The sequence below is a fragment of the Olea europaea genome, chromosome 2 (genome assembly GCF_002742605.1).
Source record: "Olea europaea var. sylvestris chromosome 2, O_europaea_v1, whole genome shotgun sequence".
In the NCBI taxonomy this organism is placed as follows: domain Eukaryota; kingdom Viridiplantae; phylum Streptophyta; class Magnoliopsida; order Lamiales; family Oleaceae; genus Olea; species Olea europaea.
Window position 1 is genome coordinate 21,566,567 of NC_036238.1, and position 72,089 is coordinate 21,638,655.

General features: G+C 35.1%; 5 protein-coding genes across 6 annotated transcripts in view; 4 read left to right on the top strand and 1 right to left on the bottom strand.

Moving 5' to 3' along the window:
- The window catches only part of LOC111366407 (U5 small nuclear ribonucleoprotein 40 kDa protein), a 3,589-nt gene extending 2,314 nt beyond the window's left edge, over positions 1-1,275 (top strand). For both annotated transcript variants that reach the window (XM_022987170.1, XM_022987175.1), the window contains one exon: positions 753-1,275. In XM_022987170.1, coding sequence (XP_022842938.1) covers positions 753-1,077 — 325 coding nt within the window. In that variant the 3' untranslated portion in view covers positions 1,078-1,275. The remainder of the gene's footprint in view (positions 1-752) is intronic.
- A 2,557-nt stretch (positions 1,276-3,832) lies between these two features.
- LOC111366419 (protein BONZAI 1-like) lies at positions 3,833-11,798 on the top strand. The gene is made up of 16 exons (XM_022987184.1): positions 3,833-4,088; positions 5,998-6,045; positions 6,849-6,997; positions 7,088-7,136; positions 7,749-7,805; positions 8,273-8,461; positions 8,579-8,713; positions 9,146-9,207; positions 9,296-9,398; positions 9,471-9,585; positions 9,951-10,027; positions 10,101-10,238; positions 10,338-10,502; positions 10,762-10,875; positions 10,999-11,095; positions 11,441-11,798. Exons 1-16 carry the CDS (start codon positions 3,936-3,938, stop codon positions 11,533-11,535), a joined length of 1,746 nt encoding a protein of 581 aa, XP_022842952.1. The 5' UTR covers positions 3,833-3,935; the 3' UTR covers positions 11,536-11,798.
- Positions 11,799-27,508: 15,710 nt separating this feature from the next.
- Positions 27,509-29,453, top strand: LOC111366428 (ethylene-responsive transcription factor ERF114-like). Its single transcript, XM_022987194.1, has 2 exons — positions 27,509-28,184; positions 28,642-29,453. The coding sequence occupies exons 1-2, from the start codon at positions 27,941-27,943 to the stop codon at positions 29,232-29,234; spliced, it is 837 nt and encodes a 278-aa protein (XP_022842962.1). The 5' UTR covers positions 27,509-27,940; the 3' UTR covers positions 29,235-29,453.
- A 9,943-nt stretch (positions 29,454-39,396) lies between these two features.
- On the bottom strand, positions 39,397-44,581 carry LOC111373689. The gene is made up of 9 exons (XM_022996257.1): positions 44,486-44,581; positions 43,934-44,203; positions 43,499-43,669; positions 42,929-43,063; positions 42,601-42,724; positions 42,013-42,518; positions 40,422-41,919; positions 40,042-40,220; positions 39,397-39,678 (listed from the first exon to the last, which is right to left on the bottom strand). Exons 1-9 carry the CDS (start codon positions 44,579-44,581, stop codon positions 39,397-39,399), a joined length of 3,261 nt encoding a protein of 1,086 aa, XP_022852025.1.
- A 5,370-nt stretch (positions 44,582-49,951) lies between these two features.
- LOC111366441 (ethylene-responsive transcription factor ERF114-like) lies at positions 49,952-53,151 on the top strand. The gene is made up of 2 exons (XM_022987200.1): positions 49,952-50,602; positions 51,061-53,151. The coding sequence occupies exons 1-2, from the start codon at positions 50,359-50,361 to the stop codon at positions 51,651-51,653; spliced, it is 837 nt and encodes a 278-aa protein (XP_022842968.1). The 5' UTR covers positions 49,952-50,358; the 3' UTR covers positions 51,654-53,151.
- The last annotated feature ends 18,938 nt before the right edge of the window (positions 53,152-72,089 follow it).

A 72,089-nucleotide genomic window follows, 5' to 3' on the forward strand; every position in this document is an offset into this window, starting at 1 on the left:
CACCTACTGGAGTATTTCAAAATCTTTAGTTGGCCCAAATGCATGTACAAAAGGCTGGAAAATAAATCCATTTGTCTGCTTATGAAAGTAATCTATTTGCATCTCTGAATTTTACTTCTGTGAGTTAAACTTATGCCTATTGATTTAGAATTTTAAAACCAGGAGTAGAGTATGACAGAAATTCGTGACGTATTGCTTCATCAAATTGGAACTGGAGGAGGTTGATCAGAGCCTTTCCACTTTTTTAAGGAAAAATGTACCTGACTGAAGTAATTTATTGTATGCAATGGTAAACATGTGACCCATGATAAACCTTGGTATTTTGATGACTCGGATTAGAACTATTTATGAGACTTGAATAGGTGTATTGATGAATAAATTCTTTTGAAAGAACGTTAACATGTTGTAATATTGACGAACTATCAAAACGTGAGCAATTAACCATTTTCTTCTGATGCAAATTAATTTTGTTCATGACTCCCTTAGTGACATGGCTTAGATCCCCATGTAGAGCTATGAATCCAAGAATTTCCTTTATTAGAAGTGTCATTAGAGACTTTTCTAATAAGCATTCCCACGTCATCTTGAAGTTTTTAACTTTGTTTCCTTTTATCTTATTTCTTTATTTTCATACAATATCATATTGTTTCTTGTCATATTGTTGAGTTGGAAGAACGATTATACTTGCTAGAATTTTTGAATTATACACATTTTATTTGCTATTATTGAGCTAAAAACATGCCTTATTGTAGGACTCCAGAGCGTCAACTTCGACTTTTAGATGTGAGAGAGAGGCAGACGGTGATCCACTCATTTGGTTGGAAGCAAGAGAGTACTGAATCACAATCGGCCCTTATAAATCAGGCTTGGTCACCCGATGGCCTATACATAACATCTGGTTCAGCCGACCCTGTTATTCACATATTTGACATCAGATATAATGCTCACAAACCATCTCAGTCTATAAGAGCTCATCATAAACGAGTCTTTAAAGCCGCATGGCACCATTCTCTCCCATTGTTGATCTCCACCTCTTCTGATTTGAACATCGGAGTGCATAAAATTACGAGTTGCTGAAGTGAAACTATTGACCTACCTTATGTGCTCTCCTCATTCCCAATGCTTGGGAATTTTTGCCTTAACGAGGAACCACAAACAACATATTCAGGTAATGGAATCTACTTCTTGGGATGTTAATTTTGTGAGGGTGAGGGTGGGATGAACACGATGTCCGAGGTGGCATAAGTTTTTCTTTTTTTTCTTTTTGTTTTGTTGGGGGGGGGACCCTTTGTGGTCGTCGAGGGGACAATATTTGATGTGCAAGTATTGTTCTACTGGATTATATTCAGTGGAATAATTAATAAAAATATTCTTTCTTTTTTCTTTAATCATCATTTGACTAATATTTTATATTGGCTCTTGGGGACAATACAGACAGACTTTAATATATAGATAAATCATAAAAGTGAGTGGGGCATTGGATCCTTCATGATTGATATGTGCATGTAAATCCACATGATGGTCCAGCTCATTTTGGTTCAAGAAACGTAAGTGGGATTACAATTTAATTATGAGTCTATTAATCAATTCGAGCTTGTTAATTATCGTGTTTTTGGTTCCCGGTTCATCCCCGTCGCTGTACTTAGGATGGCAACGAAATGGGTAGGATTGTTTAGCCCTCCCTGCTCTGTCGAAGACTTCTAGGAAGGAGACAAGATAGGTATTAAAAAATCTCTATTTTTCAGAATCGTAGGGAGGCATAATGTCATTCCAAACGTAGACTATTTGTAATGCTCCATGAAAGTCATAAAAGTAGAGCACAAGTTAAATGCATCCGACCGAATAATCATATATAGCAAATCAGTAATGTTTCTTAAAGCATTTCCACAACCTTTAATTAATATTTTATTAAGGTAACTTTTTGTAAGGGTATAGAGTTATAATTATTGTGTGATTGTGGACTATGGACGGACAAAACATTAGTTTACAGCTTGTTTGGTTTTGGATTAAAATTTGATTTTAACCTAAATCAAAATCAAAGTCAAATAATAAATATTAACCACAACTTTTATGGGTTACATAACTTTTCAACCACATATTTTAAAAACTTTTATCACAATCTATTAAAAAATTTAATTTTAATTATCACCAAACATCCTCTTAGTCAATATAATAGTTTATTAATTTAGTCAATCTAATACTAAATAAACAGCAAATTTCACAACTTATTATTTTATTTGTTTGTTTCTTTTAATAATCAAGGATCAAGTTTTCTTTTGTTGTACCACAATTTCTTAGGATTTGCCTTGCCATTTTATTACTATTATCAATTGTTAAGTGTTCTTTCATTAAGATTTTGTTGACCTTGGTAGTGGATTGAGCCCAAAAAAGTTGATTAAAATTTAAATTCAAATCAATAATTAATTTTAGTCGAACATTTTATGGAGCTCACAATTTTTTAACTAAATATTTCATTAATTTTTATCAAAATTTACTAAAAATATAATTTTTTTTTTTTTATCTAATTTAAACAGGCTGAATCGCATATGAAACAAATTGTGACCCATTAGATTAACAGACATATATTGCACAGCAAATAATATAAAACAAAACGGCATCGCTGGAAAGACATAGCATGTGATAAATGGAACTTCCTCTCAAGCCCTTACTCCTTTTCAAATAGATAAATAAACATTAATTACTTAAAGTCCGTCCCGTGTATTTTTTCATTTCGATTCATTTTATGAAAAACTATAATCAATATTTTATTTAGCTCTATTTGATAGAAATTATAATTTAAATTTTTATTCACGTCAAAGTCAACAATTAATTCTAATCACATATTTATTAAATTCACAACTTTTCAACTATACATTTCATTAACTTTTAGCAAAATCTAATTTTAATTTCAAACAATTGCTTAATCTCCACAAAATCAATCAACCCTTGTAGAATTCAAGTGTTGATATTGTAGAATACAAATTACTTTGAGCTATACATTTTTGGTTATATAGAGGGCAGGGCGGCTCTTGGAATTGACCAAATAGATTAACAAGCATTTCTAAATAAGAAATTTGACTATTGAAAGAGAAACAAATCTATAGCCTATTTGGGAGCGATTTAGAAAATTGATTTTTTGATCGTTAGGAGAAAAGTGGGGTCACGTGTGAGAGAAGAAATCAAATATGACTGCTGAAATAGTGAAATAACGGTCAAAAAATTAATTTTTTGGACCAAAAAATCACTCCCAAACAAACTGCTATTCTTTTCATTATAGTTGTACTATGCAAGACTATTAACATTTTTGTTTAGTTGTGATTGTAATTTTGTGAAGCTATGTTTTGCTTCTCTGATGCCTCGAAAAATGAAGCTTGCCATATTTCTACAAGGGCCACCATGACACATTATTGAACATTTTCACGGTTCCTTCAGTTGGAAATTGATTGTGCAACTATATTAAAAGTTTCAGATTTAACTTGCTTTAGTTTAATTTTGAGGACCAATTCAATACTATTACAATAGAGTGGGGACCAATGATACAACTTTCCAAACATTAAACACTTGATTAGCCTTTGGTTGGGCTTGGTTTAATGAGATTTTGGGAAAAATGTATTTTGAAATAGTAATTTTTTAAAAAATGAGTTATTAGAAAAGAAGAAAAAAATTGAATTTATTATTTTATTGAAAAATGTTACGTGGAAAAGAAAGAAAGAAAAATTAAATTAAACTTAAAATTTGTTCGTTCATAAATTCTAACGCGGCATTGGCCAATGGGCAGACAAGTGGGCCACTTCTTCTACAACCTGACGCCCGGCCCCCTCATTCGTTACTTATGTACTCTCTCTGTATATATATGAAAATTTCTGTAAATTTCATTATTCAAGTATTTTTCTTACCATTTGCAAAGTAGAATAACTATAGAAGAGGCGGCGGGGATGGGGAATTGCTGTTCCGACGTGGCCGGTGCCCAGTCGGCCATCGGAGGTACCGCATCATTTCACACCAGCTCAGCAGTCAACGCTCCGAACGAGGCCGTGGAGGCCTTCCTAAATTCTCGTGGTCATCAGCTCCTCTACTCTCAGATCGAGGTATTCTAATTCTTTACAAGATTTAAATGAATACAGCTTTTCCCTGTCTAATATCTCAACCTTTTAATTGAGAGCTGATTGTGCAAATTAACCCGACCTAAGGGCCTTGATGAGTATAAGATTTAACTGAGTACACATGTTCTTAAGCTTGTTAACAATTTCTATAGACTATAGTAGTAGTGTATGTGTTTGTGCATCTGCACAACTTTAAGTTAATGGAGTGTATAACATTTTTATCTAAAATTACTTTTTGAAGGAATGAAGTTAGAATCAGTTAGTAGTTTGAATAATTAGTGTACTCACAGTTTTTGTAATCATGACTTTAGCAACTTAAAATTGGAACATTGAAATTAAGACCGATGCTTAGTTATTTTCGAACTTATATTCTGCGACTCATATTCCACGAGCCAAGTTTTGATAGCGAAAGTATGAGTTAACCATGATTTTAGCTACTTAAACTCTGCTTAGTTAAGATTTATGCTTAGTTAATTATTCCATGCGCCAAGGGCAGGTATCGTGTGACAGTGGAAATCTTAGGAAATGCCAATAGATAGATGAATCAAATGTCATTAGATATCTGACCTTTTTTAGAAAGATTCGTTTTTTATTGTAAATCTTTTTTGCAGCATGCCAAGAGATCTGAAAGAGAATTGCTAAACCAATTTGCTCACTATATAAATTGAGTATATTTGGAAATAAGTTGTTTCGAGGTGTATATGTTACTCATTTAAAGTATGCAATCATGAGAGTTTAGTATTTGGCTGAGATTTTTTATTTTTTTTTAACGTACAGTTTTCTCACCATGTGGAAAACTTGTAATTGGTTGTATAAATGGTATAATAAATGGAAAAGGGTAAATTAAAGACCCCACTTACATTCTCATCTGATGTGGTCTGCCTTCCAAATATTGATCAGGGGACTCCAGTATGCTGTCTGCTTAAATATAACCGAAGAGGTAGTTCTTATATTGTGATCTTGTCACATATAATACAGACCATTGATGCTTGCAGATTAAAAAATTAAACTAATGTATCAGCAATAATCTTATGGCAAAAGGGTTATGTCTACTGCTAATACAGACCATGTGTGACTGCCTCTTGTGTAATCAAAGATTGGGTGAGTCCAGTGCACACTCGAAGGATAGCGGCTGCGGGTTCCCCCTTCATAAAAAAAAAAAATAAAAAAAAAAAAGTTTGGGTGAATCTTTGGGTTACATGTGGGACATGACTCACTAGGCATGTTAATAAATTAGGATTAATTACACTTGATACATCTGGTATTCTGGCATTCATAGTTTAAGATTTAGTAAAAATTTCGGTTTTGCTCTGATTTCAACTTTCGTGTAACAGGCTATTATGTTCTGTGACAACCTGGAGACACCTCTGACATACCTCTAGAATACCATTCTGTTATCATTTATACTAAACAAATTTTGTCGTACTTGTATTTTTTTTAATTCTCATTGCATGGTGTGCTTTTTTGTCATTGTCTGGTAGCAGCTAACAGGTCTAGTTGAAGGGTAGTCCAACACAAATGAAAATATAAGACGTGTGATATCTAGTTGGAAACTAGGATAGGTCCACTAAAAGTGACATGAATGTAGTCTTTTGCTACTGAAAATACATGATTATCTGCTAGAAAACGCTGACATACCCTTACTTTTATCTTCGATATAAGTGATGTCACTTTAGTGCTGGGCTATGTAGCCAGGATTAGCCTTCATGGATGAATTCTCTTGATTTATTCTTTCGTTAATATTTTGGTTTGTCCTGCTCTTCAGTTTTACCTGAACTGATGTTCTATCTATTCATTCCAAATCATAGCAAGTAGAAAGAAGTGCTCTATTCCAACTAAACATTTATACCAGTAGTTTACTTTTTTGCCAATAACATTTTTCAATAATGTGCAGCTGTCTTTATCTGCTTCAAATTTGCGTGACCGGGATGTGCTCTCAAAGGTCTGTAAACAAATTTACCAAAAAAGCTATTTATACTATGCAATTCTCAAGTACTCATTCTTAACATATATTTGTATCTTGAATTGTTATATCCCAACCCCCTGCAGTTGGTAACGTAAGCTTAGAGTTTTGAAATTAATTCCTTTTCCTCTCCTTTGGCCCAATCCTCAAAAACTTGTTATTACCTGTTCTTCTAAAGGTGTCTTCTGTTTTCAGCTCATCATATTGTGTCAACCATCAATTATTTTGGGTCTTTTTTTGTAAATCAACTAATAGCTTTTACTACCCCATACTTTGACAAATCATTTTAGTTTGAAGGCAAGCCCTTAATTAACTTTGATCATTTCCTATCTATCACCAATAACATACTCCTTTCCTTGATAGATAAAACCATGCTGAGATACATGATAGAAATATATGTTGCGTGTCATTTCAAAACTATGTCATAAACAATCTTTTCTTTTTATTTGATGTTTACCAGATCCAATTTCTTTAGAGGTTTGTTTACGTATCTCTTATTTTGGTTATTTAGAGTAATAAGAATTCTTTATCATGTTTGATAAGGGCTGACTTGCCCTTAAGTTTTTAGTATTATTCAGTGTTCTAAAAAGCCGACCTAGGCTCGAATCTCGAGCAAAACACCTCGCTTCGCGTCTAGACGCTTTTTTTCTTTTTAATTTTTAAATGTTTGAATTTTTTCCATAATTTCTTTTGTCTTCTGTTTACACTTTTTAAAACACTGGTATTAATCTTATTTTGGAAATATTGACCTAATATCTTAAAAAGTCTTGTTCTCATTTCAGAGTGATCCTATGGCAGTTCTCTATATTAAAGGAAGAGATGGTTCACTTCAGGAGCTTGGTCGCACTGAAGTAGTTTTAAATTCATTGAATCCTAAGTGGATCAGAAAATATACTCTTACATATCAATTTGAGATGGTGCAGTATTTGGTGTGAGTATTGACACATTGATCTATTTTGTTATCTTGTGAATTTGTATTTTGTCAGGCTCATGTATCTTAACAAAATACCTTCCATCACAGGTTTCGTATCTATGACGTTGACACACAGTTTCGCAATACTGATGTCAAGGTATATTAAATATTATTCTTTCCAATTTTTACTACTAAGATAGGGACTTCTTGAATACTTGTAGAACGTATCATTCTCTGGCTGTTACTAAATTTGTTGGGGCCCACACCGATTAAAAAAGATTGTCAGTTTCTCCCATCCTATATCCAATTTCTCCTTTGATGCATCAGTGGATACTAAATTATTAAGGGTTTGGGAGGTTTAAATATTGAAAGTAATCAATATTTTGCCCTGAAATTTTATTAGACTCGCATGATTCATAAACTAGCTTTTTTTAAGTTATCTCAGAACCATGAGTTGTCAAATAGAATAATGAATTATGGTAGCCTCAACTATTTTGTGCTTCAAATCACCTTCTGCTGTCCTTGTATAAGCTCATTTATGGTTTTCTCGGAGTAGCTTCACTGAACTATGAGTCTCTCTTTGATATTGTACTAGTAACAAGGAATCTTTTTCTTGTCGTCTCGTTACAGTCGTGTTTTCTAAACTTCTAGAATGTGTTTAGTATTTGATACTCTTCCTATTTTTGCATATGCATCCGACTCTCATTAAAGCGCATCTATGATAAAACTACATTTTTTAAGTTCAAATAAAACATTTTCTCTTGTATAGGCGCTTAAGCTGGAAGAGCAGCAGTTTCTTGGTGAGACTACTTGTGCATTGTCACAGGTATGGTCACTGGCCATTTATACTAATGTGTTTGACTTAAAGAAATAAGTAGCTACTATAACTGTTACTACCAAAAATGAATCATGAGGATGTTATGTTGCACAACAAAGCTCCATGCTCTGTATTTTTTATTTTATGTATGTGTTGGTTTCTTTTGATTGAAACGTTCAAGAAAATAGTGATTCTTGTGATCAATTGAGTTCTTGTAACATCTTGCCTTTTCATGATAGCTTTTTGCATCACAAGTCTGAAAATTGACTTTTTCCGCATATCTTTTCTCAATTCAGATGTTTTTTCAGCAATAGCAGGATAACTGCTTCTGTTCATACTGTTTTTGTACCCTCCTAAATCTTTACTATCCTTAGCTCATCCATTTTCCCCAATGTAAAATGCAACACAATCATAAATTATGCATGCTTAAGAGTTAATTTTCTTAATCTGTAAAACTCTCATTTCTTTCTATATAGATTGTCACAAAATCAAACAGGTCTTTGACCTTGGATCTTGGACGTGGAGAACCATTTTCCACTCCAGCCCATACACAAAAGTTTGGCCAACTCACTGTTTATGCTGAAGAAAGTGTGGCAGCAAAGACTACAGCAGAGTTGATATTAAGATGTTCAGACTTAGAATCGAAGGATTTGTTCTCAAAAAGTGTAAAGACTCAAGAGTCTTTTCTTTTTCTTCTTCTTCTTCTTCTTTCTTTCGTTCTTTCTTTCTTTTTGAACTTGAGAAAGTTGATATAAAGCATATCATGTTATTTGTTTTTATAGGACCCCTTTCTGGTGATATCAAAACTCACAGAGACCGGTATTGCTGTTCCAATCTGCAAAACTGAAGTTTTGAAAAATGATCGCAGTCCTAAATGGAAATCAATTTTCTTAAATATTCAACAAATTGGAAGCAAGGTACATGAAGTTGGTCCTAAAATATGCATTTGCTGTAGAAATTTGACTGTGCTTTGTTGTGGACAGTTTACTGACCTCACTCTCCCTGCTCCACCCCCAACACACACGCGCACACGCCCACACAAAAGGAATGGTGCCCCCTTTCATGACCCCTTACTGCATCTTCCCTGGATCATATTGCATATGTAAAAAACTTCCTTTCGTTTACCTGGTTGGCTGGAAAGTTCGGAAATCTTTCAATTCAGGACCCAAAAAAACTGTCAATCCTACATATTAATCATCAGTTGCTTGGAGTTTGCAATTTCCTTGCAGCATTAAATTTGGATGGATACTTTCTGTAAAACAATTGTGAATGTGGAACTTTTGTCTGGAATTTCTGTTTTCTTATATTTCCAATAGGTTTTTGATTTAACAATACTCTAATTAATGCAGGACAGCCCAATAATCATTGAGTGTTTTGATTTCAATAGCAATGGAAAACATGATTTAATTGGGTAAATGCCATCTTTTTTCATCTGTATGCACTACCTAATTTATGGACTGAGATTCTGATTATGCCATTGCTGTATGATAACTTTCCAGAAAAGTTCAGAAATCACTGGCAGACTTGGAGAAGCTACATTCTGTTGGCATGGGAGAAAATTTGTTCATCCCAGTGTCTGTTGGGCAGAATCATCAAAGCAAGGTAAAAACCTACTTTAGGAGTTTAATTTTGTAGCAAAATGTAACTCTGCCTGCCATTTTTTGTTCTACTCAGGTATTAAAGAGTCAATTGTTTGTGGATACATATTCAGAGAAGATCCAGTATACTTTCCTTGATTACTTGGCTGGAGGTTTTGAGCTTAACTTCATGGTGGCTATTGATTTTACTGGTATAACTTTTTTTGCATTTCTGCTCCGGTGTTGATTTTTAACCTTTTTTTAAGCAAGTAAAATCACATTCTCAACAGTGTCCAAAAAAATTAAGAGGCTTAGTAGGCATAAGGCAGTCATCTTTCTGCGATTGTGTGTCATTTTCGAAACTCTGTATACTAAAGAAATTTGCATCATCAAAAGTCCCACACACAAAATCATGCAGCCGCACTGTTTACTTTTATCCCAAAAGTTGGGAGTAGCATAAGGGTAATTGGATCATCAGGACTGAGTATGTTACCCATTTTCACACCCATAACTTGTTTCTCTTGTACTCAAAAGTGTTTGAATGGCTTCTGACTTACTGTTCACATTTCTTTTTCAGCTTCGAATGGTAATCCCCGCTTACCTGATTCGTTGCACTATATTGATCCTTCAGGACGGCCAAATGCATATCAGAGAGTAAAGACATTCTTTCTTTAATGAAGATTTCATAATAAAAAGTATATTACTAAAATTGTCTCTCTCAATTCAGGCAATTTTGGAGGTTGGAGGAGTATTGCAGTTTTACGATTCAGATAAAAAATTTCCTGCTTGGGGTTTTGGAGCACGGCCAATTGATGGACCAGTATCACATTGTTTTAACTTAAATGGAAGCAGTAATTACTGTGAGGTGAACCTGCCATGAATGAAAAAAGTACCAGTGTTGAAAATTCGAGTCTCCCTCTCCTGCATGATCACTATTCTAAGCATTGTTTTTCACTAATTCCAGGTTGATGGAATCCAGGGAATTATGACGGCATACACAAGTGCCCTTTGTAATGTTTCGCTGGCAGGACCAACATTATTTGGACCAGTGGTTACCAATGCTGCATTTATTGCCAGCCAATCTGTAGCCAATAACGAATGGAAATACTTTATTTTGTTGATAATTACGGTATGCTTTACTGGCGAATAATGTTGGAAATTCTATTTTTAATGCATAAATTTTTTCTTGAATCTCCTCTGAACCCAATGCAGATTAACATATTTCCATTCAGGCAATATTGTCTGTTATTAAATGCATTTTGTCAAAGAATCTGACTATCACTAGCAACTCTATGTACCATAGTGGTGTCATTATTGTCTGATTTCACATATCAATTGTTATTATTCCTTGCATTTTCACAATATTTGCCATATTCAAATGATTTTAGGATGGAGTGATAACTGATCTCCAGGAAACGAAGGATGCCCTTGTTAGTGCATCTGATCTGCCTCTGTCAATACTTATTATTGGGGTTGGAGGAGCTGACTTCAAAGAAATGGAGGTTTAACCTTCTCTCTTCTTTCTTGAACGGTTTCTGATCGTCTTAAGTACTTCCTCATAGAACCTCAGCTTTATTTTCCGTTGTGTAATTTCAGTTTCTATCCATGCTGTGCTTTTCTTCCAGATTTTAGATGCAGATAAGGGAGAGCGACTGGAAAGTTCAACTGGACGAGTTGCATCACGTGACATAGTTCAGTTTGTCCCATTCCGAGAAGTGCATAGTAAGCCACAAATTTTATCAGACTAAGAGCATGTTTGCTAAGCTTAAAAAGTTTACTTAAAAGTAAATAAGTTTTAAAATCCCATAAAGATTATGACCTGGATCAAATCAATTCTTTTTTGAATTTCTAGACTAGATCAACGCATTATTGCTTCAAGAGAAAGTCAAAATAATTTATTCTTTTTCACTTGAAAGTGCACAAAAAGAAAGTTATCCAAAAATGCATGGATACGAAAAAGTTACTTGAAGTAACTTTACCCTTTTTATTATAAGTAGCCAAACATGCTGATACCACCCCTCCCTCTCAAGTATCTGACGTCTGAAAATGATTTGCATTACCTTGCAGGTGGAGATATCTCTGTCGTTCAATCACTTGTAGCAGAACTGCCTTCCCAATTTTTAGCATACATGAGAGCCAGAGATATATCTCCAAATAAGTAATAAATATTGGAACTGTACATAAACAAATTATTTCTCCTGTTATTTTTGGCACCAATTAAATATACTTTTTTTGGGACCCCTGAAGCACCAGCTTCAACAAATTTAGTTCCTGGCGATGTCTTTTTCGTCTTGCCGGGATGAACATGCTCGTATTTGTTCATAAATCATAACAATTTTCTGTGTTCATTATCTTTGGAAATGATTGGAAAAATCTTATATGTTTCATCAGAAATTCTATAAATTCTCAAGCTGTTGATTTTGAAGCCTCACTGGTGATTTGTAATAATTGTGACTTGACCAAGTGTGCCTGCCAGCGTTATTGTATTAATGTGTTATGTTCTTGGGCCGAATATTTTTTAGCGAAAATGGATACATGTTCAAGAACCAAGAATCATTTGGAATTTTGTGGGTTCTTGGTTTCGATTCCTAATTTATTTTTATTATTATTATTATTATTATTATTATTTGAATTGGATCGTAAGAGAAACAAATTTATTTTATACCCGATAAGCACGAATACGTAATGGGTGGTTGATACCATTTATTATTAGGAAATTTATCCGTCCTTATTTCTCATTGGAAGGCTCTATTTGTCTAAATTTTCCTTTATTTTTGCTTTTGTCTTTCTTTTTGATTTTTTCTAATCTATGGTAAAATATTTTGGAACCGATTTGGAACCTTGCGTTACGATTAGGTTCCATTTTGGAAGGTTCGATTCCGACTATAATATTCAGCCTAAATTAAACGTATATCTAGTATGGTGAAAGCAGAAGATTGCATTGCTTGTTTGGTTAGTATGAAATATTTGTGGGGAACATGTTTGTTTAAGCTTGTAGAGTTTAAAGTGTAGTGTATCAATGATTATTACCACTACAATGCAAAAACATAAGCTCTTAAAGTATAAAAATCAAATCAATCGATCCAAAGCTTCTTCAATATCACCAATGGAGTGTCCTATGATGTTGATCTCAGATTTGTGCCACATCAAACATATTTCGTCATCTGCAGGGATGGTAATGGATATATCGAGAGAACCATTGGAAGCAACCAAGAATTTGATCGGAGATATAAATATCTTCCGCATAGCTTCTCTCTCTATTTCCCAACTCTCCAAGTCCAAAATGAAAACAAGTGAATGTACATATAATTATAGAGCCAAAACTATTTGAATTTAAATTCAAGTATTGTACTATGAAAGAGACATGACTAGTAGGGTAATTGACCACAAGATTAAATCCAATGGATTTAATTTATAGTCCATAATACACATTAACTAGCACAATCTTTTCAAAGTGCTCAAGACCAATCATCATGTGCCAAGTGGATTTAAATGATTTAGCTCACAAATATTCACCTTGGATCACAATATAATCCATCGCTAAATTCCTCGATTACAAGTGATATCCATTAATGCGTTCTTACTTCATTATTATCGTTCACTCCAGCTTAGTATTTGCAGAACAATTAACCATTATCAATACTTAATATTGATAAACATTTGTTGAACTTACCAATCGCAAGTACTTTTATTCCAACATCTGCACGGTTATCATCAGTTGCAATTTTAAGCAAAAAAAAATAAAAATAAATAAATAAATAATAAATCTCTAGAAGCTAACTTCTCTCTGATGAAGTGATATTTCACCTCAATATGCTTAGAATGTTCGTGATAAACAGAATGCTTACACAACATCAATTGAAATTTGACCATCAGTAAAAATCGTAATATTATCATTCAAGAAGTTTAATTCACATAAAAGGCCTTTCAGTCACATGGAATCCTTTACAGCTTCAATTAATGCAACATATTGTGCTTCACACCTAAAGAATGTAACTATAGATTGCAACAGTGATTTCCAAGTAATACAATTATCACATAAAGTGAAGAAATCAAAAGTGGTAGATTTCCATCTTTATCCCCTGCAAAGTTAGAATCTATATATTCTTTAAGCTCTAAGTTTTACTTCCCTTTTAAAACACTACTCTTTTTAAAGTTCGAGCTAGGTATCTTAACAGCCATTTAAGCACAGTCCAATGAGATTTACTTGGGTTAGATATAAACCTGCTCAAGAAACTAACTGCATATGCAAGATTCGGTCTCATGGTAATCATAGAATACATCACAGACCCAATGACATTAGCATAGGGAATATTACTCATTTCATGCATTTCTTCTTCAGTTTTAGGGCATTATGCAGATGATAAATTCATGTATGCAGCTAACGGTATATTGACATACTTAGCAAATTTGATACCAATTTTAGTTATCACTTTATTCAAATAAGACTCTTGACTAATAGTCATCATATTATCAGCCATATTCCTTTTAATGACCATGTTAAGAATTTTTTTTACATCCCCTTAGTATTTCGTGTTAAATTTCGATTTTAAAAGATTTTTCATTTTTATGATTTCAACTTTACTAGAGGTAGCAAGCAACATGTTATCCACTTATAACAATAAATAAATTTCACAGCCTACTTTAAAGTTATTAAAATATAGACATGCATCAAATTTACTTACCTTAAAATTAATTTTAAGCATATAAGCATTAAATCTTCTATACCATTACCTAGGACTCTGCTTAAGACCATATAAGAACTTTCTAAGCAAGCACACAAGTTCAGATTTTCCCCTCACCTCGAATTCTTGAGGTTGAGACGTGTAAATCAATTCATTAAAAAAGTCGTCTTAACATCTAGTTGCTCAAACTTCCAATCATACTGGACAACTAAAGCTAAGACTAACCTGATAGTTATCCTTTTATGTATAGGTCAGGCGTGGTTTTTTTTCCCCTTTTCCCAACTGGTATACCGATACTGGTGCATTTGCTCATATGACCGCTGACGCAGGTAACCGTGTCGCTACTTGACCTTATCGAGAGCATTACAGTCAACCTTATTGTTCTTTCACTACACTTTGCAACCATAATCATAATAAAGGGTTTTATACTTAATGATCGACGAGAACATCTCATTATAATCTATCCCTTCTCTCTGAGTAAATTCCTTTGCAACCAATCTAACTTTATATGTTAAAGGATCTTTAGGTCCTACTCTTTCTTTCAACTTGTAGATCCATTTACATTGGTCTACCTTTTGATTCATTGGTTTTTCAACCAACTTCCAAGTCTTTTTTTTTATTTAGAGACTGGATCTCCTTTCTCATGAACTTTTTCCAATTTTTAGAATTTTTACAATTAACCGCTTTCTCAAATGAGCTGGTTCAACTGACTCCAAGGCTTCACTTGAAATTAAGACAAATTTCATGAAATTTGAAGAGATGTATTTCAAATTGGACTTCACTTGTCTTCTCTCCCTATCCCTTACTAATTGGTAATAATTTAAATTAGTACTTGCAAATATTTCTTGATTATGGACAATAGTTTCAGGAATTTCAAATTCAGGATTTTTTCGCTACTTCTTGACTAGATTCTTCTTGAGGTTGGATTTCACTATTTTCTGAATTATCATCTAATCTCTTAACCCAAACTCCATCTTCTTTCTTTTAGAAGATTTCATTTCCACAATCTGTTTGTTCTGACTTACTTTGTTTTTAAGGCAGGACATATCAAGTTCTTTGAACTTCACATCTCTACTGTTAATAATCTTAATGTCTTTCACACCTAAAACCTACAACTTATATCCTTTCACTCCATCTAGATAACCTAACATGACACACTTAGTAGTCCTAGGGTCCAATTTGCCCTCAATCTGATGTGCATAAGCTGCACAACCAAACACTCTAATGCGCGACAAATCTGAGGATTTTTCGGTCCACAACTCTTAAGGAGTCTTGAAATTAACATAACTAGAAGGTAACCTTTTTATCAAAGAGGTAGCTGTATACACGGATTCACCCCAGAAACCTTTAGACAACCCATAACTAATCATCATACATCCAACTTTATCCATTAAAGTTCGATTCATTGTCTCTACCACCCCCATTTTGTTGGGGGAGTATGTCTCATAGTTTTGTGCCTCATTATCCCATTTTCTTGCAGAAGCTATCAAATTCAAAGTTGCAAAACTTTAAATCATTGTCCGTCCTAAGAGTTTTCACACACTTTCCCATTTGATTTTCAACTCAGCCAAGCTAGGACTTAAACTTACTAAAAGTTTCAGATTTGGATTTAAGGAGATACACGTAAACTTTTCTCGAGTGGTCATTGACAATGAACAGAAATAATCTATTTCCTTCATGTGTGGGATATTTTTCAGGACCTACAAATCTATATGAATGTAGTCCAATCGTTTCTTACTGCTATGTTCGCCTATCACAAAGCTAACTCTGTGTGACTTTCCTAAAACAGACGTCTCGCAAAATTTAAAAGTGTAACACTATCCTTACCAAATTCTGGTTACTAAGATATTTCGACCCCTTGTTCCCAATATGTCCCATCCTCTTATGTCAAATGTCCGATCTATCTTCACAAACTAAAGATAATGTTGACTCTTTGCTATCTAAGGCTTTACCTTGAAGAACATATAACCCATTCATCTTGGGACCTTTAATAACCACTAAAGATCCTTTGCAAATTTTTAAAGTACCCGCATGAGATTTGAACTCATGACCTTCTTCTCCTAGAGTGCCTAAAGAAATAAGATTCCTTGCCAGACCCAGGACATACCAATAACACCCCGAACTTTTTTTTTATTATTTCTCATATGGGCCTAAACTTAATATGGGTCACTTAGTAAAGGAAATAATTCATGTTAGATTTGTCGTCGCACTAAAAGTCCAAAGGTTGATGATTTATTTTGCTTACGTGTACTTAGAATTATTGTAAATCTTATTTGGGTCGAATATTTAAGTATTTTTAGAAATTGATGAAATATATCAAATATTATATTCATTTTGTAGCTTGCATTAAATAAAATAATTTGGAACTAAGAAAAAAATATTTTGTACTAATTGTGTCCAAAGTATTTAATAGGAAAGAAAGTGTATTATTATAATATTTCATAAATAAAATAAGAAACGCAACTGCAGTTACGTTGGAAAATTAAAGGTCATATTAGAATTTAATATAAAGATGTTTATAATCATAATTAAGTTTTAATTGAATTATTTTAAAACTAAATCCCTTTGATTGGATTAGGAGTTACATTTCAAAATTATAAATATGGGTTTTAAGATGAACGTGTTTTATCTCAAAAAATGTATAAGTTCATCTTCATACAAAATTTGTTTCCTTTTCCTTTTATATATATATATATATATGACATCAATTCAAGAATTTTGGTGACAATAGAGGTAAGAATACATCGTGCAATGTGGTAAATTCTTATTCCTTGATATTTGTATAATATTTGGCATAAAATGCTATGAAGCTTTCGGGTCGAACTCTATGTTAAATCTTTCGGGATGGACTGTTAGGTCAAAAATGTTAAGTCCTACGGGATGGACCGTTTGGTCAAAGATGTTAAATCCTACGGGATATGAGGATTCTTAAGAAATTCCTTGAACTCTAAAATTAAGAAATGTTGGTATGTTATGTCAACTTTATATTTATATCATGTGAATAAGAATGTGTACGTATTCTTACTGAGTATTTTCAAAATACTCACCCTTACTAAAATTTCATGTTAGAACGGGTCGTGTGAACATGTGGAAGATTAACTGAGTGATGCTTATGGGGTTGTCAAGTAAATTTTATAGAAAAAATAATTGTTAAATTTTTATTTGAAGAACATCTTTATATTAAATTTTGTGCACATTGTTTAGTAGCTATTTTTATGCAATTTTAACACTTGATGAAAGTGATATTTCTGCTTAAACTAGATAAAGAAGATGTTGGTAACACCTCAAGCCTCTTTTTTATAAAAGAATAAATTAATGAAGATAAAAAAAGATCTCAGGGCGTTACAATACTTAACACATCTAAGGGGTCTGAAAATACTATCATACATCCTAATAGCAATATCATCTACTCCTTCCACATTGTGTGTACTATCAATCATTCCCCAAGTATACTTTTTTAAGATTCACATCTATGTAGTTATAGAGCCAAAACTTAACAGAACACATATGAACAGTGGTACCCGAGTCTAAAACCCACTCAGTGTCAAAATTAATATTAAAAACATTCATAACATGTATGTTATCACAAGCACCATCTGCATCAGTGTCAAAATCTCCTAACACGGTCATAATATGTAGACAATCAAGGAATCACATGCAACAACTAAGTTCTAATCATCACCGTGATGCGGTCTTTATTTCTTTTTAAGGTCATTATAGTCTCTCTTGAAATGTCCTAACTTGCCATAATAGAAGCATTTCTTACCATTATTATCTCTAGACTTAAAACCTACCATTCGATTTTCCTTTGCCCTTCTTACTTTGAAAGTGGGTTTCCCTCGTTTCATTCCTTCTCTAACAAACAAACTCTCTTCTCTCAAGCTACCCATAGACTCTTCTTAAGCTTTGGCTCCCTAGCCCTCAAAGCATCAATTACAATATCTTGGGTCAAAGTATCCATAGCATACGTGATAGCATTCCTAACATCTCTATAGGATTTGGGCGTAGCATTCAAAAGTATAATCGCTAGATACTCGTCATCAAATTTCTTATCATTGTGGGCCAAACACTTGATGAATATATTAAAGTCACTCAAATTGGATTCAAGATCCTTTTTCGGGTTCAGCTTAAAACTGAACAGTTTTTGAAGCAAATGTATTTTGTTTGGAAGAGATTTTTCCAAAAATAGCTTGTCAAATGCTTCTCACAACTATTTGGTAGTCTTATATTGTTCAACTTGTCCTAACACATCATCAAATAAATGCAATATAATCAAACTAAGTGTAATTTCATTCATCTCAGTAATTTTATCCGGTTTAACTTTTAATGCACCAGGATATTTTTTTGGGTCTTCAAGGGCTTTAGAAACATTTTGTTGAATTAAAATAGATCTCATTTTTTTCCTTTCAATGGAATAATCTCTCTTACCATTGAATTGCGCCAATTCAACTCAAGAGGCCATGACAGCAAAATAATATTTTTCGGAAAAAAAGTTATACTTAACAATTTACCCACACAAATGCAAACTCAAACCAATTATGTATAAATTACTTTTCAAGATAACACAAGCGATGATATCATAACAAGTAGCACATAAACAATATCATAAGAGTCAAATAATAATATGGTAGAAAATAATACAATATTCAATTGTAAATTCGAGAGGGTGTTAGAACGCGCAAACCGAGCGAACCAAACTGTCAGTTCGTATTTTAAGGAGAGATACGAGTCTTTATCGATCTAAAACCTCCACTAACTACCTTAAGTCGTCCAACAGCTGCTGCAACCCCAGAAAACACCACTGTGTCACCAATGGGAAAGCTTTCTCAACTTCAACTTTCTGCCTAAGGCTATATCTGCTTCCACAGTGCACCAAATTGAAGTCCAACACCATCAGGAGGTCAGAAATTCATCAAAGAACAATCTATCTTTTGCCACATTTGCTTGAATCCTCTTCAGGCGCTTTTACGCTCCATCTATCTCACGCACTCAACGAGTGTGTCTCATGCGTAGCACCATCAGATTCTCCTTGTCGTTTGGTGTTTGGTTGTGATCGCCGTTTGTCCACCAGGTGCGTGGTTTTGCTGGAACATGGGTTTAAAGATTCAGGTTTGCTAGTTTTCAACCAAACCACCAAACTTGAACCCCTTCGACTTCAAATTCGATTTTCATGTTGTTTTAACACTTTATACCACTAGCCTAAGTTCTGATATCATTTCTAGAGTTTAAAGTGTAGTGTATAAATAATTATTACAACTATAATACGGAAACATCAACTCTCGAAGTGTAAAAATCAAACAATCGAGCCAAAGCTTCTTCAACACACCAATGTAGCGTCCTATGATATTGAGCTCAAATTTATGCCAATGGATTATATGTCATTGTCCACGGGAATAGTAATGGATATATCAAGAGAATTGCCAGAAGCAACCAAGAATTTCACCTGAGATATGTACCTCTTCCACTTAGCTTCTCTCTATATTTTCCAACTCTCCAAGTCCAAAATGAAAACAAGTGAACGCAAATTATAATTATAGAGTCAAAACCATTTAAATTTAAATTCAAATATTGTACTATGAAAGGGACATGACCAGTAGGGTAATTGACCACAAGATTAAATCCAACCAAATCCAACCGTTGAATTTAATCTATGATCCATAATACCATCAACTAGCACAATCTTTTCAAAGTGCTCAACACCAATTATTGTGTCAAGTGGATTTAAGTGATCCACCTCACAAGGCTTAAAAATTTGATTCTAAGCTCTATTCAACATTATTTGAAAAAAAATTTACATTCACACGGTAAAATACTTTGTAAGAAAATTCTAAACCTTTTCTTGCTTTTTAATCTCACGTTCTTTTAAAAATCATTATTTAAAACATTGTTTTTCCTAAATAATGACAGCTAAATAAGTTTTTGTAAGTAATATGTAAACATTGAAATAAATGCATTTTTATTGGTTGAAGTGATAAATAAGTAAATTACTTACCATGAAAGTGTCTCTATACACCACGATTGAAATTAATAAATGTGTATTTTTACTTATTGGTGAGAAAAAAATAATATCTTTTTTCTCAATAAAAATTTACTTCTAAAATATATTTGTTTTACTTCTAAACTCAACATTCACTAAGGTAAATATGAAATAAAAAGTTTATTTATTTGTATTGACCCTTTCTAAGTAAAGCAAGAAAATATTTTATTCGCTTCTTTTTCCTCAGAAACTTTTTATTGCAATCTGAAATTCAAATCACATAGAGCCTCTGTTCAATGTAGATCAAAATCAAATCTTTTTAGTAAATTTTAATGTAGATTAATTATTAATTTTGATTTGAAATTTTAATGTAAGGAGAAAATCTGCAACGTAGAACAGGCTGTCTAAAAGTCAAAGTCATCGTTACTTGAAACTGGAAAGGAAGAAAAGGCCAAGAAAAAATGAACAATTCTTCTCAAACAGGACCTACGTGGCCCTGTTTTTTAGCAAAACTCGGAAAATTTTCTCACTGCGAAGTCAGGCTTGAAGAAAAAGTTAATTTGACTTTCATCCCTTCCCTTTATTCTCTTTCTCACATAGTTACAGTAGGATTTATATTTTGAAAAAGGTTGACGGGTTTATTCGAAAAAATAATAATAATAATAAAATAAATAAATAAGTAATTCGCTAAAGTCAAAGGAATACAAAGTTTTAAAAGTCACAAGGCGTGGTAAGCTGTAAAGTTAAATTTCAAATTTTACGAGTTTAATTTTTTTTTTTAATATATTTTATTCAATGATTATTAATTCCATCATCTAGAGTTTATCACTTTTTTCGTGCCTTGCTCATATGCCTCGCCTACCTCTTGCCTAGACCTCAAATTTTGCACCATTTAAAATATTGCGTTGAGGCATGCATTTATTTAATTTTTTATTTGAAGGGGACAAATTTAGTTGTGAGGGTGAAAATAAGAAAAAAATTGCTAAGTGTACAGCAATTTTTGTTGACAACCCTCTTACAAAATGTGGGGCTTGTGATTAAAATAATCGTGGGTCTCACTCTCTCATGTGAGAGAGCTGTCAATAAAGCTATGAAACATGTTCTGCCTGTAGCATGTTTGAAATAAGAAATCTTGAAATCGTAAGTGTATAAAAGTTGAAATTAATGAGACGTGTTAAAATATTATATATATAATATGTTATTTCTCTCTATTAGAATCTTATGTCCACGGAATGACTCCACGATTATTACACTCAATACATAACTTTTAAACCATTTTTATTTTTTTAAAATTATAATCAAACACCAGTATCATCCAGTAGCAAATTGATAATTAACCACAATGCTAAAATATTAAAATTGTTTAGGAGGGAGGGGTGAAATCTTTTCTCTCCTTGTTAAGAGGAAGGGAAAAAATTGAAATAATTGCTCGAAATCTATTACTTAATACTGCATATTTTTAAAGAAGATTAGTTTTTTTTCTATATATTTGTACCATTGACTTTCAGTCACCACAATGTTTTTTTTTTTTCCCTCTTAAAAACATGATTTTCAATATTCTATTTTCTAATATTTTATTGCAATGGCTCTAACATTGCCATTGANAAATTCTTATTCCTTGATATTTGTATAATATTTGGCATAAAATGCTATGAAGCTTTCGGGTCGAACTCTATGTTAAATCTTTCAGGATGGACTGTTAGGTCAAAAATGTTAAGTCCTATGGGATGGACCGTTTGGTCAAAGATGTTAAATCCTACGGGATATGAGGATTCTTAAGAAATTCCTTGAATTTTAAAATTAAGAAATGTTGGTATGTTATGTCAGCTTTATATTTATATCATGTGAATAAGAATGTGTATGTATTCTTACTGAGTATTTTCAAAATACTCACTCTTACTAAAATTTCATGTTAGAACGGGTCGTGTGAACATGTGGAAGATTAACTGAGTGATGCTTATGGAGTTGTCAAGTAAATTTTATAGAAAAAATAATTGTCAAATTTTTATTTGAAGAACATCTTTATATTAAATTTTGTGCACATTGTTTAGTAGCTATTTTTATGCAATTTTAACACTTAATGAAAGTGATATTTCTGCTTAAACTAGATAAAGAAGATGTTGGTAACACCTCAAGCCTCTTTTTTATAAAAGAATAAATTAATGAAGATAAAAAAAGATCTCAGGGCGTTACAATACCTAACACATCTAAGGGGTCTGATAATACTATCATGCATCCTAATAGCAATATCATCTACTCCTTCCACATTGTGTGTACTATCAATCATTCCCCAAGTATACTTTTTTAGGATTCACATCTATGTAGTTATAGAGCCAAAACTTAACAGAACACATATGAACAGTGGTACCCGAGTCTAAAACCCACTCAGTGTCAAAATTAATATTAAAAACATTCATAACATGTATGTTATCACAAGCACCATTTGCATCAGTGTCAAAATCTTCTAACACGGTCATAATATGTAGACAATCAAGGAATCACATGCAACAACTAAGTTCTAATCATCACCGTGATGCGGTCATTATTTATTTTTAAGGTCATTATAGTCTCTCTTGAAATGTCCTAACTTGCCATAATAGAAGCATTTCTTACCATTATTATCTCTAGACTTAAACCTACCATTCGATTTTCCTTTGCCCTTCTGACTTTGAAAGTGGGTTTCCCTCGTTTCATTCCTTCTCTAACAAACAAACTCTCTTCTCTCAAGCTACCCATAGACTCTTCTTAAGCTTTGGCTCCCTAGCCCTCAAAGCATCAATTACAATATCTTGGGTCAAAGTATCCATAGCATACGTGATAGCATGCCTAACATCTCTATAGGATTTGGGCGTAGCATTCAAAAGTATAATCGCTAGATACTCGTCATCAAATTTCTTATCATTGTGGGCCAAGCACTTGATGAATATATTAAAGTCACTCAAATTGGATTCAAGATCCTTTTCCGGGTTCAGCTTAAAATTGAACAGTTTTTGAAGCAAATGTATTTTGTTTGGAAGAGATTTTTCCAAAAATAGCTTGTCAAATGCTTCTCACAACTATTTGGTAGTCTTATTTTGTTCAACTTGTCCTAACACATCATCAAATAAATGCAATATAATCAAACTAAGTGTAATTTCATTCATCTCAGTAATTTTATCCGGTTTAACTTTTAATGCACCAGGATATTTTTTTGTGTCTTCAAGGGCTTTAGAAACATTTTGTTGAATTAAAATACCTCTCATTTTTTTGCTTTCAATGGAATAATCTCTCTTACCATTGAATTGCGCCAATTCAACTCAAGAGGCCATGGCAGCAAAATAATATTTTTCGGAAAAAAAGTTTTACTTAACAATTTACCTACACAAATGCAAACTCAAACCAATTATGTATAAATTACTTTTCAAGATAACACAAGCGATGATATCATAACAAGTAGCACATAAACAATATCATAAGAGTCAAATAATAATATGGTAGAAAATAATACAATATTCAATTGTAAATTCGAGAGGGTGTTAGAACGCGCAAACCGAGCGAACCAAACTGTCAGTTCGTATTTTAAGGAGAGATACGAGTTTTTATCGATCTAAAACCTCCACTAACTACCTTAAGTCGTCCAACAGCTGCTGCAACCCCAGAAAACACCACTGTGTCACCAATGGGAAAGCTTTCTCAACTTCAACTTTCTACCTAAGGCTATATCTGCTTCCACAGTGCACCAAATTGAATTCCAACACCATCAGGAGGTCAGAAATTCATCAAAGAACAATCTATCTTTTTCCACATTTGCTTGAATCCTCTTCAGGCGCTTTTACGCTCCATCTATCTCACGCACTCAACGAGTGTGTCTCATGCGTAGCACCATCAGATTCTGCTTGTCGTTTGGTGTTTGGTTGTGATCGCTGTTTGTCCACCAGGTGCGTGGTTTTTCCGGAACATGGGTTTAAAGATTCAGGTTTGCTAGTTTTCAACCAAACCACCAAACATGAACCCCTTCGACTTCAAATTCGATTTTCATGTTGTTTTAACACTTTATACCACTAGCCTAAGTTCTGATATCATTTCTAGAGTTTAAAGTGTAGTGTATAAATAATTATTACAACTATAATACGGAAACATCAACTCTCGAAGTGTAAAAATCAAACAATCGAGCCAAAGCTTCTTCAACACACCAATGTAGCGTCCTATGATATTGAGCTCAAATTTATGCCAATGGATTATATGTCGTTGTCCACAGGAATAGTAATGGATATATCGAGAGAACTGCCAGAAGCAACCAAGAATTTCACATGAGATATGTACCTCTTCCACTTAGCTTCTCTCTATATTTTCCAACTCTCCAAGTCCAAAATGAAAACAAGTGAACGCAAATTATAATTATAGAGTCAAAACCATTTAAATTTAAATTCAAATATTGTATTATGAAAGGGACATGACCAGTAGGGTAATTGACCACAAGATTAAATCCAGCCAAATCCAACCGTTGGATTTAATCTATGATCCATAATACCATCAACTAGCACAATCTTTTCAAAGTGCTCAACACCAATTATTGTGTCAAGTGGATTTAAGTGATCCACCTCACAAGGCTTAAAAATTTGATTCTAAGCTCTATTCGACATTATTTGAAAAAAAATTTACATTCACACGGTAAAATACCTTGTAAGAAAATTCTAAACCTTTTCTTGCTTTTTAATCTCACGTTCTTTTAAAAATCATTATTTAAAACATTGTTTTTCCTAAATAATGACAGCTAAATAAGTTTTTGTAAGTAATATGTAAACATTGAAATAAATGCATTTTTATTGGTCGAAGTGATAAATAAGTAAATTACTTACCATGAAAGTGTCTCTATACATCACGATTGAAATTAATAAATGTGTATTTTTACTTATTGGTGAGAAAAAATTAATATCTTTTTTCTCAATAAAAATTTACTTCTAAAAGATATTTGTTTTACTTCTAAACTCAACATTCACTAAGGTAAATATGAAATAAAAAGTTTATTTATTTGTATTGACGCTTTCTAAGTAAAGCAAGAAAATATTTTATTCGCTTCTTTTTCCTCAGAAACTTTTTATTGCAATCTGAAATTCAAATCACATAGAGCCTCTGTTCAATGTAGATCAAAATCAAATCTTTTTAGTAAATTTTAATGTAGATTAATTATTAATTTTGATTTGAAATTTTAATGTAAGGAGAAAATCTGCAACGTAGAACAGGCTGTCTAAAAGTCAAAGTCATCGTTACTTGAAACTGGAAAGGAAGAAAAGGCCAAGAAAAAAATGAACAATTCTTCTCAAACAGGACCTACGTGGCCCTGTTTTTTAGCAAAACTCGGAAAATTTTCTCACTGCGAAGTCAGGCTTGAAGAAAAAGTTAATTTGACTTTCATCCCTTCCCTTTATTCTCTTTCTCGCATAGTTACAGTAGGATTTATATTTTGAAAAAGGTTGACGGGTTTATTCGAAAAAATAATAATAATAATAAAATAAATAAATAAGTAATTCGCTAAATTCAAAGGAATACAAAGTTTTAAAAGTCACAAGGCGTGGTAAACTGTAAAGTTAAATTTCAAATTTTACGAGTTTAAATATTTTTTTTATTTTAATATATTTTATTCTATGATTATTAATTCCATCTTCTAGAGTTTATCACTTTTTTCATGCCTCGCCTACCTCTTGCCTAGACCTCAATTTTTGCACCATTTAAAATATTGTGTTGAGGCATGCATTTATTTAATTTTTTATTTGACGGGGACAAATTTAGTTGTGAGGGTGAAAATAAGGAAAAAAAATGCTAAGTGTACAGCAATTTTTGTTGACAGCCCTTTTACAAAATGTGGGGTCTATGATTAAAATAATCGTGGGTCCCACTCTCTCATGTGAGAGAGCTGTCAGTAAAGCTATGAAACATGTTCTGCCTGTAGCATGTTTGAAATAAGAAATCTTGAAATCGTAAGTGCATAAAAGTTGAAATTAATGAGACGTGTTAAAATATTATATATATAATATGTTATTTCTCTCTATTAGAATCTTATGTCCACAGAATGACTCCACGATTATTACGCTCAATACATAACTTTTAAACCATTTTTATTTTTTTAAAGTTATAATCAAACACCAGTATCAACCAGTAGCAAATTGATAATTGACCACAATGCAAAAATATTAAAATTGTTTAGGAGGGAGGGGTGAAATCTTTTCTCTCCTTGTTAAGAGGAAGGGAAAAACTTGAAATAATTGCTCGAAATCTTTTACTTAATACTGCATATTTTGAAAGAAGATTAGTTTTTTTCTATATATTTGTACCATTGACTTCCAGTCACCACAATGTTTTTTTTTTCCCTCTTAAAAACATGATTTTCAATATTCTATTTTCTAATATTTTATTGCAATGGCTCTAACATTGCCATTGATTTTATTTTACCTTAAAAAGCTGCGCGCGAAACAATTAAAATTAAAATTATAGAACAAATTTTATTCTTCTTCATTTCTATAATTTCCTGTTTCTCTGATATTATTGACATGTTGGGAAGGTACTAACTAAGCCTTTGTTTGGGAAGAATTTATAAATGATTTGATTATAAGTAGATTGAAATGAATAATGAATAATACTTGTGGATCCATTAAAACGTATGATTGACCATTTATAAATTTGAGGCTAAATTCACCGAACAATTAAAATACTTCCTAGATTAATTGTTGTCTCTAGTTGTATTTTGCAAACCAAAAAAGCGGGTTTTTCCCTCGATTTAATTTTTCATTATAATTGAAATGAACGACTAGTCTAAAGTGGTTTTATGCTTCTAGTGACGATTTCTTTGTTTCTGAGCTGACTTCTCGTGATTTTTCCAATGCCATAATAAGTGAACAGGGCAAACGACTTCGATTGAAAAAATCAAAAGATACTCCAAATTTCAAATTGATTAAATCTAAAAACTCAAACATATATAACTCGTAAAAAGAAGTTGAGAACCACTTTGTTCATTCTCTAGCACCAAAACAAAATGATTCGCTTAGAAATATTAAGTTCACTCCAATTTTCAATTTTACTAATTTATGTAATTTTCTTATAACTATCGATTCGATTTTTTAACCTTTGTGCCTGCATTTTAGGTTAATGCTCAAAAGTTTTTAAAATATTGGTTTTTTTTCTTGTTTTCAATAAAAGTAAAATCTCAAAGACAAAAAATTAAAAAATGGTCTAGATTTATAAGCCGTGTGTTTGTTTGCCCCTAATAATTATCAAGGTGGTTACATAATTCCACCATAATTTTCTTTTGTTTCGTCACTTTTTAATTGCGCTAAAGGCTTTAAATATTTTTCCATTCTCACATTAATATCTAATTTTTTATCGTCCCATCATCAATTATCATTAATTAGCATATCATGCGAACACTAACGATTTTTGTCCGAACAATTCATTAGAAGGGCATAAAATAACGTAAATAAGCAAAAATAATAATAATAAATACAAAATGTTATAAAATATTTACTCGAATATTTGGACAGAAACCAACAACGAGATCAAATGTGCTAATTACTAGAAGAGTGAGGATAAGAACGTGACAATAAATAAAAATTGAAGACTAATTATGCAAATAAAAAGTGGTGCAATAAAATGATATTTTGACAAAATATGAACTCAGTTATTAATTAGGAAATAACACGAGTCATAGGTTTGCAAAAGTACGATCAAACATTCCTAATTTCCACAGATACTGCAGCTGTTTTAGAAAACCCTAGAAATTCCTTCTTGATTTCCATCCTTACTAAAGCTTACTGACATCTTGTATATCATGTAGAAAACTCTAAAATCTCCTTCTTCAGCCTGTAATTTATACGTATTCTCTTTGAAGTACTTCACTGTCATAATTAAAGGGGAAAACAGTGGATCGAAGGCATGGCGAAGAGGCCCCTTCCGTTTGATGAATCGGAGGAAAAGGAGAGAATAGAACTGTACCCTATCTACTCTGCTAGATCACAACGCGAAACGTCAGCCATGGTTTCTGCCCTCTCTCATGTTATTGGTAACTCAGACAGTAATCCTGCAGTTCCTACAGTATATGGAAATCTTCCATTACCACTGCCTGAATCTTCAAGTGGACAAGAGCAAAACCAACCTCAACCAGCAGTTCAACAAGAAGGTATAAAACGTACGAGTATATATCTATATATATAGATCGCAAATCCTTTCGACCAGGAATCGACCTAACATCTTTCTATATAATAAGGGATTCTTTAGAGGATTATTTTTTTGCGAGACAAACCGAGATGCAAGAGATTACCATCGTAATCATCTTCTTCGTAGTAAAAACTTGCAGCAGCAAATGACACTAGCTCTTTGAGGGCTAACCACTCTAAGTCTGTGTTTGGTTATATACTTTTCAGATCTCGTTTTGCATAATATTTCTCCCCTAATTACAATCGGGGTTTAATCCTTAACATCTTATGTCATTTTAATCATGCATCAGTTGTTTGATGTGTCTGTTTTTTATTTGATAGGGGCATATGGATATGTAATTTTTCTAGGATTATCTACAGTTGAACTTTGCAGCAAATGATTTTTTTCCTAATTTTTTACTGATCAAACATTATATAAAGGGAGACCAAACCTGCAGAGGAGAAGACGGTATAGAGGTGTCCGGCAGCGGCCTTGGGGTAAGTGGGCGGCCGAAATCCGGGATCCAAAGAAGGCTGCAAGAGTCTGGCTTGGAACATTTGACACTGCAGAGGCTGCCGCTCATGCTTATGATGAAGCAGCACTAAGATTTAAAGGAAGCAAAGCTAAGATCAATTTTCCTGAAAGAGTGCAAGGAAAAACTGAGTGTGGTTACTTAACAACGCGTCAAGATTTACGAATTGTTTCTGAGTCAACTACTACTCCAATCCCTCGGCCGGTATCTCAAGAAAGTCATATCAATTTCCAGAACTATGCAGAATATCTCCATAGAGGAGTTAATAATAATTTTTTGAACTATGGTGCCTCGGGGTTTTATTATCGTGGTTGTGGTGGAACATTTGTTTCACAATCTTCATCAAATACAACAACGATATCTCCAGTATTGCCAACTCAACAACAAAACCAGCAACAAGAGCAAGAGGTTCTGAGATTTCAATCACAATTTGGAACTTCTAGTGCCGATTCTTTGAAAAATTGGGAAGAATTGGATAGCACCAGTCTTTCAAGAAGATAGACTTTACGTGCTCTTGTAAGAGGATCAGATGAAGATTCATGATCAGACGGAAAATTTTTGTTTGTTGTAAGTTTTCTTCTAAAGTTTGACGTTTAAGCTTGCAATTTTTGTCTTGTCTAAATTAAAAGTTTTCAAGTACTCAACAGAAAACACGGGGGACATATATCATGACCTAAGTTTGTTTGTGATCTAAATAATTGGAAATAATATTTTTAGTTCCATCCTCTCTTAATAGCTACAACTTTATTTGATTTTTCAGTTAGGTATGTCATCATTCGTCTTTAGAAGTTCTCTAAATTCATAGATGGAAAGCAATTAACAATAAACATGCATATCTTTAGAACATTTGATTCTGCAAGGAAGGAGTAATAAGAAGCCTTCGAGTCAAATACTTCATTACAGACTAGGTAGGTTTGATAAGAAGTACACGTTTGGCTTAGCCAAACATGGTTGATTATTTTATACTAGTACTTCTCTTTTTTTTCCCTAAAATTGACAACTTTTTCCTATTACACAGTGAACTGCTTTAAAATGTGGCATTTAATAAATCTAGGCTTTCTTCCAACACATCTCCAATGTATGTATGCGTGTGCTATAACATTTTAATGAAAGATGTAGAGAATATCATTGATTATCAGTATATCTTTATGAAATAATGTTATTCATAGTGAAAACTACTGGTAGTCATTATACATGGCATATACATGACAATTTGTTATTTGATTGATGAGATAATAAAAAAAAACTATCTTATTAATGCATTAAACAACAAATTGTCAAGTATATATCACATAGAGTGAGTACCTGTAGTCTTTACTATGAATAACATTACTCATTTTCATGTAACCAAATCATAGTATTCTTGTTCTATGAAAAAAAAAAGTTTATGATTTTTGCATATAAATGGAGGAATGACAAACTGTACAAGATTCAATTTTTATTAATTCGCATGATGTGTGGGTTTGCAATTTTGTGGATTTTAAGTAAAATCTAGAAAAATATTTGCAAAAAAAGGGGCTCATGAAATATTAATACGTTGATAATTTGTGTAAAACTTTCATCAAGAAATGATGTCTCTAGAAATTTTACAACTACTTGAATAATTTTAGCCCCCGTTTGTTTCCCATTATTTGTCAATTAAAATGAAAAATATGACCGTTATCCATCACATCAAGTCACCATATTTGACTTTCTATATTTTGTATGGGCTCATAACGACTATATTTTTCATTCTCATTTTTACATTAATGTGTGTCAAACGGGGCTTAATCCTTGTTATATTCTATGATAACACTTTTCAATGCGGGACCTTGGTTTTAATTAAAACATTGATTTGTTTTGAATAGAACAAATGTTACAATATTTTATCTTTATGTACATATTTTTCAAAAGATAATCAATAGAATACAGAGTTGAAGAATGAGACAACTATTGTCTTAAAGAGGAAGGGGTAGGAGCACTCAATCCTTGCGAAATGAACAGATTATGTTCTCTAGTTTTCGTCAAAACCCGAGGAAGAAGTTTCGGACAATATACTAGGATGACGCAAAGTATCATACTTATCTGCTTAATTTGCCAATAAATCTAGAGAACAAGAAAGATAAAAGATGAATTACCAAAGTTAAGTGAGATGGAAATCCCATACTTGAGTTGAAAGCTATATCAGATGTCCTTTTGCATTTCCCAAGTTCGTCAAATTGCACTCAAAAATCTAGAAGACGTATCAGTATCCACATGTACCAGCAAGGTCGCGTGTCATTTCCTCTCCCCCTCCCTCTCTCTCTGTATCTTTATGTATATATATAAAACAAGTGTGAAAACGTAACGAAGTAAAGAAAGTCGCATGGTCATCGAATTCGGCTTCGGTTGGAAGATGAACCTTAACTTCAAATCGAAGGAATATGCTTTTTCGTCAGCTTCTTCAGTTCTTTAATTTATTATTCAGTGTTTGACTTGACTAAGTAAACCGTAGGGTCGGGTCATCTGCACGAATTCAAATTATTCGTTCCATCAATTTTTTGTTTTATTATCCAAGTGACTTTCATGCGAACAATTTTGTCTGTGAGTTTACCAAGTATTAGAATGAGAAGTCTAAAGATCTGAAACTGGAAGCAAATAGATAAAATGAAGAAGACATTTTAGACTCAAATTGAAGAGAGAATCTTTCCATGGTGATATTTATACGGACAATTTGATGTACTAGTAGATAGATTCATAATTGGTTGATTTTGTGAAAAAAAGGGATGACGACTTCAATGTAAGAAATATATTTTTCGTCCTAGTTGTACTCTTTGTGATCATATGTTGATTGTAGTAGCTCTTTGGCTCTTGATCACATTTGAATTCGATACTCAAAATTTTGCAAATACGTGAGCATCTTTGTCTGCTTTAAAGCGTGTTTTTTCAACTATTTTTAGCAATGTGTAAGCACAAATGCATGACTCGAGAATACAACTGCTCTTAAGGGGGACTAAATGTGAATTAATACTGAGAATAGAAGAGAGGAAAGCAAAAAGAATATTAAACGTTTGGCCAGTGTGCTTTCACGAAAAATAGCACTTGTAAAAACATCTCATTCCTTAGCCGAAAATATATGTAGTCACGAAAGATAAAAAGGGATTAAGTATGACAAAATTGACTAGATGGTAGAATCCTGAAAATGCTTCTTTCTTATCGAGACTTTGGAGTATTCAAATGAGTATAAACCACGATAAAAGAGAAAAAAGATATTTGCTACTGTAAGACAATCTAGAAAGCTGAATACTTTCGAAGTCGTCGTTTTGTTTTCTTCCTTCAATTTGTATTCATTTGTCGAAAGTCTAACTCTACCATTCCTTTGAAACATTTTGATTATCAAGAAGCGTGTTAATTTAAACTTCGAGCAATCCATTAATTAAAGAAGTTTTATATAACATTATAACTGGTCAAGTCGGCTGCTACAGTAACTATTTATATATAGCTATCATTATATTTTGACATGCAAGAATGAAGAATGAATGGTGGTTTCAAGCAATAGAATATTTTGCTTTACAATGGGAAAATACATTGAATCTATACTTGCTTTTAGTATTTATTAGATTTTTGGTACAAACAAAATAGGTAGGACACAAGGGCAGAGATGGGGGACCGAAAAAAAAAAAGTACTAGACGGATATAGGGAATAAAAAAAAAAATTACATGAAAAAATCGAAATGGGCTTAGCCCGGGTCCCCCTCTCTGGGCCCCTACACTCTTATGCTCATTAAAGATGTAGAATTGTCAACAAGTCGGATTGTCGTGACACGTTAATATGTGCAAGAAATGTTAAAAATAGTCTTAGTAATCGCAGAATAATAATGCTATCTATCGACAGCGATATTTAACATCAATTCAAGTTACAATCCTCGTTAACTTTGAACTTTAGCCCATGTTCGGTTTGAATTAAAATCTCAAATCAAAATAAACAATTAATTTTAACAACATATTTTATAGGACCCACAACTTTACGATCACACATTTCATCAGCTTTGATCAAAATCTATTAATAATCTGATTTTAATGGATTAATATTCTGACAATGGGGAAAGATCTCAATCGATGGCCTGAAACAAATTATTAGTATAGATGTGAGTGTCCACATATATGCAAACTTGTAAACGTGACTGTCAAACATTAAAGCGTGAATGAATTATTACTTTGGCCGTTTGGGCGCCTCTTAGGTCGACTTCATATTGCAATGGGGTCAGTGTCAAACTTTACGGCAAATTATAGCACACGACGGGGTCAACCCTATAATATCGTTGCCACGCCACTTGATATAAACTGGAGTGCCAGCTGATTTTGGAATAATTGGAATTTATAACTTTTTTTTTTTGTTTTTTCTCAAGTAAGACGGTTGTATTTTCTGTGTAGACAGTGGAAATCGTCAGATATTTTCTTGTCAACTGCACAACAAAACCTAGATTATTAATCAAGCCGAAGTACGTCGGTGTCTTGGCTTGATGCACTTGCTTGTCACATCACTTTAAGTAGAGATTTTCATTTCGTGTCTTGTATTGCCTTGAGCGATGTAGTCAGCTCAGGACTACGTTGAGCTAGTCACAATTCCTTACGCTGGAAGGAAGAAAAAGGCCTTTTGTAACATGTTCGCGAAATATTTCTTTCGATTTAAATTACCACAAGTGTACGGTTCGTTAACAAGTAATAAAGTGGATCAATTGAGTCCGAATATCGTCCCACAGAGATTGGTTAATTTAATTTTACTTATTTTAGCCTTAACCGAAACTAATTGAGTTGAAATGAATTTTGGAATCAAAAACTCTAATTTTGGGAGAAATCCCCAAATTGAAAAACCATAATTTCAATAAAAACCCTAAATTGGGGAAAATCCCCAAATTGAAAACCCCTAATTTCAAATCAAACCCTAATTACTTAAATTCACTTAACTAATGACTCAATTACGAAATGTTATGAACAATCAATGAAATGTATTGTCAATTTATGAAAATCTATGTAAAACAAATGCACTAGGATCACGAATCCCCAAATAATTACCAATTAAACCCTAATTTCACAATTTTGATAATTCAATAAGAATTTGATAAATCAATACTCCTAAATCTATTCAATACTCTCTCTCGAGATGTATTGAACATATTCTCATAAATCACCAGCCTATATCTCTATGACGGATGCAATTTTACAAGAACGCATATAATCTTTTTGTGAGCAATTAAAAATTTACATAGGGCATAGGGGTATATTTCTATCCCCTATCAGACCCTATGATGAATTATATATGTCGAGTCTAATCTAATTTTCTCAAATTCAGAATTAAACCACCAAATTCACACAAATCAAGTGCACATTAATTGTGGAAATAAATAAACTAATATAATCCATTCAAATATACATCAAACTAATAATTCAAAATCATGAAATAGCAAATTTAATGAAAATTACATGGTTCATCGATCACCTAGTTGCAAAAATCTAGCCTATCATGATAAAAATAACGAAAACTAACAAAATAAAACTAAAATACATCACCGGGTTATCAAAGATTGAAGAATTCTCGTAAATCTCGCATCAATTGCTTGTTCTTGCCTTCAATTCCACTCCAAGAATGAATGCTTTTGCCTCCCAAGTCGTTCGTGCGGCTTTTGGACGTCTTGTTGCTATTTAAACCCGTCCAAATTAGGTTATCAAAGGAGTTGCAATCGTATAAGGAAAGTGCAAAATTCGAGAAAATTTATACCTATGCGACCGCATAGGTTTAAGGAAAACGTCCTTTTTAATCCCTGGAGGTTCACTCGCGGTCGCATAGGTTTTATACTATGCGACCGCATAGTGGAGTTACTTTCTTGTTTGAATCATTTTGGTCCTCAAGTTTCATTCATTCACTCCTTGACCTCCTCTCTTGTTCCTAGTTGCTCCAATGGTCCCTTATAACTTCCAATTGGTGCTTGGCTTGATCAATTGCTTGATGTGTTCATCGGATCAACTTTCAGATAATTACAATTTGGTCCCTAAATTTTCTCTTTGCTTCAATTTGGTCCTTTTTCTGCTCTTTTCTCCTTAATTCTACTATTTCCATAGAATTTCCTACATTGCATGAATTTGACAAGGTTAAGTAACAATTAAATCAATTTACCTGTATTTAAGTCATGTTTGTAATGTAAATAAGTGTGCAAAAACACACTTATCAAACCCCCCAAATTTGAACTATTGTTTGTCTTCAAACAAGATAGTGATATAATTCTGAACAAACATGGCTTAACACCTTGCATTGGCTCAGGATTGGACTAAGTAATTGATTTTATGAAAATTTATCAGTGCAAGATGACATCAACCTTCACCTGTTAAGTGCATACTTGACGTGTGTGTGTGTGGATTCATGCTAACATATCAAGTTCATGATGAGTTTGAGTCCCGACCCCAAGTGGTCAAATGTTTCCTTTCTCGCTCGAGAGATACACAACCCCCCAAACTTATTCTTTTCACTCAATTATCCCGAGGTTGTGTTTAAAAATTATGAGTTTACCTAGCTTTAGTTCTCACCCTCTCGTAGTTTGGATTAATTTCACTATCACAAGTTCACACATCAACAAGTGAAGGCTCTCCTAGTTTTGATTGCTTCGACACTCAAGACTAAACTAGGTTACTTGCCTCGCCTCAAAGGTATAGTTTCTTCCACCAATTGTCCAAGGGCTTTTCTTCTTGTTATTGTCTCTTTTTGTTTTTCTCACTTTATTTTATTATTATTTTTTATTATTTTCTCATTTGCTTTCTATATAACCCATGTAACGAGCTTTAGGCCGGTAACTCCTAAACCAGTTGGTTTTAGGGCACCAAATTTTAGACCCTTGCAGGCTTATTCACTCGAGTTATAAAGGCTCGATCAGATGACTTTTTATTAACTTTTTTACTTCTTGCTTTCTATATGACCCATGTATCGAGCTTTAGGCCGGTGATTCCCAGATCAGTTGACCTTAGGGCACTAGATTTTGAAATATCCTTATAGGCTTACTTGCTCGAGTCATAAAGGCTGAAAAAGAAGTGTCTTATTCTCACAAATTAAGTTCATGCCCTTATTTTTCTAGACATTTGGTATCCAAAACTAACCCTCAATTTAAGATTTTCACCTACTCTTCATCCCAATGGTCTAGGCAATCCACACAATAATTCATGCACGGAGCCTCACTCATTTCAATGTTCTCCTATAATAGCTCAACTATCACCAAACTGTCTTAAGGTATTTTACGGGTTCATTCAATAGAGGGTTATAACTATCTCTCTACTTATTGCTCAAAACCCCAATCACTGACCTAACATATCAAGCATGAATGACGTGTATAAAGAATGTCAAGTATTGCATCAACAAGTATAGGTTAGCCTAATTAGCACCGACCCCAAAGTTCTGAAATGTACCAATCCAATAGTAACATTATAGCCGGCAAGGCGATTAAGCTCACACAAGCATACATAAGCATAATCAATATTCACTCACAAGCATGTCTCATGCAGCAATTAGTCAAAATAAATCTAGATTGCGGAAATGCAATTAGTTACATGCCGAATGTCTTAATCAAATTATGCCACCATCCCCCAAACTTATACAAGACATTGTCCACAATGTGAAAAATAAGTTTAGAAGGCAGAATTTAAGGAAAATGAATACAAATTAGGCAAACGATACTCCCCTGATCAAAACGGGGGCTGCGGTGGGAAGCTAGAGCCTGCAGTATCATCAGTTGGAGGTGGAGGTAGGCGCGCCAAGATCTCTCTCATCAGTGCTGACTGCTGTGTCATTTCGTCGTGGATTCCCTCAACACGTGTCTCCAACCCGCCCAAACGCTCCCAAGTTTCATTTACCCTCATCTGGATGCCATCCACCATGCCCACATACACACTGAGTCGATCATTCATAGTGTTCATCTCCCTCCTAGCTGCCTGGGCATCCTGGCGAGCAGCACGTGACATATCAGTGGAAATGCGGATGTCATGGTGGGCTGTATGCATCTCAGTCGTCAAAGTCCCCATAGCCTGCTGGAGACTCTGCACGTCTCGGCTGATCCCCGTGGTGGTGGTGAAAATCTGGCGCCACAACTGTGCATTAAACTCAGCCTGTGATGGATGAGCTTGAGGCATTTCTTGCTCGGCTTGCTCGTGACCTTGCTCTCCCTGCTGTCTGCGCCTCTCAATTTCTTGCTTCTCCCAATGCTTTAACCTGGCTCTGTCTTGGGCCTCCAAAGTACTTCGCTTTATGGTGGAGCTAGGTTTGGCAGCCACCTCCCCGGATACAATGTTTATACCAGCAGCTATGCAAATTCCAGAGATGAGGCTTGGGAAGATCATTGAGCTGTGTCTATCTCCCAAAGTACCCACATGATGTATCTGATCATAGCAAAGAGTGGCAAGATCAACCTTATTACCTCGCACCAAGTGATAAAGGAATCTAGCTGTGGGATCTGTGAATGTGGTCTTGTGAGAGGTAGGCTCAATATTGTGGCACATAAACAGCCATAGGATTGCTATAGACGATGTAAGCTCAATCTGATGCCACTCGGTAGTGGGAAGTGGCCATGCATTCTGTCGCCCCAATAAGATCTCCGCCACTTCAGGCCAATTGAAGTCACCTGGTACAGGCATTATGTTTTCCCACGTGAGCTGGTAGTAGTCTTGAATAACTTCGGGTGAGAATGTGATCCATTTTCTCCGGACCCAAGTCTGATGTAGGTGATCGGACCCTGGTGTGTCAATTTCTGTATTGAAATTGGCGTAAAATTCCCCCACCAACAATTCATAACTCCGATGTGGCTGCTCCACTATTTTATTCCAACCACAGTTCTGCACCAAAGTAGTCAGCTCGAAACCAGGAAAGTCTTCCAACTTAACAGCCCATTCTGGTGTCACTGTCCAACGACTCACTATGTTTTCATAACGGGCTGCTGCCTCGGCAGTCAAAAATCTTTGTATACCCCCTTCAAGCACGCGAGTGCGTGCTGTGCTGGATGATGAGCCAACATTCTCCTTCCCTTTTGAAGTTCGTTTTGGTGGCATCCTGCAAGGTTGGAAAATAGCTAGCATTAGTCATCTTGTTATATAATGAGAAATCGCATGAAATGAAAAGCACGTAAAGCACAAATCCCCCAAACTTGTTTCAATAAGCATGTATACTACCACGGTGTAATGAACAATGTAGGATGATTAGAGTAGTATAAATGTATAGTCTATATGAAAATATAAGAAAATTTTGGGAGAATATGCTCATAGTTAAAGGGTTGGAATCATGGTTGAGTGTACACCTTCGGCCCCGGGCACCATCGAGAATTATCAAGATTGTCCCGAGCAACCTCCAGGCATATGGAAGTATGCAATGAGGTTTAGCATATATCCAAATTTCAACTCAATCGGAGGTCGTTTGGTGTGTCAAATAGTAGTGTAAAATAAGGGACGGAGGGTGCTTGGGCATGCTATGACTTAGCTATTTTTGTGCATGTATGTGTTGATGTTGTCTAAGTCATATTGTTTGGTAATACGTCACAACGAATTATTCCATTCATCGAATAGTCAAATGCCATGCTAGATGTTTGTAAATGTAATAGATTACCAATGTGCATTTTATCGAACATGTTGTGTGCAATGTGAGATCTTCATATACTAGCCAAAAATTGATTAGTTCACATAGTTCCCCATTCAAAATTCAATCACCACGCGCATATACACCCATCAATCAAATGAATTGAAGGCAAAAGATACCAAAATACCCAAAAATAATCAATTTGGCAATTTATCACACACATTGCATGCATAGAGTGGAAATGGTGGAAATTGAATGAAATTTGATTTAGAATCATTCCAAAGTATCGCATAACACAAGCACAATCAATCCATATGCACAAAAATTATTCTAATCTTCTTCAATTCGCCAAAATTACATTTATAATGAATAGAACCGAAAATGAATTGAGGAAGTGGTGAAAGAACCCATACCTTTTTCTTTGTAGAGTTTAATCAATGGAGAGAATGGATTTCCTATCAATGTTAGCACAATGCAACGAATGGATTGGTGTGTGATTTTAGTCGAAAATCGATTTGGGAGGAGAGTGAAAGGTCAAAAATTATATTGGGACCCTTGGCAAATGATTCGGGTGTGGGTTAAAAACCCACACCTTTTTCTACCTATGCGGCCGCATAGTTATAACCTATGCGGTCGCATAGGTATGTTGGTTTGGTGGTTTTATCTTTCGGTAGGTGCAATGCGGTCGCATAGACACCATGTCTATGCAATCGCATAGGCACACAAATTTTTTTTTTTTAAAATAGACCCGACTCTCAAAGCCCCCAAATTGTTTAGAAACAATTTTTTAAAATATGTGAAATTTAGAAAACATATTATTCCTCGAAATACGTGAATTCCACAGTCAACTACCCAAAACAACGTGAATCAACCCGAACTTGTGTGTGATTCTTAATGACTCGTGTGCACAGTGCTTGAACTCTTTGAAGTGCCTGGATGAGTGATGACCACATAACAGAATACTAAATGAATGTGAACATAAACTTCCTAAGTTAATGCAGAAAACATAATGAAGTAAATAAACAAATAAAAAGGATACAGTGGGTCGCCTTCCACCCAGCGCTAAGTTATAGTCGATAGCTCGACTTTTCTGCGGCCGCTTCATTCTGGCGTCTCGAGTTGAACGGTTGACTTTTGTTTAGAGAAGTTACCGCCCCAATAGTGTTTCAACATTTGCCCATTGACAGTGAAGGTACCCTTATTCTCATTGCTCACTTGTATAGCCCCATATGGTAGAACTTTTGTAACTGTGTAGGGACCCGACCACCGTGATCGTAGTTTTCCTGGGAATAACTTGAGTCTCGAATTATACAGTAGTACTTGTTGCCCCACTTCGAACGCTCGCCTCTGAATGTGCATAGCATGCCACTTCTTGGTTCGCTCCTTGTAAAGTTTTGTATTTTCATAAGCCTCCATTCTAAATTCATCCAATTCATTCAGTTGCAGTAGACGCTTTTCTCTGGTGACATTCAAGTCCATATTTAATTGTTTCATAGCCCAATATGCCCGATACTCCATTTCTAATGGCAGATGACATGCTTTCCCAAAGATTAGGCGGTATGGAGACATGCCAATCGGGGTCTTGAATGCTGTTCTGTAAGCCCATAATGCATCGTCCAGCTTTTTAGACCAATCCTTTCTAGATGAATTCACAGTAACCTCTAGTATTCTCTTCAACTGCCGATTAGATACCTCAACTTGCCCGCTGGTTTGTGGATGATATGGAGTAGCAACGCGGTGTTTAACGCCATATTTATTCAGTAGCTGCTCAAACTGGCGATTACAGAAATGCTTGCCCCCATCACTGATTATAGCCCGCGGTGTACCATATCGGGTGAAAATGTAGTTCTTCAAGAAACCAATTACTGTCTTTGAGTCATTTGTTGGCAATGCAACTGCTTCCACCCATTTTGAGACGTAATCGACTGCCAACAAGATATACTGGTTTGAGAACGAAGGGGGAAAATGTCCCATGAAGTCAATTCCCCAAACATCAAATATCTCCACTTTCAAAATATTGTTCAGTGGCATTTCATTTCTCCTCGAGATATTCCCAGTGCGTTGACATCTATCATATCTCTTAACAAACTCAAATGTATCTTTAAACAATGTAGGCCAGTAAAAACCTGATTGTAAAATCTTTGCAGCTGTTTTTGAAGCTCTAAAGTGTCCTGCATATGCAGATGAGTGACAGTACTCGAGAATCTCATGTACTTCTTCTTTAGGTACGCACCTCCTAACTATCTGATCAGCTCCTCGCCTATAAAGAATTGGATCCTCCCAGAAATAGTATTTTAACTCGGCAAAGAATTTTTTTCTTTGGTGACTGGAGCAGTCAGGTGGTGGAATGGAACTGGCCAAGTAATTGACAATATCTGCGTACCAAGGTGCTTCATCCACTCTCAACATCTGTTCATCCGGGAAGATCTCATTTATATCCACTAAATCTTTCGTCTCCCCAGATTCTAGTCTGGATAGGTGATCTGCTACTACGTTCTCAGTGTCCTTCTTCTCGCGTATCTCAATGTCAAATTCTTGCAATAACAGCACCCAGCGAATTAATCTCGGCTTTGCATCCTTCTTTGTGAGCAAATACTTCAATGCAGCATGATCAGTATAGATGATGATTTTAGATCCAACGAGGTATGACCTGAATTTGTCAAATGCAAACACTACAGCCAACAGCTCCTTTTCAGTGGTTGCATAATTTAGTTGTGCATCATTTAGAGTTCTGCTTGCATAGTAGATCACATGAAAAATCTTGTTCCTCCGCTGTCCCAATACTGCACCTACAGCGTGATCACTTTCATCACACATCAATTCAAAAGGTAATTCCCAGTCTGGAGCTACAATCACTGGTGCTGTTGTAAGCTTTTCCTTTAAAGTGTTGACAGCTATGAGACAATCCTCATTGAACTCAAAAGTTGCATCTTTCATTAGTAAGTTGCATAAAGGTTTAGTGATCTTCGAGAAATCTTTTATAAATCTCCGGTAGAACCCAGCGTGCCCCAAAAAACTACGAACTCCTTTAACTGATGTAGGCGGTGGTAATTTCTCAATCACTTGAATTTTTACCTTGTCTACCTCAATTCCTTTTGCTGATATCCTATGCCCAAGTACAATGCCTTCTTGCACCATAAAGTGGCATTTTTCCCAATTTAAAACTAAGTTAGTCTCCTTGCATCTCTGTAAGACCAAATTCAAGTGGTTTAGACATTCATCAAATGAAGATCCAAATACTGAGAAGTCGTCCATGAAAACCTCGATAAACCTTTCAATCATGTCAGAGAATATTGCCATCATGCACCTCTGAAATGTGGCTGGAGCGTTGCAAAGACCAAAAGGCATCCTACGATAAGCAAAAGTACCGTAGGGGCAAGTGAAAGTGGTCTTCTCCTGATCCTCTGGTGCGACAGGTATCTGATTATAGCCCGAGTATCCATCAAGAAAGCAGTAGTGTGAATGTCTAGCCCACCTCTCCAACATCTGATCAATGAATGGCAGTGGGAAGTGATCCTTTCGTGTAGCTGCATTGAGTTTGCGATAGTCAATGCAAACTCTCCAACCCGTAACTGTTCTAGTGGGAATTAGTTCATTCTTCTCATTTTTCACCACTGTGATTCCCTCTTTTTTCGGTACCACTTGAACAGGGCTGATTCATGCACTATCTGAAATTGGGTAAATAATTCCTGCATCCAATAACTTTAGTATCTCTGCCCTGACTACTTCCTTCATGTTCGGGTTCAATCTTCTCTGACTTTCTATGCTAGGCTTGCAATTTTCCTCCATTAAGATTTTATGCATGCAAATGGAAGGACTGATTCCTTTAATGTCAGCTATTGTCCAACCAATCGCCGTCTTGCTCTCTCTAAGTACCCTGAGCAATTTTTCCTCCTCCATTTCACTGACTGTGTTCGAAATGATTACTGGAAGTGTATCTGATTCTCCTAAATAAGCATATCTGAGATGTGGCGGCAGTTGTTTAAGTTCTAAAATTGGCGGCTGCTGAACTGAAGGTAGTGGCTTTGTGTTTCCCGTTCCCAGTTCCTCGAAGTGTCTCTTTCGTGTGTATGGCGACCTAAAATCTTGCACATGTTTCAACTTCAACAGATTCTGACTGGATTGATTGGGATTGTGCAATACATGCCTCATAGGCGTCAGATTGACCGTGTAGTAAAAATGTTTCTTGTACTGCCTTGTCAATAATATCAACTTGATAACAGCTGTCAGATTCTGCTGGTAACTTCATTGCCTTGAATACATTGAATGATATCTGCTCCTCTCCCAATCTTAAAATCAACTGACCTCTTTGAACATCTATTAATGCTCTCCCTGTTACCAGAAATGGTCTGCCAAGTATCAAGGGAACGTCCTTGTCCTCTTCCATGTCCAGGATAAGAAAGTCTGCTGGAAATATGAACTTCTCAACCTTGATAAGTACATTTTCAATTATTCCTCTAGGATGTGTCAGTGACCTGTCAGCCAGCTGAAGTGTCACAGTGGTTGCTTTAACTTCTCCCAATCCTAGTTTCCTGAAAACAGACAAAGGCATTAAATTAATACTTGCAACGAGGTCACATAATGCTCTATCGAAATATACTTCACCGATTGTGCAAGGAACAGTAAAACTCACTGGATCTTTTAGTTTTGGTGGAAGCTTGTTTTGAATTCTGGCACTACATTCCTCAGTAAGCATGACTGTCTCATGATCTTCCAGCTTGCGTTTATTTGATATGATATCCTTCAGAAACTTCGCATAGCTAGGCATCTGGAATAGTGCATCTGCTAGCGGGATGTTGATATGGAGCTTTTTGAAGATTTCTAGAAATTTTTTGTATTGTTGCTCAACTTTTTGCTTCTTCAAACGCTGTGGAAAGGGAATCGGAGGTTCGTAGGGGTTGACTGTGACTTTGGCATTAACTTGTGATTCTTGTGACTTTTCCTTTGAACTTGATTCCTTTACAACTGTCTCCTCTTCAGCGGAGGAAGATGTTTCTCCAATCACTCCCGGTCTCTTGACATGAATTTTAGGTAATTGAACTCCACTTCGAGTTGTAATGGCCTTTGCTTGCTCTTTAGGATTGATTTCTGTATTACTTGGTAAGTTACCTGGTGTTCTGCCAGTCAATGCGATGGCTAGCTGCCCCATCTGAGTTTCCAAATTTTTGATGGCTGCATTTTGATTTTGAAGTGTAGCTTCGGCCTTCTCCATGAACTTTCCTATCATATCTTCCAATTGAGGCCTCTTCTCCTGTTGTTGAAACTGCTCCTGTGGCTTATTCTGATTCTGGTTGCTCCACGAGAAGTTGGGATGTTTCTTCCAGTTGGGATTGAAAGTCTCACCATATTGATTATTCTGCTGGCGTTGTCCCCACTGTGCGTAGTCTGCTTGCTCAATTCCTTGCATGAGTATAGGGCAATCTGATGTTTTATGTTCGGCTCCACATTCTTCACAATTGCTCTTCTTAGCTTGTGAAGCTTGTGATATGCTCTCCACCTTGTGATACAGAGAATCAATTTTTGCAGAGATTGCTGAATAAGCGTCCACCTCGTAGACACCTGGAGTTTTCTTTGGAGTTGCCCTCTCAGAAGACCACATGGCTGATGTGGTAGCCATTCGCTCAAATAATTCCAATGCCCCATCAACTGTTCTTGTAGATATTGAGCCATCTGATGCTAAATCTACCATGCTCTTATGGTATGGAAGTAATCCTATGTAGAAGAAGCGGATTTGGATCTTTTTATCGAACCCATGCTGAGGGCATTTCCGGAGCATGTTTTTGAATCTGTTCCAGGCTTCATCAAATGATTCAGTCTCTCCTTGATTGAATACTGATATATCATGTCTCAGCTTTGCTATCTTGGCTGGGGAGAAGAACTTTGTGCAGAACTTGTGTGCCAACTCATTCTATGTAGTGATACTTGCAACCAGGAGTGAATCCAACCATTCAAGTGCTCGATCTCGTAATGTATGTGGAAAGAGCCTCAACCTAATAGCGTCATCCAAAATCCCTTGATATCTGAAATGTTGACACATATCCAGAAATCGAGATACATGTGTGTGTGGGTTCTCCTCAGCCTTGCCATAGAAATGGTGTCCATTTTGAAACAGCTGTATTACATTGGTCTTCAACTGAAAATTAGGTTGCCCAAACGGTGGATACACTATGCTGGACTGACTTTGAATCACTTGAAGAGTCAAGAAATCCCCCAGAATCTCATTCCCTTCGTCCATTGCCTCTCCTTCGTTAGTATGAATCATGGGATTGTTTAACTCGTTGGTCATTTGTACTTGTGCTTCGCGGTGATTTCTTTGTCGTCGGTGAAAAGTGAGCTCAATTTCAGGATCAGCTGGAATCAATTCTCCTCCAGGCAATCGTGACATGCAAATCTGAGAATTAAAACCAGTATGAGCACTTAGATTCAAACAATTTAATTAACTAAAATACAAATAGAGAAAAATAAACTAAAATAAAAATAAACACAAAATTATGCTAAATAAAAAAAATTAAGTTCGAATTAGTGCCTCAAGAAATAAAATTAAACTAAACTCAATCCCCGGCAACGACGTCAAAACCTTGTTCGCGAAATATTTCTTTCGATTTAAATTACCGCAAGTGTATGGTTCGTTAACAAATAATAAAGTGGATCAATTGAGTCCGAATATCGTCCCACAGAGATTGGTTAATTCAATTTTACTTATTTTAACCTTATCCGAAACTAATTGAGTTGAAATGAATTTTGGAATCAAAAACCCTAATTTTGGGAGAAATCCCCAAATTGAAAAACCCTAATTTCAATAAAAACCCTAAATTGGGGAAAATCCCCAACTTGAAAACCTCTAATTTCAAATCAAACCCTAATTACTTAAATTCACTTAACTAATGACTCAATTACGAAATGTTATGAACAATCAATGAAATGTATTGTCAATTTATGAAAATCTATGTAAAACAAATGCACTAGGATCACGAATCCCCAAATAATTACCAATTAAATCCTAATTTCACAATTTTGATAATTCAATAAGAATTTGATAAATCAATGCTCCTAAATCTATTCAATACTCTCTCTCGAGATGTATTGAACCTATTCTCATAAATCATCAGCCTATATCTCTATGACGGATGCAATTTTACAAGAACGCATATAATCTTTTTGTGAGCAATTAAAGATTTATATAGGGCATAAGGATATATTTCTATCCCCTATCGGACCCTATGATGAATTATATATGTCGAGTCTAATCTAATTTTCTCAAATTCAGAATTAAACCACCAAGTTCACACAAATCAAGTGCACATTAATTGTGGAAATAAATAAATTAATATAATCCATTCAAATATACATCAAACTAATAATTCAAAATCATAAATAGCAAGTTTAATGAAAATTACATGGTTCATCGATCACCTAGTTGCAAAAATCTAGCCTATCATGATAAAAATAACGAAAACTAACAAAATAAAACTAAAATACATCACCGGGTTATCAAATGTTGAAGAATTCTCGTAAATCTCGCATCAATTGCTTGTTCTTGCCTTCAATTCCACTCCAAGAATGAATGATTTTGCCTCCCAAGTCGTTCTTGCGGCTTCTGGACGTCTTGTTGCTATTTAAACCCGTCCAAATTAGGTTACCAAAGGAGTTGCAATCGTATAAGGAAAGTGCAAAATTCGGGAAAATTTATACCTATGTGATCGCATAGGCATAACCTATGCGACCGCATAGGTTTAAGGAAAACGTCCTTTTTAATCCCTGGAGGTTCACTCGCGGTCGCATAGGTTTTATACTATGCGACCGCATAGTGGAGTTACTTTCTTGTTTGAGTCATTTTGGTCCTCAAGTTTCATTCCTTCACTCCTTGACCTTCTCTCTTGTTCCTAGTTGCTCCAATGGTCCCTTATAACTTCCAATTGGTGCTTGGCTTGATCAATTGCTTGATGTGTTCATCGGATCAACTTTCAGATAATTGTAATTTGGTCCCTAAATTTTCTCTTTGCTTCAATTTGGTCCTTTTTCGGCTCTTTTCTCCTGAATTCCACTATTTCCATAGAATTTCCTACATTGCATGAATTTGAAAAGGTTAAGTAACAATTAAATCAATTTACCTGTATTTAAGTCATGTTTGTGATGTAAATAAGTGTGCAAAAACACACTTATCATAACATGTAAAAGAAAACATTTATTAATTGAATATTGCTAAAAGGGGTCTATCGCAACATTTAACAAGTATATGTTGGTATTTATTCACCAAATTGAGTTTTGACAACTTTTTTTAATGAAGGTTGCTAATACAACTTTTTGCAATGTTTGGGGTCTGTTGTCGCAAATTTTTTTAGCAATGTGCAATACGCGTTGCTGTTAATGTTTTGGCAACGATTTACTTTTGGTGTAGTGTTAGTTGGTTACTGATATTGCCAAGTTGTATACTCGAGGATTGACATGTCTCGACGACTCTTATCTCGAGGACACTTTTAATCTTATAATTCAATTCTGAGGTATAGTCCTTGGGGTTTCATGTCATCGGGGGAATTTACCCCGAGGACTCAACTCTATCTCATAAGTCCTCAAGGTTAAGTACTCGAGCACTATCCCTCCAGCCAATTCACCCGAACCCGTAATAAGATTAAATCCAACCAAATCCAACCGTTGGATTTAATCTATGATCCATAATACCATCAACTAGCACAATCTTTACAAAGTGCTCAACACCAATTATTGTGTCAAGTGGATTTAAGTGATCCACCTCACAAGGCTTAAAAATTTGATTCTAAGCTCTATTCGACATTATTTGAAAAAAAATTTACATTCACACGGTAAAATACTTTGTAAGAAAATTCTAAACCTTTCCTTGCTTTTTAATCTCACGTTCTTTTAAAAATTATTATTTAAAACATTGTTTTTCCTAAATAATGACGGCTAAATAAGTTTTTGTAAGTAATATGTAAACATTGAAAAAAATGCATTTTTATTGGTTGATGTGATAAATAAGTAAATTACTTACCATGAAAGTGTCTCTATACATCACGATTGAAATTAATAAATGTGTATTTTTACTTATTGGTGAGAAAAAATTAAAATCTTTTTTCTCAATAAAAATTTACTTCTAAAAGATATTTGTTTTACTTCTAAACTTAACATTCACTAAGGTAAATATGAAATAAAAAAATTATTTATTTGCATTGACGCTTTCTAAGTAAAGCAAGAAAATATTTTATTCGCTTCTTTTTCCTCAGAAACTTTTTATTGCAATCTGAAATTCAAATCACATAGAGCCTCTGTTCAATGTAGATCAAAATCAAATCTTTTTAGTACATTTTAATGTAGATTAATTAGTAATTTTGATTTGAAATTTTAATGTAAGGAGAAAATCTGCAACGTAGAACGGGCTGTCTAAAAGTCAAAGTCGTCGTTACTTGAAACTGGAAAGGAAGAAAAGGCCAAGAAAAAAATGAACAATTCTTCTCAAACAGGACCTACGTGGCCCTGTATTTTAGCAAAATTCGAAAAATTTTCTCACTGCGAAGTCAGGCTTGAAGAAAAAGTTAATTTGACTTTCATCCCTTCCCTTTATTCTCTTTCTCGCATAGTTACAGTAGGATTTATATTTTGAAAAAGGTTGACGGGTTTATTCGAAAAAATAATAATAATAATAAAATAAATAAATAAGTAATTCGCTAAATTCAAAGGAATACAAAATTTTAAAAGTCACAAGGCGTGGTAAGCTGTAAAGTTAAATTTCAAATTTTACGAGTTTAAATTTTTTTTTATTTTAATATATTTTATTCAATGATTGTTAATTCCATCTTCTAGAGTTTATCACTTTTTTCATGCCTCGCCTACCTCTTGCCTAGACCTCAATTTTTGCACCATTTAAAATATTGTGTTAGGGCATGCATTTATTTAATTTTTTATTAGAAGGGGACAAATTTAGTTGTGAGGGTGAAAAAAAAAAAAAAAACGCTAAGTGTACAGCAATTTTTGTTGACAGCCCTCTTACAAAATGTGGGGTCTGTGATTAAAATAATCGTGGGTACCACTCTCTCATGTGAGAGAGCTGTCAATAAAGTTATGAAACATGTTCTGTCTGTAGCATGTTTGAAATAAGAAATCTTGAAATCGTAAGTGCATAAAAGTTGAAATTAATGAGACATGTCAAAATATTATATATATAATAAGTTATTTCTCTCTACTAGAATCTTATGTCCACAGAATGACTCCACGATTCTTACGTTCAATACATAACTTTTAAACCAATTTTATTTTTTTAAAATTATAATCAAACACCAGTATCATCCAGTAGCAAATTGATAATTGACCACAATGCTAAAATATTAAAATTATTTAGGAGGGAGGGGTGAAATCTTTTCTCTCCTTGTTAAGAGGAAGGGAAAAACTTGAAATAATTGCTCGAAATCTTTTACTTAATACTGCATATTTTGAAAGAAGATTAGTTTTTTTCTATATATTTGTACCATTGACTTCCAGTCACCACAATGTTTTTCCCCCCTTAAAAATGTGATTTTCAATATTCTATTTTCTAATATTTTATTGCAATGGCTCTACCATTGCCATTGATTTTATTCTACCTTAATGCGCGCAACAATTAAAATTAAAATTATAGAACAAATTTTATTCTTCTTCATTTCTATAATTTCCTGTTTCTCTGATATTATTGACATGTTGGGAAGGTACTAACTAAGCCTTTGTTTGGGAAGAATTTATAAATGATTTGATTATAAGTAGATTGAAATGAATAATGAATAATACTTGTGGATCCATTAAAACGTATGATTGACCATTTATAAATTTGAGGCTAAATTCACCGAACAATTAAAATACTTCCTAGATTAATTGTTGTCTCTAGTTGTATTTTGCAAAACAAAAAAGCGGGTTTTTCCCTCGATTTAATTTTTCATTATAATTGAAATGAACGACTAGTCTAAAGTGGTTTTATGCTTCTAGTGACGATTTCTTTGTTTCTGAGCTAACTTCTCGTGATTTTTCCAGTGCGATAATAAGTGAACAAGGCAAACGACTTCGATTGAAAAAATCAAAAGATACTCCAAATTTCAAATTGATTAAATCTAAAAACTCAAACATATATAACTCGTAAAAAGAAGTTGAGAACCACTTGGTTCATTCTCTAGCACCAAAACCAAATGATTCGCTTAGAAACATTAAGTTCACTCCAATTTTCAATTTTACTAATTTATTTAATTTTCTTATGACTATCGATTCGATTTTTTAACCTTTGTGCCTGCATTTTAGGTTAATGCTCAAAAGTTTTTAAAATATTGGTTTTTTTCTTGTTTTCAATAAAAGTAAAATCTCAAAGACAAAAAATTAAAAAATGGTCTAGATTTATAAGCCGTGTGTTTGTTTGCCCCTAATAATTATCAAGGTGGTTACATAATTCCACCATAATTTTCTTTTGTTTCGTCACTTTTTAATTGCGCTAAAGGCTTTAAATATTTTTCCATTCTCACATTAATATCTAAATTTTTATCGTCCCATCATCAATTATCATTAATTAGCATATCATGCGAACACTAACGATTTTTGTCCGAACAATTCAGTAGAAGGGTATAAAATAACGTAAATAAGCAAAAAAAATAATAATAAATACGAAATGTTATAAAATATTTACTCGAATATTTGGACAGAAACCAACAACAAGAAGATCAAATGTGCTAATTACTAGAAGAGTGAGGATAAGAACGTGACAATAAATAAAAATTGAAGACTAATTATGCAAATAAAAAGTGATGCAATAAAATAAAATTTTGAGAAAATATGACCCCAGTAATTAATTAGGAGATAACACGAGTCATAGGTTTGCAAAAGTACGATCAAACATTCCTAATTTCCACAGATACTGCAGCTGTTTTAGAAAACCCTAGAAATTCCTTCTTGATTTCCATCCTTTTTAAAGCTTACAGACATCTTGTATATCATGTAGAAAACTCTAAAATCTCCTTCTTCAGCCTGTAATTTATACGTATTCTCTTTGAAGTACTTCACTGTCATAATTAAAGGGGAAAACAGTGGATCGAAGGCATGGCAAAGAGGCCCCTTCCGTTTGATGAATCGGAGGAAAAGGAGAGAATAGAACTGTATCCTATCTACTCTGCTAGATCACAACGTGAAACGTCAGCCATGGTTTCTGCCCTCTCTCATGTTATTGGTAACTCATACAGTAATCCTGCGGTTCCTACAGTATATGGAAATCTTCCATTACCACTGCCTGAATCTTCAAGTGGACAAGAGCAAAACCAACCTCAACCAGCAGTTCAACAAGAAGGTATAAAACGTAAGAGTATATATCTATATATATAGATCGCAAATCCTTTCGACCAGGAATCGACCTAACATCTTTCTATATAATAAGGGATTCTTTGGAGGATTATTTTTTTGAGAGACAAACCGAGATGCAAGAGATTACCATCGTAATCATCTTCTTCGTAGTAAAAACTTGGCGCAGCAAATGACTGTAGCTCTTTGAGGGCTAACCACTCTAAGTCTGTGTTTGGTTATATACTTTTCTGATCTCGTTTTGCATAATATTTCTCCCCTAATTACAATCGGGGTTTAATCCTTAACATCTTATGTCATTCTAATGATGCATCAGTTGTTTGATGTGTCTGTTTTTTATTTGATAGGAGCATATGGATATGTAATTTTTCTAGGATTATCTACAGTTGAACTTTGCAGCAAATGATTTTTTTCCTAATTTTTTTACTGATCAAACATTATATAAAGGGAGACCAAACCTGCAGAGGAGAAGACGGTATAGAGGTGTCCGGCAGCGGCCTTGGGGTAAGTGGGCGGCCGAAATCCGGGATCCAAAGAAGGCTGCAAGAGTCTGGCTTGGAACATTTGACACTGCAGAGGCTGCCGCTCATGCTTATGATGAAGCAGCACTAAGATTTAAAGGAAGCAAAGCTAAGCTCAATTTTCCTGAAAGAGTGCAAGGAAAAACTGAGTCTGGTTACTTAACAACGCGTCAAGATTTACGAATTGTTTCTGAGTCAACTACTACTCCAATCCCTCGGCCGGTATCTCAAGAAAGTCATATCAATTTCCAGAACTATGCAGAATATCTCCATAGAGGAGTTAATAATAATTTTTTGAACTATGGTGCCTCGGGGTTTTATTATCGTGGTTATGGTGGAACATTTGTTTCACAATCTTCATCAAATACAACAACGATATCTCCAGTATTGCCAACTCAACAACAAAACCAGCAACAAGAGCAAGAGGTTCTGAGATTTCAATCACAATTTGGAACTTCTAGTGCCGATTCTTTGAAAAATTGGGAAGAATTGGATAGCACCAGTCTTTCAAGAAGATAGACTTTACGTGCTCTTGTAAGAGGATCAGATGAAGATTCATGATCAGACGGAAAATTTTTGTTTGTTGTAAGTTTTCTTCTAAAGTTTGACGTTTAAGCTTGCAATTTTTGTCTTGTCTAAATTAAAAGTTTTCAAGTACTCAACAGAAAACACGGGGGGACATATATCATGACCTAAGTTTGTTTGTGATCTAAATAATTGGAAATAATATTTTTAGTTCCATCCTCTCTTATCAGACCATCAGTAGCACTCATAGCTACAACTTTATTTGATTTTTCAGTTAGGTATGTCACCATTCGTCGTTAGAAGTTCTCTAAATTCATAGATTGAAAGCAATTAACAATAAACATGCATATCTTTAGAACATTTGATTCTGCAAGGAAGGAGTAATAAGAAGCCTTCGAGTCAAATACTTCATTACAGACTGGGTAGGTTTGATAAGAAGTACACGTTTGGCTTAGCCAAACATGGTTGATTATTTTATACTAGTACTTTTCTTTTTTTTCCCTAAAATTGACAACTCTTTCCTAGTACATAGTGAACTGCTTTAAAATGTGGCATTTAATAAATCTAGGCTTTCTTCCAACACATCTCCAATGTATGTATGCGTGTGCTATAACATTTTAATGAAAGATGTAGAGAATATCATTGATTATCAGTATATCTTTATGAAATAATGTTATTCATAGTGAAAACTACCGGTAGTCATTATACATGGCATACACATGACAATTTGTTATTTGATTGATGAGATAATAAAAAAAAACTATCTTATTAATGCATTAAACAACAAATTGTCAAATGTATATCACATAGAGTGAGTACCAGTAGTCTTTACTATGAATAACATTACTCATTTTCATGTAACCAAATCATAGTTTTCTTATTCTATGAAAAAAAAAGTTTATGAATTTTTGCATATAAATGGAGGTGTTAGGATCTTCCTCTAGCTGCTCAAGGTGATTTCCGGGCTCATTTAACCATACATCAAATTCAACACCAAAATCGAGAGGTGACCGACCGCCGGCGAGCTTACTTCCTATGGTTGCTTTTCCTCTTTTGCTTGTTGTTTCTTCCACACACTTAGGATGGATACCACACAGGTAAGAGTCACAAAGCCTCAAGCAATTGGTAGGGAAGATTAATTAACAAGATGCATGAAGGAGAAGAAGAAGAAGACTGCCTCTCTCTCTCGGGTTCTCTCACGCACGGGTTCAACACAACAAAGGGAGTTACCAATTTATAATAGTCCAATGGCCAACTTAAGGTAAGTCACAATATGGTAAGTAGGCTCGACTAGGGTTAAGTCCCAATAGCACACCAACAAGCCACAAAGATTATTAGCCCTCCAATAGGTAAAGCAACGCTAGGTCGGGTCATCTCATTATTCGGTGTTGATTTATCGTTCAGTCATTCATGTCGACTGATAAAATTGGTTTTCATCATCGCCCGGGAGGTCGTTTGACAACATAATGTCTAACAACCTCCACCTTGGTGTCAAAGGACCTGCAAAGAAAAACGTTTTCCATTAGTGACACCTCTAACAGAAAACTGATAAAATTGGAAATCATTTACCTGTACCGATATTTAGAAGCTCCTTGCAACTTCTAAACTTTACAAGTGGCAGCACTTTTATGCCCATATCTAAAGGATTATATTGTGTGTGAATTTTTTCAAGTCTTACTACTTCTTGAGATATTATATCCCTAATGAAGTGTAGTCTAACATTGATATGTTTAGTGCGTTCGTGAAAAACAGGATTCTTACACAGATGTATGGATGACTGACTATCAGAATACACAACCACATACTCATTCAAGACACACAGTTCATGAAGTAGACCTCTAAGCCATAGAGCCTCTTTAATTGCTTCAGTGGTGGCAATATATTCTGACTCTGTAGTGGATAGTGCAACTATGTGTTGTAACTGTGATTTCCAACTAACACACGAATTTGATAAGGTGAATACGTAAAAGGAAGTTGATTTCCTACCATCCCTATCTCCTGCATAGTCAGCATCTACAAAACCCTTTAATTTCACGCCTTCCTTATTAGCACTAAATTTTAGACCTACATCACTTGTACCCTCAAATATCTTAAAAGCCACTTTAATGCTTCCCAATGTTCAGGACCTATATTAGACATGTACCTACTGAGAGTACTAACAGCGAATCCTAAGTCCGATCTAGTGCAAACCATCAAATACATTATGGAACCAATCACATTTGAGTATGGAATTTTACTCATGTATTCCACTTCACGTTCATTGCAGGGAGCTTGTTCTTTAGATAGAACAAAATGGTTTGCAAGAGGCAACGTGACAGGTTTGCAGTCACTCATATTAAACCTTTTCAACACCTTTGATATGTATGGAGACTGATGCAAGAATACGATGGAATTTGACCTATTTCATTCTATTTCCATGCCTAGAATCCTTTTAGCCTTTCCTAGGTCTTTCATGTCAAATTCTCCACTAAGATCTGCTTTTATATTGTTTATCCACTTAGGAGATGATCCAACTAAAAGAATGTCGTCCACATAGAGCAACAAGAACAAATAATTGTTATCAGTCTTGTTGTGTTGAAAGTATAGGCAATGATCGAATTTACTTCTTTGAAATCCTATAGTGAGTACAAAGGAATCAAACCTCTTGTACCACTGTCTAGGTGATTGCTTTAGACCGTATAGGGATCTCTTTAGAAAACACACATAATCAGATTTTAACTTGTCTTTACAACCTTTTGGTTGATTCATAAAGATTTATTCATCAAGCTCTCCATGTAAAAAAGCGGCTTTTACATCGAGTTGTTCAAGTTCCCAGTCAAAGAGCGCAACCAATGCGAGCACGACCCTAATAGTAGTGTACTTGACAACTGGTGAGAAAATTTCGTTATAATCAACACCTTCTTTCTGTGTGTAACCCTTCGCTACTAACCTAGCCTTAAATCTTAAGGGTTCTGTACTACTAGTACCTTCCTTAACCTTAAAGACCCACTTGCAATCAACGATTGATTTATTCTTAGGTCTCGGTACTAACTCCCAAGTTTGATTCTTTTCTAGAGAACTCATCTCTTCTTTCATAGCCTTAAGCCACTCCTTAGATTGACCACTATTCATAGCCTCTTCAAAAGTTTTCGGCTCCCTATCAACTAGTTCTTCGTAACTAGCGTATGCAAAATCCAATTCAGATTCATACCCGAACCTCCTAGGTTCTCTCGTTTGTCTTCTCTCTCTATCTCTAACTAAATTATAGTTGGCTAATGGATTTTCTTCCTCAGGATGCTCTTCTATCACTACTTCATTTTCCTCTTCAAGTTCTTGGACCTGAATCTCCACCTCACTCGAAGTACTAGGTACTGATGTGTTAAATTTTCCTAACTCCACCTTGAACCGATTTCTTTCTTCACCTGATTCAGTTTCACTTACAGGTTCGGTTTCGTTCCTCAGACAAGGCATCTCACTCTCATTAAATGTGAAATCCCTACTCACGATGATCTTAACTCCTTTTTGGCTTCTATCCCATAGCCTATAGCCCTTAACCCCTTCGGGATATCCTAGAAAGACACACTTCCTGGCTCTAAGTTCTAACTTTCCCTCACTTTGATGAGAGAACGCAGCACAGCCAAACGCTTTAAGCATTGAGTCACCCAATTTTCCAGACCATTTCTCATGTGGAGTATCACCATTTAATGCAGCCGATGGAGTCAAATTTATTAAATAACAGGCAATTACAACGGCTTCACCCCAAAATGACTTAGGAACCCCAGAACTTAACATCATGCAGCGCACTTTGTCTAGTATGGTCCTATTCATTCTTTCTGCTACCCCATTTTGTTGGGGAGTATAAGGAACCGTTTTGTGCCTTGTTATTCCACTTTCTTTACACATCCTATCGAATTCAGCATTACGGAATTCTAGGCCGTTATCTGTCCTTAAAAATTTGATCCTCTTGCTAGTTTGGTTTTCCATTTGTTTCTTCCAGTTGTTAAAGTTATGGAAGGTTTCAGTTTTGTCTTTCAATAGATAGACCCACACTTTCCTGGTGTAGTCATCTATGATAGATAGGAAATACCTATTCCCACTCGATGTGGGATTACTAGCAGGACCCCATAGATCAGAATGCACATATTCAAGCATGCTTTTAACCTTATGCGTACTAGTGGAGAATGACACTCTATGGTGCTTTCCAAGCACACAGTGACCACAGAACGATAGGTCAGACACACGGTCATTACCAAATGCACCTTTTTCATTAAGTAGCTTAAGTCCTTTAATGCTTACGTGTGCAAGCCTACTATACCACGTATGTGTGTGATCGATTTTGGCGGAAAAAATAGAGGAGTTTAATCCTCTAATCACTTCCCCAGTAGTGATGTAAATGTCGTTTTTCTTGATTCCCTTAATAGAGATTAGCGCACCTTTCATCATTTTAAACATACCGTTTTCAATTTTACCGGTGAAGTTGTCTTTCTCAAGTCTTCCTACTGAAATTAAATTCCTAGATAATTCAGGAATGTATCTAACTTCCTTTAACATGTACACAAAGCCTGTGTTAAATTTTATCTTTATATCTCCAATTCCAGCAATTGTATAGGCAAAGTTATCACACAGAACTACTTGCCCATCATTAGATTCTTGCAAGTTTTCAAACCAGTTCTTTTCAGACGTCACATGAAAAGACGCACCAGAATCTAATATCCATTCATGCATGTGAGAATTAGTAGTTAGATTTAATTCAGTAGTGTATGCGACTGGACTAGTGATCACATAGATTTCACCGTTTTCGGTATCGGAGGTAGAGGATAACACATTTACCTCATCTCTTTCCTTAACCTTTTGTTTTCCCTTTTCTTTATGACAGTCTTTTATAAAATGCCCTGTGCCTCCACAGCCATAGCATTTTCTAGCCTTAATTCTAGACTTTGACCTAGGTCTACTATTCCCCTTCTTTTTCCAACAATTACTACTTGATTCGCCACTACCTTGGTATCCATCATGACTGGCTTGCCTAAATTGAGTTCTACCCCGCATCATATGCAACTCTCCACTCCTCCTATCCTGTTTTTTAGCCCTTATTTTCATCTCCTTACTCCTAAGAGAATCTACGACAATTTCAGGTGTTAACGTGTCCCTACCATACTTAATGGCATTTTTAACTTCTTTATAAGAGTCCGGGATTGAATTGAGCAAGATAATGGCCTTATAGGTTTCAGACACGGCTTCGTCACAATTGACAATATCTTGCACCAATTTATTAAATACATCTAGATTGTCGTCGAGATCCTTTGAAGGATCCATTTTAAAGCTGAAGAATCGTTCGAGTAGGTAGAGTTTATTCGGTGTAAATTTAAGCAAGTATAAGTCTTCTAGTCTTTTCCAAAGTTCTTTGGTGGTTTTTAGTTTTCCCACTTTTCTAAAGACGGCGTCAGACAAGTTTAATATTATTGAGGTATAGGCAAGCTTATCGGCTTCCTCTTTTTGTTCTTTTGAGATGTCAGGTGCAAAATTGCCTTCGATGGCTTTTGACACCTTTTGTTGGACTAATATGCATCTCATCTTTTATTGCCAGATAGAGAAGTCCCCTTTACCATTAAATATTCCCAAATCAAAATTATGTGTTGTCATTGGTTAACACACTAATTAAACCACACGAAGTAGTATTGGGAAGCGTGATAAGGTAATATCTTGTTAATTCTTAGCAAAAGTAACAATGAACCTAAACGCTACGTCCACCAAGAAATACCAAGCACTTTAAATCAAAAGAACAAGTACTCAATTAACGCAAGTAATCCTAGTTCTAGCACAAGCAATGGTTACCCTTTCACGGTAACCCCAAAACCTAACGATCACCCCACCCGATGATCTTGCTATTGCTGAATTTAAATGGATTAAGCCAATTTACCAGAGCGGACCTATCTGAGTCTGTAGAGTGGAGAAAAACGAGCTTGCTGTTGAATTTCAGTCGGCGTCGCACCAGGGGCAAAATCGTCCAACTTTTTATGTGTAACCTGAAACACAAAACAAAGTATATCAGCGCGTTCAGGAGATCGAAACAAGCAAGTTACCTTAAGACAGTTTCATCGGACAACCGCCCACGCGCCGCCTCACCAGGGGCGCCTCGACCTGCTAGTAATGGGTATGGCCTCCGTTTGTCCAACCGAGCTTTGGTTTGTGAGTAATTGAAGCTTTTCAGATTCGGGTTCTATGTTTAATGTCCGAAAATCAGCCGATTTTGAGCCCTTTTTTGCTACCCAAGCTCTGATACCAGATGTTAGGATCTTCCTCTAGCTGCTCAAGGTGATTTCCGGGCTCAGTTAACCATTAAACATCAAATTCAACACCAAAATCGAGAGGTGACCGACCACCGACGAGCTTACTTCCTATGGTTGCTTTTCCTCTTTTGCTTGTTGTTTCTTCCACACACTTAGGATGGATACCACACAGGTAAGAGTCACAAAGCCTCAAGCAATTGGTAGGGAAGATTAATTAACAGGATGCATGAAGGAGAAGAAGAAGAAGACTGCCTCTCTCTCTCGGGTTCTCTCACGCACGGGTTCAACACAACAAAGGGAGTTACCAATTTATAATAGTCCAATGGCTAACTTAAGGTAAGTCACAGTATGGTAAGTAGGCTCGACTAGGGTTAAGTCCCAATAGCACACCAACAAGCCACAAAGATTATTAGCCCTCCAATAGGTAAAGCAATGCTAGATCGGGTCATCCCATTATTCGGTGTTGATTTATCGTTCAGTCATTCATGTCGACTGATAAAATTGGTTTTCATCATCGCCCTGGAGGTCGTTTGACAACATGATGTCTAACAGGAAGAATGACAAACTGTACAAGATTCAATTTTTATTAATTCGCATGATGTGTGGGTTTGCAATTTTGTGGATTTTAAGTAAAATATCGAAAAATATTTGCAAAAAAAGGGCTCATGAAATATTAATACATTGATAATTTGTGTAAAACTTTCATCAAGAAACGATGTCTCTAGAAATTTTACAACTACTTGAATAATTTTAGCCCCTATTTGTTTCCCATTATTTGTCGATTAAAATGAAAAATATAACCGTTATCCATCACATCAAGTCACCATATTTGGTTTTTTATATTTTGTATGGGGCTCATAATGGCTATATTTTTCATTCTCACTTTTACATTAATGTGTATCAAACGTGGCTTAATCCTTGTTATATTCTATGAAAACACTTCTCAATGCGGGACCTTGGTTTTAATTAAAACATTGATTTGTTTTGAATAGAACAAATGTTACAATATTTTATCTTTATGTACATATTTTTCAAAAGATAATCAATAGAATACAGAGTTGAAGAATGAGACAACTATTGTCTTAAAGAGGGAGGGGTAGGAGCACTCAATCCTTGCGAAATGAACAGATTATGTTGTCTAGTTTTCGTCAAAACGCGAGGAAGAAGTTTCGGACAATATACTAGGATGACGCAAAGTATCATACTTATCTGCTTAATTTGCCAATAAATCTAGAGAACAAGAAAGATAAAAGATGAATTACCAAAGTTAAGTGAGATGGAAGTCCCATACTTGAGTTGAAAGCTATATCAGATGTCCTTTTGCATTTCCCAAGTTCGTCAAATTGCACTCAAAAATCTAGAAGACGTATCAGTATCCACATGTACCAGCAAGGTCGCATTTCATTTCCTCTCCCCCTCTCTCTCTCTCTCTCTCTGTATCTTAATATATATATATATATAAAACAAGTGTGGAAACGTAACGAAGTAAAGAAAGTCGCATGGTCATCGAATTCGGCTTCCGTTGGAAGATGAACCTTAACGTCAAATCGAAGAAATATGCTTGTTCGTCAGCTTCTTCAGTTCTTTAATTTATTATTCAGTGTTTGACTTGACTAAGTAAACCGTAGGGTCGGGTCATCTGCACGAATTCAAATTATTCGTTCCATCAATTTTTTGTTTTATTATCCAAGTGACTTTCATGCGAACAATTTTGTCTGTGAGTTTACCAAGTATTAGAATGAGAAGTCTAAAGATCTGAAACTGGAAGCGAAAAGATAAAATGGAGAAGACATTTTAGACTCAAATTGAAGAGAGAATCTTTCGATGCTGATATTTATACGGATAATTTGATGTACTAGTAGATAGATTCATAATTGGTTGATTTTGTGAAAAAAAGGGGATGACGACTTCAATGTAAGAAATATATTTTTCGTCCTAGTTGTACTCTTTGTGATCATATGTTGATTGTAGTAGCTCTTTGGCTCTTGATCACATTTGAATTCGATAATCGAAATTTTGCAAATACGTGAGCATCTTTGTCTGCTTTAAAGCGTGTTTTTTCGACTATTTTTAGCAATGTGTAAGCACAAATGCATGACTCGAGAATGCTACTGCTCTTGAGGGGGACTAAATGTGAATTAATACTGAGAATAGAAGAGAGGAAAGCAAAAAGAATATTAAACGTTTGGCCAGTGTGCTTTCACGAAAAATAGCACTTGTAAAAACATCTCATTCCTTAGCCGAAAACATATGTAGTCACGAAAGATAAAAAGGGATTAAGTATGATAAAATTGACTAGATGGTAGAGTCCTGAAAATGCCTCTTTCTTATCGAGACTTTAGAGTATTCAAATGAGAATAAACCACGATAAAAGAGAAAAAAGATATTTACTACTGTAAGACGATCTAGAAAGCCGAATACTTTAGAAGTCGTCGTTTTGTTTTCTTCCTTCAATTTGTATTCATTTGTCGAAAGTCTAATTCTACTATTCCTTTGAAACATTTTGATTATCAAGAAGCGTGTTAATTTAAACTTCGAGCAATCCATTAATTAAAGAAGTTTTATATGACATTATAACTGGTCAAGTCGGCTGCTACAGTAACTATTTATATATGGCTATCATTATATTTTGACATGCAAGAATGAAGAATGAATGGTGGTTTCAAGCAATAGAATATTTTGCTTTACAATGCGAAAATACATTGAATCTATACTTGCTTTAAGTATTTATTAGATTTTTGGTACAAACAAAATAGGTAGGACACAAGGGCAGAGATGGGTGACCAAAAAAAAAAAAGTACTAGTCGGATATATAGAATAAAAAAAAAAAATTACATGAAAAAGTCGAAATGGGCTTAGCCCGGGTCCCGCTCCCTCGGCCCCTACACTCTTATGCTCATTAAAGATGCAGAATTGTCAACAAGTTGGATCGTCATGAAGCGTCAATATGTGTAACAAATGTTAAAAATAGTCTTACTAATCGCAGAATAATAATGCTATCTATCGACAGTGATGTTTAACATCAATTCAAGTTACACTCCTCGTTAACTTTGAACTTTAGCCCATGTTCGGTTTGAATTAAAATCTCAAATCAAAATAAACAATTAATTTTAACAACATATTTTATAGGACCCACAACTTTACGATCACGCATTTCATCAGCTTTGATCAAAATCTATTAATAATCTGATTTTAATGGATTAATATTCTGACAATGGGGAAAGATCGCAATCGATGGCCTGAAACAAATTATTAGTATAGATGTGAGTGTCCACATATATACAAACTTGCAAACGTGAATGTCAAACATTAAAGCGTGAATGAATTATTACTTTGGCCGTTTCGGCGCCTTTAGGTCGACTTCATATTGCAATGGGTTAGTGTCAAACTTTACGGCAAATTATAGCACACGACGGGGTCAACCCTATAATATCGTTGCCACGCCACTTGATATAAACTGGAGTGCCAGCTGACTTTGGAATAGTTGGAATTTATGACTTTTTTTTTGTTTTTGTTTTTTTCTCAAATAAGACGGTTGTATTTTCTGTGAAGACAGTGGAAATTGTTAGATATGTTCTTGTCAACTGCACAACAAAATCTAGATAATTAATCAAGCCGAAGTACGTCGGTGTCTTGGCTTGATGCACTTGCTTGTCACATCACTTTAAGTAGAGATTTTCATTTCGTGCCTTGTATTGCCTTGAGCGATGTAGTCAGCTCAAGACTACGTTGAGCTAGTCACAATTCCTTGCGCTGGAAGGGGAAAAAAAAAAAAAAAGGCCTTTTGTAACATGTAAAAGAAAACATTTATTAATTGAATATTGCTAAAAGGGGTCTATCGCAACATTTAACAAGTATATGTGTGTATTTATTCACTAAATTGAGTTTTGACAACGTGTCATGCTTGCTAATATGTCCCTACTAAGTAGGGCAAGAGCTTTTAAAATTGTCAATATAATGAAATGGTATGATTAAACTCATGGCATCTTTTTGGAATGAATAATGTTATTTATAGTGAAAACTGTCAGCAGTCGTCCTATATGGCATACACTTGGCAATTTGGTATTTGATACATAAATATGGTAGTTATTTTTTGAATTATACATCAAATGAAAAACTGTCAAATATAAGTTACATAGGGCGACTGTCGGTAATTTTCACTTCAAATAGCATTATTCTTTTGGAATTGTATAAAAAAAAAAATTGATTCATTGTTTTTGAGAATTATGCAATAACATTTGGACTGCCAAGGAAGAATCTAAATTTGGAAATGGGAGGCCCAAGCCCATATTATAATTATTTCGTGCATTTAAATGAGCCATTCTGTAGCAGATCGAATCCGGTTAGGGGTGTAATATGGGTAAGACCGCTTTAGGCCCAACCCATGCAAGTTTCATTGGGCCAAGTTCTATTAAGCGGCCTTTTATTATGAACTTTCAGAAAAAACACAATAAACCCTTTACTATAAATGACTTCGTGGGACTGGGCTTACAAACAAGTCAACCATACTCCATACATCTCCTTTATAAGTATAAATTAAGGATTAAGGAAATTTAAAAGTGGGTTATATTTGTTTGAATGTGAAAGCAGAATGATTCAAAAATTGAAAAAAAAAATAATAATAATTCAGTAAATAAGATCGTCTAAATGTTCACGTGTCTATTAAATCAAGATTAAAGAATTCGAATTTTTACCTAAATTCGATATTTTTTTAATTAATTATGAATCACGTACTTCTAACTTTTTGGATCACGAATTTTCAACTTTTTAATTGCAAGAACTTGATATTTCAAACCTCCAAATCTCCTATGATATTCTCCAAAGTCAAAACTATATCGATGGATGGACACCTTGTTTTAATTAAATCAATAAACTAATTCTTGAACCGAATAATTGAATAAAGCAATAAAAATAATTTTCTCTATTTTTCTCTCTCCAAATTTGAACAATATAAGATTATATATTATAATTGTTGTACAATTTCATAGGATGTCTAGTTTTCATCGAATCTCTATTTACAAAGATAGAATAATTACAATCATTGTACAATAATAATTCCACATTCAAATAAGAGTTCTAATTAAAATTCAAGCGGTAGTTTTAATTTAAATTCAAATCCAATTAGTTTACATTTAATTATATGTATAATCATAGAACTTCAATTACAGTTATAATTAAATCTACAATTTTCATAGTAATTAAAACTAAGTACAAAACTTTATTGTAATTACAGTTAAGTCCAAAATTATTATAAGTACAGTAATTAAGTTCCAACACTTTATAGATCTACCACCAGGGACCGTCAGACATATAGACCTTATTTTAGCCCCATTTTAGAGAAAGAATTAGGGGTGGGCGCGGGTCAGTTCGGTTCGGTTCGGTTCTAAAGAGAACCAAACCGAACCAAAATTTTCGGGTATCTAGTAAATGAAATCGTCGGGTCCAAATATAATTATAGAACCGTTTCGGTTCGGTTCCATTCGATTCAGTTCAATTCGATTCGGTTCAGTTCAATTCTGTACTATAATTAAAAATTTAACATTTATAACAACATTATATAAATACAACTAATGATACATTCAATGATTTCGGAATGTCAAAGACTAGTAGACTACATTGTTCAAATGATCGCTACGGTCAAAGTTTTGGTCGACGGAGGTTACAGCTTCGATCAGAGGTCACAGCGTCGGCCGACGATTGTATAGGTTTTGGAATGTTAGCGAGGCTACGAGAGTGAGTGCAAGAGTCGAGACAACGTTATGCACTTTAGTGTAAGTGTTTAGGGTTATTTAGTGGATTGAATTTTGTTGGGTTAAGAAATGAAACAATAAAATGGGTACAAAAATTAAAAAATTAGAAATAAAACAAATTATTGGGCAAAAAATTTGGATTTAGAATTTGTTAATTTGTTTAGAAAAAATTAAAATAAATTGATTTACTCAATATAAAAAAAATTAGAAAGATTCGGTTCTTTTTCGGTTCTTCGGTTCTTGGTCTAGAACCGAGAACTAAACCATACCCATCGGCTCTCAATTCAGATACCTGTTCAGATATTTAATTTGACAAGAACCGTCGGGTTCGGTTCAGTTTGGTTCAGGTTCAGGTTCAGGTTCGGTTCGATCGGTTCGGGAGATTTGCCCAACCCTAAAAAGAATATATTTTTGGAATAATAGATTGGTGGAGAATGTGCGGTTAAAAATTAATTAAAAGTTTCAAATTTGCATGTAATATTATTTTATTAGAGAATGTGTGGTTGAAAATGAGTTTTGAAAAAAAATGAAGTTTTAGAAAAATAGGGTTCAAACAAGGCAATATTATCCAAATTCCAATAGTTAGATCCTATCTAATAGACCGTAGACTACCCAATCTAATTATTAGTCTTTACTTTTTTCACTAAAAACCAATAACTGAACTATCGGAATATATAAGATCATAGAAACCAATAAATCTGTAATACTTTCCTCTGACCCGCCATATATGTATTTTATCTCTATTCGAGATCCAATAATTAAGTACGAACATAAATGACCGTTTTGCCCTTAAATTATTTTTACTAACTTAAGTATCATTTTCTTCAATGGTTCTGTGAACTAATTACAAATGTCGAAATTTAACTGTCGTTAAATACTGAGCTTAGATTTTAACCGTCAAGGAAAAAATACATAAAATTCACTCTACCCATTTTTTAGAATGACGGTTCCCGACACGAATTTATGTTCTATACTTCGCTCATTCTCAAGTTCCCAACTCATTGAGATATTTAACGAATTAAATTGATTTCACTCATTGATAAATCAAATAATCATTAAAATCACGAAAAGATATATATAATCATGTCAAGAGATTTAGATTAAATACATAAGGGTCAAGTGAAATTTAATTATCCGCACGATTATGCTATAGAATTAAATTCAACACGTGGTTCATTCATTACACTCCAAGTATACTAATGTCACATTTAATTATTTCTGTGACAAGGACAGATTACAAACTTAAATAGTGAATCGATCACACTACAACCTTCAGTTACAAGATGCCAATCCTTATACATTGATTGTTAACAAATTATTTATGATCAAATATAAGTTGTCACATTTTATTTTTCAACGCAAATATCTAACTTATATTATTTCAAATGGTCATAAATATTTTAATCTGCATGCTCAATAATAAATAAATAAAATCACAATTTTTTATTATAAATTATTATTTTTTCATGCAAAATATACTATGGTCCAGTTTGGTACTGTTTCGCGCGGGTTAGTTGCTAACAATTAAAAGGGATCAGACGATTGTGTAAGGGACAAATCTCTTGAGACAAAGTCCCAAAAAGGGGTGTTCTTTTATTGGCGATGACTTTACAATTGGAAATTAAAAACAATGTGCTCCCAAGGGGCGCAAGTACACGAGTTACTGAAAGAAAAGTATTTAAGTCTAAACTAAGGAAATTAAAATTACATGTTCTCTGTTCGAGAGTTTTTGATTCGGTCCTTTGCTCTATGTCTTTTCTCCCTTTTATACTTCATGGACGATCTCTTTGTGATCAACCGCCTAAAAAACTGCTTGATCGTCCTACAACTGCCCACTTTCCTCGTAATGGCCAACTTGTCATAAAAACTGCCTTTTTTAACTGCTGCCATTACTCTTCGTCGTTCAACCGCTTTCGATTGAATTTCTTAAATCGTGGAACGTGATAGGGCTACTTTAATAATTGCTTTGATAACTGCACTTCTTGATAGCCACAACGCTTTATGTTTGTTAAGACCTTGGGCGACTTGAAGGTTTGGGCGAGAATAGAGTAACAGCTCTGGGTGACTATATGGCACTCCATTCGCTCAGATTCTGGGCGACTTGCAAATTTGGGCGATGGCGTTACCGCGTTCTTGGGCCTCCCCATTTGGGCCTTCATCTTGAATTGTTTGATTGAGCTTCGTTCTTTGGGCTATCTGATTTGGGGATCCTCCAATTGGGTTTCATTCCTTGGGCCGTTCGATTTGGGCTGAATTTTTATGTGTCAACAATTACCCCCCAATATGGCAGAATTAATAATAATTATTAAATTTTGCCATATTCACTTTGTGTTTCCAGCAACATTCGAAATTCCCAAGAGTTTCAATCATTGTTTTCTTTCGTAACTTAAAAAGGTGCGTCGTTTTGCAAACCCTTATAACCCCCAAACACGCCATTTCACTACACCATTAAATCACGCCTTAAATCTTTTACGTCTCTCTCACGATTTACTGTTCATCTTTTACTTCCCTGCTATATAACCCTGAAAAACTTCGTTCCTTCTCAAATGGCTACTTTACAATCTCAAGCTGGCGACCCCTTTAGCTTTGATGACTTTCAGAAACTTCTGAGTCGTCCATACATAACTCCGAATTTTCTCGCGCCCGCCGACGTCAAACGTAATGAGCTCTACTTGGGTCCTTTCTTCAACAATGCGGAGGCAGTTGAACAGGCGGTGGTGGGTCAGCTGTTTCTTTGCACGCAAGGCCCTCCATTTCTAAACTCTCTGCCGCTGGGGCCACTTCGCGAAAGAGGTATTCGCACTTGACCTAAATCCGATGTAACTTTTCGTAGATGGCATGCTCGCCTTGTGGGCCATGGTCCTACTAAGGCACTTTTTGATAATGCTAGGATTTCTGATTTGTTAGAAATCTCTATTCGCCCCCTACTTTTGATTCAACACTTTTTTTGATTGCTTTGAGTTTTTGGTCTTCTGAGTATAATGCCTTTATTTTCCCTCTTGGCCCCATGTCTATTACTTTAAGGGATATTGGGGCCCTAGTGAATCTACCACCTTTGGGCGATACCATTTTTCCTGGTATCTTGATTTCTGATGGCGCCCCAAAGTTTGGTAAAAACTACACCGAGTCTTATTCAAGCCCGCAAACCCTTCACAATCATTCAAACACTGAGCCTTCCCATACTGAGTGAGTAGCTTTTCTTCTAGTTTGGCTTTGTAAATATGTTTTGTGTGTGCCAAGCATAAAGCCCTCCCTGAGTTATTTACCCATAGCGTATGAATTGGCGCGTGGTAGGCTTTTGAATTTATGTTCTTTCTTTTTGGCTGCCCTTTATAGAGGCATGACCTCTCTTCAAACCCAATTGAAGAATGGTGCATCTCCCATTGGTAGTGGACCTTTTTGGTTCACTCAACTGTGGTTGAGATCCTATTTTCCATTGTTTGGTGCTCCATCAATCTCTCGCTCCTCTGCTAGCTGTTATGGGCTAGCCCTGGAGCCCTTGGCTCCTGTAAATATGTCCAAAGGGGACATTTTTTCATTCTTTTATTCTTTGGATTCAATCTCTTCCTTTTTTCCTTTTCCTCCTTTTTTGACTCCAAACTATGTACATCCCCCCTCCACTATAGACAGCGCGAGCACCTCCCTGCTCATTTGGATCCAGTTTTTAACCGGGAGGGAGCTATTTCATGATATCTTGACTGGGACCAATGCTAAGGCAGGGGTAGAAATTTATGCTCCCTAATTTTTTGCTCGCCAACTTGGTTTCGGCCAAACTTGGCCTGTTCCTCCTTGCTATTCAAGGAACTTAATTGACCGTTTTCATACTATTAATAAGGCGGAGGCAGAGACTATAAATGCTCGCAATCTTCTCTTAACCAGCTATTTCTCATTAGCCCCCTTCAATTCTAGCCACGCCATTCATCCTCTTTTTGAACAGCTCTGGCCGTCAGTGAAGCACAGATTATTTGCGACTGATGCCAATCATGCCTTTCATTCACTAGACCAGCCGAGTATTTCTTCCCCTCCTCCTGTTTGAGTTACTCTTTTGTCCGTCCGGAGTCCTTCTCCTTCTCGTCGCGCTAAACAGTCTGCTCGTCCATCTTCTTCTCTCCCTGCCAAGCCTACTACGACCAAGAGTGCCCCAAGCTGCAAATGGCCAGCCTCAGCATTTCCCATTCTGGAAGATGATGTTGATGATGATGATGATGCCCCTCTTATCATCAGGAAGAAGGTAATTAAATTGGTTTACTCACAAGCATACTTTTCCATACTTGAAACTTTTCTGTGTGCTGATGATTTTTGGATTTCTCAGAAAAGTTCAGCCTCTCCTTCAAAGGCTTTGGCATCGACAGCTCCTGTTCCATCATCCTCCCCTGAGGCTGTTTCATCCAAACCGGTTGGTGAGGAGATTACGCTTAAAGAGACATCCTCAGTCCCAGAATCCTCATCACAACCCATGGTTGAGCCATCTCTTTCCCAGGGCGTCATCCCCCAAACGTTGAAGCAGAAGGTAATTTGATTTTTTGATGCCTTACCTTTGCTTGTGCTATTGATTTCCGATTTGTTGCTCTTGGGTTTTGCAGATACTCCTATGAGTCTGCCCGTTGTGGCAACATCTTCTCGCTCAGACAAGGGGAAATCCTCACGAATGGAGTAGTCATTGGTGGCAGACTTGGCTGAGGGCATGCCATCTTACACGATTGTTGATGAGGTAATCTTTGCTCCCCTTTTATTTCTATCTTGTTCGTTGCACTGAGAATCTTTAATATTGGCAATTTTCTTTGTAGGATGCTGACAAGATAGTGCGTTCTATCCAAAACTTGTTCGCTTCCTGGGGGCAAGTCAAGACGTCTCGCCCTGCTCCATCTGATCGTCCTGTTGCTTCTTCAGAGGAAGATTTGAAGTTCCTCAAGCAGTTGATATTTGAGGACGTGTCCTTCATGGATATGGACATTGATATGGCTAATGCTGCCAGACACAAGGATAAACTTGAGCATTTGAATGCGAATTTGGAGCAAGCACTGACGCTTCCGTCGCTCAATCTTTCTGCCAATTTTAAAGCGATGTTGAAGGTTATCCACTCCGAGGTCCTTTCTTTGCTGGCCAAGAATGCTGAACTAAAGGCCAAAAGTACTCAATATCTTCGAGCCATATCTGAGAAAGAGTCTTTGCGTATGGAGATCAACAAGGCTGAGGACAAGTTGAAAGAAATCTCTTCCGAAGTCATAATTGAAGACTCTTTGATGGTTAATTTGTCTGCTCAGATGAGGGAACTTCAAGCCAAAATGGACGACTGCAAGGCCAGAATGGCTGCTAAAAAGCGCAACGCCTCCCAGGGAATTGAGCGAACTAAGTCCTTGGTCGAGCAATACAAGAAGTTGGAAGTTGATGATGATGTCGTGGCTGAATTGAACATCACATCCTCTCGGCAAAACGAGGATTGGAAAAAACTTAGGGAACGAATTCGTTCAGTATGGGGTGGACTGTAATTAAGACATATGATGTCTTTTTCTTTTGTAATTGGATTTTCCTTTTGTAACTTTGTTCATCATTAATGAACATTAACTTCTTGTGCATTTATTTGACGTTTGTTTTTTAGTCGTCAATTTTTCAAGCATTTAACTGCTTAGTGCTAAAAATCTTGTCCATTTTCTTTTGATATTTCCACCACTTTTCCAAAAACTTTGGGCTATTTAATTCCATTTACTAGGCAGAAATGTGGCTGTTCATATTCTGTCTCTTCATCTCCAACTCCCTATAAATGCTTCGCATTTTCCATCTTCCATCTTCATTTTCATTTTCTTCTTCGAAACCAATTTGCTGTCATTGCTTGGCATTCTGACAATCAATCCGATCCGAAAATGGACTGTTTAGTCCGCCCATTTTACTATTTGCCTTGATGTCACTTTTGATGTGGGAGGTATAGGAAATATTTTCTGGCCAGCAGCGAAATTTTTACCATCGAAGTTCTTCCCATCGTCTCTTTACCCTTTACAAGGAGTTGATGATAGAAGGCAATTTTTGGGATGTTTTGGGCCATATTGCTTGTTGAGAGTGCTTCTCAGCCTCTTTGCCCGCCATTGCAGCGATGCATTTAGGAAGGTGGTGAGGCCAGTCCACCCTCTTACTCGGCGATCCCACCATTGCAGCGATGCATTTAGGAAGGCGGTGTGAGGCTAGTCCTCCCTCTTACTCAGCGATCAACTGGGAGATTAGCTTACTTTTGATTGTAGTTTGTAGAGCATCCATTATTTATATTTTCGCATCTTTGTAAGGAACGTTTGATAATAAAGGACTTTATTTGAACGTATTTCGCTCTGACCTTGTTATCCTTTAATCGTTCAACATATTTTGATTATGCTCTTATCTGTTCACATTCCCATAAAGAAGGAACATATTTTTTCAAACATTAGCCGTTAATGAATCTCACGTGCTTGGTGCCATCTAAATCTTCCAAGTGATACGCTCCATTGGGTAACACACTGTTTATTTTGTATGGTCCTTCTCAATTGGGCGACCATTTCCCGTACTTTGGATCCTTGCTATCCAAAGGGAGTATCGTCTTCCAAACTAGTTCACCCAGGCTGAACGACTTGGTTATGACTTTTTTATTATAAAATTTAGCCATTCTTTGTTTTTGCAATCTATCTAAGACGTCCAACTTTAATTCGTCTAACCCCAATAAATTTTGAACTAGTGATTCGGCATACTCATCATCATTCAACTTATGTTGCAAGCACACTCTAATCGATTGCACGTTGATTTTCATAAGCAAAACGACCTCCTGTCCATAAACAAGTTGGAAAGGAGTAACTTTGGTACTTGACCGAGGTGATGTTCTATAAGCCCATAAGGCCTTGTTCAGACATTCGTGCCAATTTCTGGCATTTTCATCTATCATCTTTCTGATGATATTTTTTAGAATCTTATTAAAAGATTCCGCTTGTCCGTTGGATTGAGCGTAGTATGGTGTGGAGTTTACTAATTTAACCCCAAACTCGCTCAAAAATTTGTTCACTTGATCCCCATTCAAAGATGTTCCATGATCTACCATTAACGTTTGTGAAATTCCAAACCTATAAATAATGTGATCACGGATAAACCCTATAACATTCTTTTGGGTGATCTCTTTCAAAGGTACCGCTTCTACCCATTTGGTGAAATAGTCGGTTGCAACTATAACAAAAGTATTTTGCTTGGACGATGGGGGATAAATTTTCCCTATTAGGTCTATCACCCAACCCTTGAACGGCCAATGTTTAATAATAGGTGACATCTTTCGTGTTGGCGCCCTTTGTATTGGACCATGCTTTTAACATGCTAAACAACTCTTTGTATACTGAACGCATAATTCTCCCATTTTTGGCCAAAAATATCCACTCCTAATAATTAACCATCTCATCTTTTGGCCAGCTTGATGAGCTCCACATATCCCTTCGTGCACCTCGACCATGATCGTTTTAGCTTCTTGCAAACTTACACACTTTAGTAATACACCATCAGAGCGTTTCTTAAACAACTCTTCATCTATTAGTGTATAGTTCAGCAAACACAGCTTCATTTTCCTACTAATCCCTCCATTAGGTTCTTTAAGGAACCTTTTAATATCTGTTCTCCAATTCATTGCATCTCCATCTTGTATGCAGTAAAGTTCAATCTTTCTCGCCCTTCTTTGAGTCACGGGAAATATGATTCCATACTCACAAGTAGACTTCCAATTGAAAACCTTTGAGTATCCTGAGGCCATTTGGGCTAACTCATTTGCCACATCATTAAATATCCTGTTAACGCATTGAAGTTATACTTGGTCGAATTCTTCCAACAATTCTTGGGCGATCTCATATTGACTTATAATGGAATCACTTTGACATTTAAAATCCCCAATCAATTGGTGGATTACCAATTGAGAATCGTTCCTAACGATCACATTTCTTACTCCCATATCTATCATTAGTTCTAGGCCTACAATTAAAACTTCATATTCGGCCTGATTGTTGGTGCACATTTTGTCTAAAGTGAACGCGAACTTGTAGCAAATTCCTAAAGGATTAATCAATGCTACTCCTACTCCTGCACCTTTAGAGGTTTTTGACCCATTGAAATATAACACCCAAGGTTTTAACTCGAACGAATTGATTTCTAGTTCGATTTCTTCAGGCATGTCAAGGCATGGATGATCGGCTAGAAAGTTAGCCAAAGCCTGATTTTTGACTGCCTTTTGAGGTATATATTGTATTTCGAATTCTGATAAAGATAGTGTCCAAAGGCCTACCCTTTGGTGTAAAATAGGGCGCGAGAACATATATTTAACTAAATTTACTTTAGAAATTAAATAAACGGTTACGGGCCGTAAATAAGCCCTTAATTTTGTACATGTGAAATACAATGCAAGACATAATTTTTCGATAGCAGAG

Excerpts from the sequence above, each read along its gene's own strand:
- LOC111366419 (XM_022987184.1), top strand. The coding sequence starts at position 3,936 with ATGGGGAATTGCTGTTCCGACGTGGCCGGTGCCCAGTCGGCCATCGGA. Across the intron at positions 6,998-7,087 it reads GAGATGGTGCAGTATTTGGT|GTTTCGTATCTATGACGTTG; the intron begins GTGAGTATTGAC and ends CTTCCATCACAG. Across the intron at positions 10,876-10,998 it reads CTGACTTCAAAGAAATGGAG|ATTTTAGATGCAGATAAGGG; the intron begins GTTTAACCTTCT and ends CTTTTCTTCCAG.
- LOC111366428 (XM_022987194.1), top strand. The coding sequence starts at position 27,941 with ATGGCGAAGAGGCCCCTTCCGTTTGATGAATCGGAGGAAAAGGAGAGA. Across the intron at positions 28,185-28,641 it reads ACCAGCAGTTCAACAAGAAG|GGAGACCAAACCTGCAGAGG; the intron begins GTATAAAACGTA and ends CATTATATAAAG.
- LOC111373689 (XM_022996257.1), bottom strand. The coding sequence starts at position 44,581 with ATGACCAACGAGTTAAACAATCCCATGATTCATACTAACGAAGGAGAG. Across the intron at positions 43,064-43,498 it reads TAGGAAAGTTCATGGAGAAG|ATGCCTAGCTATGCGAAGTT; the intron begins GCCGAAGCTACA and ends GCACTATTCCAG. Across the intron at positions 39,679-40,041 it reads AGCTACTGAATAAATATGGC|GAGCGAACCAAGAAGTGGCA; the intron begins GTTAAACACCGC and ends AAACTTTACAAG.
- LOC111366441 (XM_022987200.1), top strand. The coding sequence starts at position 50,359 with ATGGCAAAGAGGCCCCTTCCGTTTGATGAATCGGAGGAAAAGGAGAGA. Across the intron at positions 50,603-51,060 it reads ACCAGCAGTTCAACAAGAAG|GGAGACCAAACCTGCAGAGG; the intron begins GTATAAAACGTA and ends CATTATATAAAG.